Source organism: Solanum verrucosum, unplaced genomic scaffold (genome assembly GCF_900185275.1).
Source record: "Solanum verrucosum unplaced genomic scaffold, falcon-dt-bn FXZP01000253.1, whole genome shotgun sequence".
NCBI classification, from domain to species: Eukaryota; Viridiplantae; Streptophyta; class Magnoliopsida; order Solanales; family Solanaceae; genus Solanum; species Solanum verrucosum.
Genome location: NW_026019984.1, coordinates 3,212,379 through 3,273,326, shown reverse-complemented (window position 1 = coordinate 3,273,326; position 60,948 = coordinate 3,212,379). Strand labels below are relative to the sequence as shown.

Sequence of the window (60,948 nt, the reverse complement as noted above, 5' to 3'; positions counted from 1 at the left end):
TTATAGTTTAAAATAATTTAAAATCTAAATAAATATAATTTTTTTAAAATTGATCTTAATTAAATTATTTAATTTGTATTTCCTTCATCAAAATATATTTGTAAGTCTCTGTTATTTTCACTTGTATAAATAAACATTATAGTTTTAATTATTATTAATAAAATTAATTTCCTTATTATGCTAATTTACTTCATTATAGAATATCATTAACTTATATATTTAATTGGTACTTCTTACTCTTCTCGTCCAAAAGATAATGTTTATGTTTTTATGAAAAATTTATTTATGAGTTCAAAAACAATAAATGAAAATATCATATTTGTAAAGAAGTAAAAAATATTGATAATGAAAGAGTATAATAGGCATTTTAAAGATTTAATTAGGATAAAGGGGGAGTTTGATTATTGTTCAAAGTTGAGAGGAACTTTGATTTTAAAAGTAAAGTCGAGGTGAAAACTATTTTCACCCATAAAAATTATAGAGAAAATTTTAGAAATAACAAACATAATAGATATAAGGGAAAAGGGTTTGAAAAATACTTCAATTTTGGCCGAAATTGTTGTTACGATATCAAACTTTATGGAGGACCTTTTACCCCCTGCACTATTTAATAGTGTATTTAAAAGGTATATATGTGCCCACATGGACACGTTATTATTTATAATTATGCAATATTTATGATGTCCACGTGGACATATATATGCCTTTAAAATACACTATTAAATAGTGTAGGGGTAAAAGGTCATTTCCAAAGTTTGGTGTCGTTACTGCAATTTCGGTCAAAGTTCGGATATATTTCAGACTTTTTCCCCTAGATATAATAAGGCTATATAGTTATAGTTTTGATAGTTGCGCTCCATAACTATAATTTCGTTTGCTATGAAAGTTGCAGTTTGTATATTTCATTTTCGAATATACAAATAGGGTAAGTATATACAAATTATGTATTTAAACATTTAAGATTTTTTTAGAACTATGTTTGTATATTTCTCTTGCCAATATACAAATAGGGTATTTTATTATGATTTTTTCATGAATCGTATACAAATAGCTAGGGTAAGCATATGCAAAATTCTGAATTTATACAACCAGGAACCAAATTATACCTGAATTTATACAAATCAAGTGAATAACAAGAATTGGGGAAACTATAGCCGAAAAATTACAATTTTCTTAAAATTTAACCACAAAATTACAGTTTTCTTAAACTGTAGCTATAGTACCTAATATAGGCTAAATGTTTGCTATTCTGCATATTTTTCCCTAAAATACAACAAGTAATAGTAAGATCGAAGAAAATTTACTAATAATACTACTGATTAGGGAAATAATTAAATAACGCTCGACTATCTACTAAACTTCTACCTCAATCCTCGACCACCAATATCCTCTCATCTAGAATCATGTCCCCCAGTAAGTCATATGTGTGTCATGTCCTCTTCAATCATCTCATTCAATACTTTTTGATCTACCTCTACCTTTCTTAAAATTCTCTATAGCCAACCTATTAGATGTCTTCACTAAAGTATATGTGTATCTTCTCTTCACATGCTTCAACCAATTCAACCTCTCCTCCCTCACCTTATCCATCATTAACGCCACTCTCACCTTATCTCGTATACATTCGTTCCACATCCTACCGCTGCTAATATGCACACAACCATCTCAATTACTTGCGTCTTTTGGACATTAGAATTCTTGTGTACAATATGTAAATAAAAAATATTATCCCAAAAAATATCTACATAAATATTAGAAGAGTCGAGATGAGGTAGGAGTGTGGGATGACGGGGATGAAGGACCAAAGTAAAACAACTCCATACCTTGAGGACCATTTTGTTCTTTTCTCAAAAAATCTCCTCTCCCAAAAAGATTTGCTCATCATCTTCCTTCCCTCTCATCTTGCAACACAAAAAACTAGAAAACACTTTGCTACTTCATCTTCTTCACCACCACCCACCCCCACTCCCTGTTCCATTGAACAACAAAACTTTTTTCTTTGCTCAAACAATGACAATTCTAGCAATGTCACTACCAAAACCCAATCTTTTCTCTAATCTCCCCACTATCCCACCCCCTACCCACAACCCCAACTCAACCCCACTACCCCAACCACCCATCCCCATACCCAAATACCCAAAGAAAACAAAACCCAATTCCTCAAAACCGGAAAAAAACCCGGTTCCAGCTTTCAAAACCCACCACCAAAACTCCAAATACCACAAACCGGTTAAACCGGGTCAAGTCATCACCGAAGACGGCGACCGTTCCGTCGTCGTTAAAGATTCCGGGGTTTCATATCGTCTCCCTGGTGCCCCTTTTGATTTCCAGTTCAGTTACTCTGAAACTCCGAAAGCTAAACCGTTGGCTATTCGTGAACCGGCTTTTTTGCCTTTTGCTCCTCCTACTATGCCTAGACCGTGGACAGGGAAAGCACCCATGAAGAAATCTAAGAGAAATATTAAGCTTTTTGAGCCATTGTATCCTCAAATGGAGAGTGATGATGATGGGGGTAAGCGTTATGAAATGTTGAGGGCATATGAGCTGGGGATGTTTGAAGGAAAGCCAAAGAAGGTGTTGGGTCCCCCATTGACAAAGATGGAAATTCAAGAGCTTTTGAAAGATTGTATAGCTAGTAATCGACAAGTTAACATTGGTAAGTTTATTTTGGAATTTTAGGGAATAAACTTGCTTCCGTATTTGTTTTACTTGAGCCGAGGGTAGAAGGTTAGTTAGATAGTTAAGCGTTGTCTCGCTTATCCTTCCGTATCATTAGTTGTAGTATTACTCTTGTAGTTTCTTGTGGTTTGAGACTGAGTTTGGTTACTATAGGTTGTTTTTTGTACTACTATTATTGTATTATGTTTTATTTGAATTACAGTTCAGGATGATTTGTGAGGTTGTCTATAGTATTTTGCCTTGGCTCCTTCATTTCCGTTATTTGTTTTTTCTTTTTACTGCTTGGTTTGTTTCTTTTCCTTGTCCTGAGGGTCTAAACGACCTCTATGCCTTCCAAGGTAGGGGTAAGGTGTGCGTACACTGTACCCCTCCCTATACCCCACTTTGTGGGATTACACTGTATATTTGTTGTCGAGCCGAGGGTCTATTAGAAACAAAATAAGCTCTCTACCTCCGAAGGTATGGTAAGGTATGCGTACACACTACCCTCTCCATACCCCACTCATGGGATTTCATTGGCTATGTTGTTGTTGTTGAACTAGCTTCTGTATTTGTTGCTGAATGACTCTCTATATATGAATTGTTTAGTTCACAGACTAGTTCCTCTAAGATTATCACATAGGGATTCTTTACTAATCAATTGTTTAGTTCACAAGACTAGTAATTATTATGTGTCAGTAATATGTAGGAATATTATGCAGTGAGTAATAGTACATGAATTGTTATGCCAAGATTGTCTGTTTTACAGGAACTTCTTATTTTTAGAAACTATCATCCATTTATTACTATTACACGTGTAATTATTCTACATTCTAATCTCGCATAAAATAATGCACAAATTCCGTGTGATTTGTGTGAGTATTATTAATGTGGAGTGTTATGCTAGAATTGATTCTGTTTATGTTGTCAAGCAAATGACATGTTATTGTGCTAGCTTGATAACGCTAACTCATTGCAACTTTTAGCCTCGTTCATGTCGATTTATTGCATGTCCTCTAACCCTGAGGGGTAGCTCAGCTGGTAAAGGCCTGGGACAAAGTCCTTCAGGTCGCCGGTTCGAGCCCCAGCAGGGCCACTGGAGGCATTACAAACCGGCCGCGTCTCCAGGGCCCCGTGGAACTAACCGTGGTGGACCCGCCTTGAAACAGCGGGACCCGGTGGGTACAGCTAGTCGGGTTCGCAAAGCGACGCCCGGAAACCACGGTAAAAAAAAATAAAAAAAAATATTGCATGTCCTCTATTCCCTCTGCCTTACAAGGACTGGAGTACCTACGGCAAATTAGTGGTTTACTTGCATAACCGACTCAAAATTGATTTGGGATTGTGACATAGTAGATAATTGATTGAATGCTGTTGCAAAACTAACTCAAAACTGTCAAAGCTTCAATCTTGCTTATGTGTACTGTGGAACGTTGAGCCAATTTTGGTGAAATAAAAAATAGAATTAGGCAAAGTGTTTCCCCCCCCTCTTTTGGCGGGTCTTAGGGGGAGGAGGGAAGGGGCTTCTGGTGAGTTGATTATTTATTGTTGATGTCATCTTGTTTTAGCTTAGGAGTTCAGAACAAATTTTCTCCATTTTCCCATGTATTTGGTACTTTGTTTTTTCTCTCAAACTTTTGAGCTTGGGAGCTTGCACTTTTGAATTTTTAATTGAAGCTTTGAATTTCATAGGTCGGGATGGATTGGTACATAACATGTTAGAGTTAATACATACTCACTGGAGGAGGAATCCTGTTTGTAAAGTTCGATGCTTAGGAGTCCCTACTGTTGATATGAACAACCTATGCCAATGCCTCGAGGTTATCCATTGATTGAACTTTGTTGAATTGTTCCGTATTTTTTTTCTTTGATTAATTTTTTTTATATATTCTAAAAGAGTTTATGGCTTGCCATCTACTGATCTACATTTTCAAAATTATTAGGAGAAGACTGGCGGAAAGATCATACATAGAGTGGGTGGTGTAGTTTATCTCTTTCGGGGAAGGAACTATGACCAGCGTACACGTCCAAAGTACCCACTGATGTTATGGAAACCAGCTACACCAGTTTACCCGAAACTTATACAGGAAGCACCAGAAGGATTGACCAAAGAAGAGGCTGATGAATTACGAATCAAGGGAAAGAAGCTACCCCCTATCTGTAAATTGGGTACTTGTTATATGCTTTTAGCTAATTTTACATTTGAGCTGTCTCTCATTCGGGTATTGCATGTAAATGAGGTTATAGACAGTAACATACGTGCAATATTTTTGGTCACACGCAACTGGTGGCAGAACATCTGAACATGTTGAAACATCTTTATCCAGCTCCTTTTGCTTCTCAGTTCTTGACTACTAGCTAATTGTGGTTGCTGGAGAGAGTTTTGTAAAGCTTTTGTTTTTTCAGCAATTGAATATATGCCGAAACTATTTCTTATTTTCCAATCTGAGAACCTAAAAAGTAGAAAGACTCTGTTGGTGGATTTTTAAAATCTAAATGATACATGTTTTTGTGATATAAACAAAGTAAAACACAAGGTCCTCCAATTTCGTCTGTGACCTGTCTGTTTAACTAGGAATGTTCAATGTGCAGTTTCTCTTTTCTATTTTTCTTTTTAAACCGTCTTCATGTGCATTGTCTGTGGTTATCATCTGTTTCTGTGCTTTCCAGCTAGTGGTAACGTTTTCACCTTTGTATAGATGTAGAACATTAAACTCCAATTGCTCTTTCTTGTGTTCTCATTAGTTTTGAAGAACTTGGGTATCTTCCTCTGCAGCGAAAAATGGAGTCTACCTTACGCTAGTGAGAGATGTGAGAAGTGCCTTTGAAGCTTGTCCACTGGTGAAGATTGATTGCCGGGGTATGCATGCAAGTGATTATAAGAAGCTAGGAGCTAAGTTAAAGGTTTTACTTATTGTTCTTCTTATTCTTTAATTATAACAATTGCTTTATTCTTATATTGCCGTTTAGTTCCCTGCATAACTTTGGCTTCTGTCAATTAGGTCTCAGTATATGCATCTTGAGCAATGAATCAGTAAAAAATCTCCTTGAGATCTCTCTTACACATTGTTGCACTACTTTAACAACCCTTCAGAGGTTTCATAATTAATTAATTATATTGCCAAGACAAGTAGCAAGATTAGTTGGATAGGAGCTTGCGCTGTGTTTGGGCATGACTTCCAGTTCAGAAACATGTAGCCGCCAATCACACAACACCTTGTAGCCTCTCAATATTCTGATTAAGATGAGCATTTTCTTGTAAATTAGAGATTAGCGACTTTCTTGTCTCGAAGCATAACAAAAAATCATGTTTGATATCCACATTCTTGAAGAGAGATAAGTATCTATTAATCTTGGGCATACTTGAACTGTTCAACTCCTCTTATATACTTCTGCTCTTTCTTTGTTTAAGTTCCAAATATGTTCTTTAGTTACACAAGGTCTATGCTAATTTATTGTTTCAATGACAGGAATTGGTCCCTTGTGTGTTATTGTCATTCGATGATGAACAGATATTGATGTGGAGAGGAAAAGACTGGAAACCTATGTATGGAAATGCCCCTCCGGTTGTGTCCTCCAGAATGGATGCTGTTGCAGATGAAATAAATACTTCAGGACGCTCAGGTATGCATGAAATACTGGCAAATCCAGGAGGTCGGTCTACTAGGCCACTTCAATTTTTTCTTGCAGTAACTTTGTTTCTTGCCTTTTCACTACTTCTTGCTGTCTTAGATGGGAAACAAATAGGAATTTGGCCCTCTCTAGCTCTGTAAAAGGGAGAAAAGGATTGAGTTATGTGGACTTTTGCTTGTGCGAAACATGTGTGCTTACTTTGAGTTAACTTATGCATGCAACCTGAGCAACTTGCCGTGCGCTGATAGTTGTTTAATCACATTTGGGACAACAGACATTGTACATGTCATACATCTCAAATGCGGAATGTGATTATATTTCTTTTGCCTATTTTTGTTGTGTCTCATCAAGAGTTGCAAAACAAAAAGAAAAAGATATGAGATGCTGCCAGGTTTTGGCCATGGGATCTAATGATCACTTCTGTCCATATTGCCTAAAGTTGCCCTTTGTGCAACTAAATGTCCATGTTTCAATAGATATACTATACTTGCTTATATTACTTTCAAATTTATCGAACTTTAGACCATCCGCTTTCTTGCAGGCTAAACCAATTCGACAAGCTATAGTATTTATATGTTTTTGTTTTAATCTGAAATGCAGACACTGCCAAAGGTTGTTCCAACGCACACTCTAGAACACGGAGCACAAGCCCTAAAATGATGTCCCTGTGGAAGAATGCTATTGATTCAGGCAAGGCATTATTGCTAGACGACATTGATCTAAAACCTGATGATCTCTTGAACAAGGTGGAGGAATTCGCTAGCATTTCCCAGGCCATAGAGCACACATATCCCGCTCTGGTTTTATCCAATAAACGTTCCCCTGAACAGTCAGGACTGATGTGGAGAGGCAGTTCCGATGATGACAATGACAGTGACGATGAGATCAGTGATGATGATCATGAAGATAAATATTACATTAACAACTCATTTGAAGCATTGGAGTCGACAGTTCCTAAAGGATTATTACCAGTTGACTTAATAGTAAAGGAGTTCAGTGATGATGAGTAAATAAGTTGAAAGGAAATGAAGGTGAAAATAGGAAATAATGTAACCAAAATAGGAAGTCTTATTTAATTTTTTTTCCTGTTTATTTTGATATTTATCTGTATAGTGTATAATCTATGAATGAAATCAATGATTCTCATGAGAGATTATGATTGAAATTTCAGCAAAAATAAAAATGGTAAATGGTTTCTTGTTATTTGTTAATCGAGGTGTGCATCAATTGACACACAACTATCACCATGATAAAAGAAATTCATAATACGCGACGTGAGTTTGTAATACATAAAATTAAATAATGGTAGGACTATAAATGACTATAGTTTCAAAAGGTTAAGAAATGTAGCTATATTTCGGGATTTGGTAGCAACACACACTGATACAACTCGTTCATGTGTTTTCAGCTAATATAATATGCGTGTGTTTTCAACTAATATAATAGATATGCATTTTCAGCTGATACCCGTGGGTGGCGATATAACTAATACCCATCCCTTGAATACAACTCTTTCGCTTATACCAAAATGATACAACTCTTCCACCCGATTCAACAAGTGTAGCTGCATTTTATAGCTATGCTCTAAACTATAGCTAATCCAAAAAATTTCTCTATAAAATATATGTATTTGGTTTAAATTGACATAAATCTTTACTTTCAATTTCAATCATATCTTTCTCGCTATTATTATCCCACATAAAATAATCCAACAATTTATCCCGAGATTACAATCATTCCCTCAACCAACATCCAATTCCCATCTTAGTCAAATTACTTGACTAATATCTCTACTTATGCATAGTTGAATGGTTTAGAGAAAAAAAAGGTCTTTCACTCATGTAGAACAAACACATAAGAGAAACAAGGAAGGGCCTTTGGTGCAACAAAGGGGGGGAACCAAGATGGAAACAAATCCCTTTCATTTAATCAAACCATTTTCCCCCATCTTCAGGCCAATAAGGTACAATGTGAATTACCTTAAAGCTAGATGATTCTTCTTGTTTCTCTTGTTCCCTTTTTTCTTTTCCTAGTAATTTGAACAGAAAAACAGAGGAAATAAATCTTTTTTTTTTTGTTGTGTTAGGTCTTAAAATTAATTCTTTTTTGTGTGGGGGTTCTTGTTATACCAACAATTTTGATTTCTGGGTTTCACCTCTTTTTGATCCTAGACGCCTCTTAGGTGCAGCTCAGAAAAAAAATTGAAAAAAAGATTAGATTTTTTTGATTGATTCATCTAGATTTTTTCTGGGTATGTTTTGTTTTCTCGTCTAATGTTTGTGTAAATAGTCAATTGTGTGTTTGCTTTGTGCCTATGTATTTATTTACCTATAGAAAGGAGTATAGCTTTATGGGATTAAGGTCGGCGTACATTCTATCCTCCCGACCCAACCCCATGTGTGTGTGGGGTTACGCGGGGTATGTTGTTGTTGTTATGAGAGTCAAGGAGAATATTCTCAGAATTGACACAACATTTAAAATATTGTTGTCAATTTTGAGTTGGTGGTTATGTGAGTTTATTCAAAATTTCCTTTTGAAGTATCTTTTAAGGTTTATGTTAAAAGTATTTGTATTGGCCCACAAACTCGGAATCCAAATTTGCCAAAAGTACCCGTAGATGCATGTATAAATTGACTTTTGAACCAAACTTTTATATGGTAGTATGAGTGTCTACGGATTGTGTGGTGTCTAGTGAAGGCATGCATCATAATGGATTTTCAGTAGATAGAGGCTGTGAAAAGTTGGCCTCGACCTACCACTCCGATAGAGATTTAGCTTGATAAGATAAATAAACCAATAATGATAATCAAAATGATGACATAAAACTTACCTAGTAAAAGATTTCAACAAAGTAATGATTGAAAAGTTAATTTGATATTGTTACATCTTATCAAAAATAAGTTTGAGAATAGTTTAATGAAATTTGAATTAATATTTAGAAGTTGTAAAGAAAAATAAGTTTCCAAAATGTAAAGATTTTTATATGGAGAAGGGCAGATGGGGTTGAAGGCTAGCTCACCCAGTGAGCTCGCTCTCTGCCTTCCACGGTTGAGGTGTAAGTTTCAAACCCCATCAGTAGCGTATTGGGCAATGCTTTTCTTGAATTCAAAACTCTCCCTCCTACTCTTAACCTGACACCTACGCGGTGACAATGTATTTTTCCATGCTTATCTTGTTTCCGCTCTTGATATCGTTTTCTGGTTTGTTTTTAACAGTGTTAATGTCCTTTTTATGATAATATAGCAATCTGGCCTACAATCTGTGTTAAGGAACTGCCATCCTTGCTTTTTTGAGTGTTTCTTATTCTGTTCTAGGGTCCTGCAATCTGCATCTTGAATTTTCGTTTTAGCTCAGTACATTATGGATATCAGGGGTGCAGGTACATGTAATGACGAGGGTTCAATTTGTTGGAAAATTATACTGTAAAAATAGGATAAAACTAAACCTTTTTGTGTATAATGTGTGTGTTGTTTAGTCTCAAAAAGATATACGCTGTGCTGTTGAATCCACTTAACATAAGGAAGCTTCTAGTTTAGTGGCTAAGTTGGTTCAAGAACTGTTTCAGGTCATACTTTCTAGTCCTGTGTTATGTTCTTGCATTTTTATTGAATTCCCTTGTATATATAGTATTTTTGGCTCTGGCATTGAGGATATCATAGTGAGTTATAACCAAAATCATTCCCAAGTTCGTAACGAACTTCTGGTAGATTTCACTTTATACTAAAGCTTAGACTGTTTTGACTCCGGAGCCTTTAAAAGTGGTTGGTGATCAATTTTTTCTTCTAGTTCTGCAGGATATGGAAAAGGAAAAAGTAATCTTCCATAAAAAATTCCATTTCTTCAATTTGAGATATCACGTAGAGTCTAAAGTTCTTGAATTCTTGCTATAGTTGTAGGTAGTTCCACCTTTCAGATAAAAGAAATATAAACTCAAGCTTTGAACGATTAATACTTACAATGAGCCTTCTTAACAGGATGTTCTAAACATACTTGGCGGCCAGTCATGAGAACAGCCACCGCAAGTTATTGGTTGACCTGGAATTTCTTATTCTTGGGTTTGGGGGTCCTCGTACTTGTAGGAATTGCAGCACTCATAATATGGAAGTATGAAGGTTCGCCAAAGTTGGGAATCCAGGAAAGAGATAGTAAGAAAAAAAAGGTTGGGTTCTTGTACAAAGACGAAGCTTGGACCACATGTCACAAATCAATCCATCCTGCTTGGCTGCTTGCTTACAGGCTAATTGCTTTCACTTTTCTTCTATCAATGCTCTCCTCAGATGCTTATTTGAATAGTACAGATATATTCTTTTTCTATACTCAGTAAGGACATCTCCTTATTACTTCCTCCATATTTCTTCTAGGCTTGATTCTGTTTTGGGTGCTCTTGCTAACTGGTATCTTTGCTAATATCTTTGGATTCTGTGGGTAATCCTTTCCTAATGGAGTACCACTCAATCCCTGATCAAGTTAAGGTTTATCTTAAAAATCAGAATAAATGTGTGCTGGAAATGTCCACTTCAATGGTCATGCCATTGCTATCTTTTTAGTTGTCTTTTATTATTTGATGCTCATTCATGATTAGTTAAAATCCTTAGCTTCTAAAGGATGTCTTATCGATCAAGTTTCCCCTTGATATTGATAGAGCTATACTAGAAGCCTAATTATCTCTTGAAGCTTTCAAAATTTAAGAGAATTGTGTTTAATGAATTTCAGTTTTACACGTTCATATACGATTTTACTTGCTCATAGCATGATACTTAGTCTTATGTTTTGCTTTTGATTAATCTTTTTGTGCTGGACAGGTGGACATTCTCTTTGGTCACTATCTATTTTGGGGTAGGTTACTCAGCAATTAAACCATGTTTACCATTCATTTCAACATATGATCTGGAGGATGTGAATGTCTTGAGATCTGCCCTCTATTTGTTATTTTTCATATAGATACATATACAAAATGAAAATGTTTTTTCCTCATCCAAAGCATAGTAACTATCCCCCATGCTAAATAGCTCTGGGAATATTCTCTCATTACAACATTATCATCTCTACTCCTTGCGTATTTAGTTTCAAATTTCCCTTGTTTCTTTAACTTGGTTATGTTCTCAACAAAACTCTGTAGCTAGGGTCTTCACTCTCCATCTATGGCTGTATCCAATATCGAAAGGGTGTTACTTGTGCAAAAGTTTGTTGTATTGATGAAGAGAGAAACGATTCTCCAACTCTTGAGAAGAATGCAAGTTTACCTGGCGTATCCAAGGATTTGAGTTCCATTGAGGAAACTGATGTTAGAGAACCGGCAGGTTATTTGGGCTATGTCTTTCAGATAATTTTTCAGGCATGTTCTCTCAAGATTCACCTCGCATTTATTTTTATATTTTTCTGATTATGGAGTAAAACAGAATATTTAGTTTTATTTTTCATTTCTTTCTTTCCTTATAGTCATTTATGGCATATGTAACCTATTATGGCTATTTCCTCATTTGTTATAGATATTGAATTTAATATTTTTCAATCTAATTAACTATATTAACATGTGTTAGGCCTCTAGCAGAAATGCAACTTTGTATTTGTTACTGGTTGATCCGGTTTTATGAGTCGTTTTTACATCACTTCTCATGTCTCGTTATGATCCTCTTTTTACTAGTTTAAGTTGCTATCTGGAAGGGAAGCTGTGCCCTTCAAAGAGGTTCAAGGACATTAACTTGGCTGATTTCCTTTTATTTTGATTTTGTTCAAAACTTTTAGGTCTGTGCTGGTGCCGTGGTGCTTACGGATTGCGTTTATTGGCTTCTTATCTACCCGTTTTTCTTGCCCAGTGGTTCCGGATTGCAATTTGTAAGTTTTAAGAACTGTAGTTTCCTTAGTTGAGTCTTATGTCATTATAGTCAACTGGCTTGATTCTATTTCCCTTTTACATTTTGCTTCAATTTGTGGCTTGTGTGTACTCCCTCTGTTATAATTTGTTTATCTTACTTCTCTTTTGTCTATTTAAAAAAGAATGTCTCTTTCCTTTTTTGGCAACTCTTTGATTCCAACTTTCCACATGTCATGTTTAAGACCACAAGATTAAAAGGTATTTTGGTACATTGTACATATCTTTAGTTTAGTTTAAGACCACAAGATTCAAAAGTCTTCTTTACTTTCTTAAACTCCATGCCAAGTCAAAATCAGACAAACAAATTGAAACGGAGGGAATATTTATTATGCAATACAGCCTGGTCATGCACTGTAGTGCTAAGTCCAGAGTGTTGTTCAGTTATGCTTTGCTACTCAACTGTTTCAATTTTGGGGTCATTAACGACTCACCTCTGGTTTAAAATTTGGCAATTTCTTTTACAATCAAGTATCACTTTTCCTTTCTTGATTGTGTGATTGTTCTCACCCTCCTCGCCTTTGCTTTAGTTTCTGACATATTTCAATATGCATGGATACTGAAAACTTGAACAGCAGAAAGTTCACGGTTGTAATACGGCTAAATGCTCTTAGAAGATGGCAGTACTTCAACTTCACCAGTGCTTACCTATGCATTTGCTACTATTAACTGTGCCGCAGTTCTGAAATTAAGGCAAAAGATGTATAATCTACCAGATCTATAATTTACATGAAAAATTCACTGCACTGTTCTTGTATCGATACTTCCACTGCACACGATGATTGAAAAGAACAATTTTACCTGGATTCCTTCATCATTAATTGTGTAACTTGTCGACATGGAAAGGCTTCTCTAATCTAGTGAACAGTTGAGCAGTGACATCCGCACATACGTGTAGAGACCATGATTAGTATTTATTTCTGCTTTGCACATAGTTTAAATGATGTTTAACATGTTTTAATCACAAGTTGATTTTCTTCCGATCTATGCAGCTAGTTATTGGTATGCATTCTATCAATGCTATTACCCTGCTTGGCGATGTGATTCTGAATTCTCTAGTAAGTTTGCATTCACAACTGGTTTAAGCTATAAACGTATCCCATGCCCAAACTGTGGCTAACATACTTTCTTGCTTCCTTCCAGCGGCTCCCTTTCTTCAGATTTGCATATTTTGTTCTTTATACGTGCACATTTGTCTCATTCCAGTGGCTCGTCCATATGTGTGTCTCAAAGTGGTATGTTTGCTTATGCCATGCTTTTCGTCATCGTTTTTTCAGAAAGTAAGAGTCATCTAGGCTTATGCTGTTACTAATAAGAGTTAACTCTTGTTGCAACAGGTGGCCTTATCCCTTCCTGGATATTTCATACAAATACGCTCCCTTAGTGTACGTGTCCAATTGTTCTCGTATATACAAAATTTACATCTACTGAAATGTCTTCTATCAACTAGTTAGATGTCCAGATTCTTATGCTTTTAGTTATTGCAAAAATAGCCATTGATGGTGCATAGAAACGAGTATGCACCCAAGGGTGTAGCCTGGTGGTCAATGAAGTGGGACAAAACCACTAGATGATTTCCTCCCATTTGTCCAAACCTTGGTAGGCAGCCCGGTAACTGTGTTGGTGGGAGGTTGCAGCTACCCTATGGAATTAGTAATTGCTAATTGTGTTGGTTGGAGATATATATTGATGACTGATGATGTTGATTGTCGGTAGTGATTGATGGTTGTTGTGGTAATGGTAGTTGGTGGTGATGATTGTGAATGGTGGCTAGTAGTGGTGATGACCGATTGTAATGATTGACAGTAACGGTAGTTGTGGGTGGTGGACAGTTAGTAGTTGCTAATGGTAGGCGGCGACAGCGATTGTGGTGAATGAATAGAATTGGTGAACTGTCATTTTTGTAAAAATCCTTGAATGTACAAAAACTTTGTTACAGATCTATTCAACACACATTAAGTGGTTGTAATGGTTAAATATCTGAATGATTATGATTCAGACCTAAAACACAAATGGACTTAATGACTGAGATCCGTATGATTAATAAGATTAAAACCTTTCATTAAGTGCAAATAAACGAGGCCTTAGTATATCTCTAGAGTTATTCATACACTTATCGTTATGCTTCATGCTCTTTGCCAAATGTGTAATTGTAGGTACTTGATGGTTGGTGTGGTTCATCTCCCTTGCTATGGTATGTTTGCCTTGGTGATAGCATTGAAGTATTGGTTAGCAAGATTGTTCAAATGGATGATTAGAAAGCTATCTGGAGACAAACAATGAGTTCAAATACCATTAAACAAGTCAAAAAAACATTATTATACACTAGAAATTCTTAAACCAAATGTCTTTTTTTTTCTTTTAAATTCTTAGTGTTGCTCAGATAAATGAGCTGAGCAGCACAAGCTATTCTATTTATACTTTTTACCCCTCATCCCGGGTTCGATATCATCATGTATGTATATAATTTTTTTCCCTGTTATATCCTCGAAACCAAACGAAACTAGAAAGAAAATGGCAATTGCTCCTCTCTTCCTTTACTTGCAGAACCAGTTATTTGAGTCTGCTTTGAAATGTTGATGTTGTTGTTGCTGTCTTACTCTCTTGTATAATTACTCGTTGAAGTAAAATCCGCTTCAGCATCATCAACAGAAATGGAAAAAGATTTTATTCCCACATTCTTGAATCTCCTTTGTATATATCATTTTAATTTTTGATATGTTCTACGATGGTTTATTGAAAACAACCTCACAAGTATGATTAAGGTTGCATATACACCACCCTCTCCAAACCTCGTATGTAATTGTCGTTTTGTACTTGAATCTCCTTGCGTAACTTCCTTCATATCGTCTACTATTCTCAGCTCTTGTTTTTCTAACCAATAAAGTTGATTCCAAGGAGAAAATATCCTGGAATTGTAGATATATTCAAGTGTTGGAAACCACTTTTGCAAATATTAAAAAGGCATAAAACATAACATGCACAAGTAAGCACTTAAATTTATATAAAGTCAAACAAATAGACACATTTTCAAGCCTTGAAAATGAATGAAATTTTGATGGGGAGTTGTTTCTCTCTTTAATAGGCATTACAGTGCACGATTGGAATAGCTGAGACCCTAAAACAAGAACTGAATACCAAGTGGAAAATATAGAATACAACACTAAATATTGTAGTTCACTACAGAGATAAATAAGTACCCAATAGAAACAAACAAAGAATCCTACAACAATAACAATAATAGAAGTGTTCAATTGTCAACAAATATTGTCTTCACAAGTCACTCATCAATATAACGATGAAGCATGCAAATCTTGGCAGAAGTGATGCACTCTATGAAACTCATTATCCACCGAGTTTTGAACCGTATGTCAATAGTGTTAGAGCATTTCTTGGTATTTTTTTTAAAAAAAAAAAATGCTATTTGACATTTCCAGTAGTTCAAAATCAGAAAGAACCTCTTCAATGTGGCTAGCAACACATGGAGGGGAAAAGGAGTTCAATGGAGAAAAATTATGCACAGTAAAGTCCTTTGCCATGAAAAGCAGCCAGCACAAAAATAAAGGGAAGTAATCAAATCCAATGACAAGATATACTAGGCACAACAAGCATAATGTTTAGGTGGGGATTGCCAATAGAACATAAAGAAAACTCTTCAAATTCCTATCCCTACTTTGAATATGTTTTCCAAGTTGATGTTTTTTCTCCGTCTTTCCGATAGTATTTTCAGCTTCCTGGACCAAAAATAAAAGAGAAGAAAAGAAACTAAAAGGGGACCCTGTTTGCTTGAATACCATAATCAAGGTTTCACATTCTCCCTAATGAACTTCTCCAGCTGAGAAATTTCACCGGTCAGACCAGAAGCTTCAGCAACAATTACTCTGTTATGGCATTGAGAAAAAGCAAATGGTTCTCCAGGTACACCAAGCGTATATTCATTAGAGATATCTGCATCAGATACGGCAGTTCTTGATGTACGAAGCTTGTCACTGGATCAATAACAAAACAAACTAGTTATAAAGCAGAACACAAGAGATAGCACTTCAGTTTTTAAGTTTTTGTAGTGGTTATGATTCAGTGAGCCTCCAAGTATCTTAGCAAATAAAGCAGGCAACAAGATTTCATGTTTGGGAAGGTTTTCTAGGCGTGAGCTTGTTGCTGAATTAATGATATTACCAACAATTTATAAAGGGTATTGTTGTTCATTACCAAAAGGAGAATAAAGCATGCAACACAGTATTCCATCGTGGAGAGGTAAATTTCAACTCTTCAGAAGGCAGTTCTGCCTTTTTATGTGTTCAGATCAGAGTTATGTTTACACACGCATAATATATATGTATGTATACAAAAGGCAATTTGGTGCTTGCTCCAAAATAAATAAATAAATGCATAGCGTACTCTTACATTTCTTTCTCCAGCTGTTTTCTGATGAATTCTGCTGTATGTGCAGTTACTTTGTCAACCTTGTTGCAAAGGAGGAGTACTGGAACTTTTTTCTTGACCACACTTGCCTTCGTCAAGATCTCATACAAGTACCTTCATGCAAGAGGGATTATACGATGTAAAATTCAGTTGTCAGGTATCCAATGCAAATTAACAACTGCCAATGTAAAGTATAAGCAACAACAAATGATCAGTACTCTGAAGCAGGACGGCAGTTTGGTAAAAATTCCACGGAATCCACCACAAACACAACGCCAGCTGCTTGAGGCAGGAACTCATCTAGTTTCGGCCTCAGACGAGAATGCCCAGGGACATCAACAACGTGAACAGGCTTCAATTTTCCTTTCTGCAGAAAAAACCAAAACAAGTCGTATGTAATGTGAAATTCCATTCCCAGATAAAGGAATTCAGTAAATCAATTACCAAAGAAAAAACTGATAGTCCATCAGCAATTAATAAGATCTATCTTTCCCTTCTAAAGGTATAGATCACAAGGATGAATGCAAAATGGTAGGGCAGAAAAGGGGAAACAAGAGAAGACAATGTTCATTACCTTGTCTTCCTCAGAGTGTAGTATAAAACTGCCTTCATTTGGTTCCATTGACGTCACGGTACCCTGATGGGCTGAACCATCTCTAAGCTGGTATATGCCAGCACATCAAGATCAGAACAATCAAACTTTGAAAAGATTATACAGGTCGCATGTCAAAGAGTTACCTGGTAAAAAAGATATGTTTTGCCGCTTCCACTAAGCCCAGTGAGTACAATGGTGTTAGATGTTGCACGCTTGAACAAGCGAACTGCAGGCAAAGAGGTAGACAAAAGGAAATTCTTCAAATTTCAGCCTCCAAAGAGAATAAAAAAACAATCTAAAACCTAATACATGAAATCATTCACTGAGGATCATCATAGTGACAAAAGGGTGATATAGAAATTACAAAAATGTGTGGCATTAATGGGGAGAAAAGAAGAAAAAGAAAATCCTAACTGTAAGTCCCTCCTTGCCACCCCGCCCTGCACCCCGGATTAGCAACACATTCAGAAATGCGAAAATTCAAACAAATTCGACACAAACCCATGAGAATTGAGAAACCAAATGAAATCTCTAACCCTAAGGGAAGTAAGTTTTAAGAGCTTACTGATTAACAACAAAATGAGAGTGAATAATACAACTCCAACAGCAGTATACAGTTGAACAGGAGGTATATGATTGATGAATTCTTCAGCTTCATTTAACCATTGCTGTGTTTGAATCTTCAATTGCTCCACTTTCTCCTTATCCATTTTTTCCCCCAAAAATTCTTCACTCAATTTAAACTTTACCCTATGAATTACAACAAACCTAACTCCAATCAAATTACAAAAACAGATACAGATAATAATAGTACGTAAAGGGAATTGAAAGTCGTCGGAACATTACCGGAACGGCGAAACCTCACCGTCGATCTAGAGGGCCACCGTAGGAACCTTACCTCACTGAACAGTGGCCAAGCGGCTTGCGGTTGCGACTGCGATCTGCGAGGACTGAGCAGCGGCTGGCCTGAGAATTAAGAGACGACGGACGAGCTGCAGCGTAACTGAGACGACTGAGAGATGAAAGATGAGAGTTGAGAGACGAGTTACTGTGGGCCTAATTTGGGATTTCTGATTGGAATTTGGGCCTAATTTAATTTGGTTGTGTTGTAGTATGTATTAATGTTGATATTGAAAAGTTAAATGGGTGTTTACGGTTTGGATAAAAACCGATCCAAACCGAAAAACCAAACCAAATCGATAAAATAAAATTGATTTTATTTGGATTTGGTTTGGTTTTAGATTTTTGAAAACCGATAGTATTTGGTTTGGTTATGGTTTTATTAAAAAAAACCCGAAGAAATAACCGAACCGATAAATTATATACATATATTTTATTAATATACATACTTAATATATTGTTTTTATAAACAATTTTAAAGATCTTATACATATTTTCATTAAAATTTCTTTATAATTTACTTATTGAAAGGAAAAATGTCCAAGATGAAACATTTATCTTATTGATTTCATGTATATGAGTGTCTATGACAATTCTTTGTGAGACTGAAAATGTTATTGTCTCTTCCTTCTAGGCCAATATAGTGAATTTTAAAGCTTTATTGATAGTAACTTTAGTGATCGAAAGTTCAGTAATTTAAGTCATTCTAACTATTTTTCGTTTTGAATGGATTGTTGTCACTTTTTTCACATTTTAAATGAATTGTTTTTTTTATTTTTGTGTATGGTTAATAACCGAATAACCGAACCAAACCAAACCGAAACCGATAATCACCAAACCGATAAATGTATATTATATTTGGTTTGATTTGGTTTTGGTTTTAACCAATAACCGATCCAAACCAACCCGTGAACACCCCTACCTCTATTACAATGTGTGACATCAATCAAATTTCTCCATCTCCTAGGATATATCTTGTGTATCAATCTTCACCTCCAGGTTTGCCTCAAAATAAGATAGTGAATGTGAATCAAAATTATAAACTTGATAAATATAGTTAAAGTGAATTTTTTTCCCGAAATAAACTAAAATAAAAAAAAAATGAAGAAGATTTGATTTTTGAATTAATAAATTAACATTAAGAATTCACAAGCTTCACTTTTAAAATAAAACTAATAAAAAAAGGAAAAAATAATCCGACCTGCCGGATTCGAACCAGCGACCTAAGGATAACAGCAACAACTACAGTCCTCCGCTCTACCAACTGAGCTAAGGTCGGAACTTGCTGAAACAATCCATATTTTTATTATTATAATAATTTCAAAGTTGTAAAAGATGTTATGGATAATTTAATAACAAAAATCTAGGATTATTTTATTTTTATTTTTTTTATAACAAGGGAAACCAGCAGCCGCTACCCTTTGGGTGCGCACAAAAATCTAGGATTATGACAAAAGGTTAGTCAATAGTCGTTCTAGTTTTTATAATCTATTGTTATTTTCCATATTTAATTTTGATATAGTCTATTTGAGTCGAAGTCTATCGAAAACAATCTTTTTAAGATTCACACGGTAGAAATAAAGTGTACAGATCACCTTCCTCTAGATATGATGTTATTGTAATTGTAATAACCAAAATTCTTCAAATATAGAGTCCTTTTATAACAAACTGTTATTTAAAAGTACAAAATTTTATACCATAATTAATTAATTTAATATACTACCATAGGTTATTACTGTGGTCATGTGTATTTAATTAAAATTAGTTAACAGCAACCACTACTTTTGATATTTAAACCAGAATTGGAAGACGTGTTTGGATAAGGGCTATAAAATAAAAAAAAAACTGTAACTTATCTTAGGTTATAAAATTTAATTTAATAAAATGTAAAAGGTTGTGGACCAAATCTACTTTAGAAGTTTTCCTTAATCTCTAAGTGAATGCATGAAAGAGACTTTCACTAAGATATCTAATATTCTCAATAATATATTTACCAATTTGAAGTTTAGTTACGTCACGTATATTCCATTTTTTGGTCAATTAAAAAAAAGGATATATTTTTTAATTATTAGACAAATGTTTAATGATGTTATTAATATTTTATTAATGTTGAATTTCACCTATTAGACAAATTTTTTTATTGGCGTGGAATCAAATTATCAACGAAAAAACATCTTGAAAGCATAGATAATAAAGTTTCAAAAACACTTACCACATGAAGCAGATACGTCAATAAAGATGTTTGAAACATCAAAAAATACTCTAAGCATGGAATAAGCACGTCAATGAAGAGGTGTTTACTTCTTATAATTAGTATTGAAATACCCTCGACATGAAATAGGCACGTTAATAAAAAAATGCATACGTCTAGTCTTTTATTGATATTCAGATATCTTCTACATGAAGCAGACAATGAAGAAGTATATGTTTTTAGGGTCTTATTAGTAATGATTGATTGATGATTGATAATCACCTATTAAATATTAATTTTAATTGTTAATTTATTGTATTTGTTTGGCATCATGTATATATTTGTGGTTGATGATAATTTAATTATATGCAAATGGACAACTAATTGTCGTTGTCTATTTTCAATTCATTTCTTTGAGTCCATTAGACGTAATTAATTAATTTTAAAGGATAATGTTTATCCAGAACAATTCACCGTCCTTGAATGAGTTGTTCCAATAAATAATTGATCATATTATTTTCCACTACAAACATTCAATTTTTGTATAAGACAAAGAAGATAACTTTTCTTAATTTGTTTTTATATGTTCGATCGATCCGATTAATTGAATGATTTTTTTTTGTATAAATATATATAATGATAAGTTTAAGGACAAATTCATGAATTTGACCTTAAAGATTTTCAATATTGAACATATTTTATTTTTACTACATAAAACTATGTTACACATACGTTTTCTAGAATTCTCATATTTTTTAAGCACAAAAGATTTATTTTAGACATTAGCTTTTTCTTTTATTATTTATGCTTTTACGACTTTTAGGTACCTAAATTATATTATTCTTGATACCACTATCACTTCAAACTTTAATTAATCAAAGATGAACTTTTTTTATTAAGCTTAAAGTTGTTCTTTATACAGAGAGAATTTATTGATGCTGTGTAGAACATTATCGTGACAAGGAATAAAATTGAAGCAAAAAAGAAGAAGAAAAAAAAGATACGAATATTTTCTTTAACATCACCTCTGTCCTTAATTATCAATTATTTGATAACCGGTTAAGAGCTAAATTATTTACGTATTTAATTCTACATCAGTAATATCATGTTATTTGGTTTATAATTTTAAATGCACATAACTAAAGCAAATAAACGTTATGAGAAAGAAAAAAAATCAGTTGCTTATTTGCTAAATATTAGGTGATAATAATTATGCTAATGAAAATTACGCAATTCTTGTTATTTAGAAGTGTAATGTTTTTGAGATCTAAGTGTTGCTATGATTTAATGTTTGATAAGATACAATTCAATTTTATAAAAAAATAAATTGAACCTCTTTGGTTTTTTAAATAATTTTATTGTTGGTAACTTAATTTCTTGTCATAGAAATTGTAATTTATTCTCATAGCTTGAGGCGTGTTAAAGATGTTTGCAACAAATATTAAACATATGAAAAATAAATTAACCACAAGCAAAACTTGAAGAAACTTAATTATTTTATTGATAAATCAATAGTGCGGGTATAATTCTGTTCCTCCATTGAATTTTTTCTCATAAGATCTATCCATGATTTGAGGGCCATTATAGTGGCGTATTTATCGAAGTAGGATGATTTGAATTTGATCTCTTTATTATTCCAAGAATTTGCAGATTATTCGAGATGCTTCTTTAAGGGAATATAATACCTTTTATAAAGGCATAAGCTAGGATTTAGAGTTAGAAATGTCTCTCTTGGTACGTATTTTTTCCTAGTTGCCTCTATTGTTCTTGCAAATTTTGCACTTTTCAAGTTTTTTGAGGACACCGGAATATTCATAAGCATGAAAGAGCCGCTTCATGAAGACGAAGACTAAACGTTACATAGAAAAATATTATGTCTTTGTTTGTTTATGGCCATGGAAGCTCCAATTGAAGTACCAATATTAATGTCAGTAATAAAAGTTCATGAGATTATTAATAATACCAATAATGAGGAGTAAGTACTTATCAAGAGATAATTATGTTACTAAACTACAAAGTAACATATGCAATAAGGAAGTAAATAACAAACAAATTAAAGACGATTAATAGCTATTAATCATGGATAGTCAATGAAAATAATAATAAATATTACATTAAATAGTGCCTCCATAGAAAATATAAAATGTTTAAGTTGCGACTTATAAGAATTTATTTTTTAATAATTAATTAGTGAATGAAATATGTATTTTCTGAAATAATAAATTAATATTAACAAATGGAAGAGATTTTTGACGAGAGACTAATAATAATATCCTAATTTTTATTAAAGTAAGTAATATAAAATTAAAAATTAAAAATATATGAAAAATGTCTCAATAAATGAATAATGTCATATTTCTTCTTTTGACGAAAAATATGTTCATCAAAAATAACTTTGGTAATATGAAAAATACCACTAATTCTGGACAACCTATAAGACAACAACTACTCCTAAAAATTAAAATTTAAGCAATAAATTTGTGATGACAAATCTCATATTGGGAATAAAATACTTCCTAATAGAGGTGATTCCATACTTAGGGAGACTCAAATTTGAGACCTTTGAATAAGAATGAGACTCTATACCTAGAAAAGTTTAAATCTAAGACTTTAAGAATGTAAGAATATTTACGATTCCATCATAACCATAGTTGATAGCTGCCCTCTCTTCTCATGTGCACTGTCTCTGGGTATGGAATTATATCTACTTTTTTAAGTACAATATTTTAAATATAAAATTAAAAAAATATTTAAAAAGCTGACTTGTTTGTCTCTCAAATAAGTCTGTACCCCTTTTCACACACTTAAAGAAAATTGCTAGATTTTATAAGTCCTTCAGCTTTGAGTTGTGGTATGATTGTAAAATTCTATTATTTTAAATAATAAACTTTGAATTTAAATCTTTAAATTTAAAAATGAATTACGATCGAAAAACACTTTTTTAATATGACTTGGGCGATATAAATTAAAATTAGTTAAAATTTTCAATCTGTATCGAATAAGGAAAAATAATTAAGTATCTCAAACCTAACCACATAAATATGTTTAAATGAGGTGAAGTAAGTAGTACTTAATACTCCTTGCCTTAAAAAATAAGTAACAAATATATCAATTGGTACTCATTTGTTTCAACTTTGATGTTGAAAAAAATATATTCAAAAACTTTATATGGTTATTTTATTTATTTGTATAACAAAAAGTAAGTACTTCAAAGCTAGTCACATAATAATATATCAAGAAGATATAATTATAATTAAAAAAATAATTTCTTGAATGGTTGACAACATCATACACACTTTTCACATATAGTTTGAATAGATCGCTTTTAAAATATATATATAATTGTGGTGTTACTATCACATATAGTTTGAATAGATCGCTTTTAAAATATATATATAATTGTGGTGTTACTATCTGCTTATGTGTATCTTGATTAATTTTACGGAATATTAGTTACCTCTTACCAGCAATATATATCAGATAACTCATCAACATTTCGAACAAGTTAAAAGAAATCACATAATATTTTTGTTTCTGAAATTTGAATACGAGCAACCAACTTCATTAACGACTATATCACACCCTGAATTAAATAAATCACTTTTATCTACAATAAAATGAATTATTCACGTTGATTGTTGATATAAATTGAACACATTTTAGAAGTTTCTTTGTTTGTTTTAGAAAATATGACGAATTTAGAACTAGACTTTAGACTAAAATTTAGAAAATATGACGAATAATTTTTCAAAGCCCTTGAATTTAGACTTTGAATAAAAAGGTTTACATAACATTTTCACACACTTTATATTACATGTAAAATGCACGAGGAAACAAGTTGACAATTCTGACCAAATTAGAATGTAGAAACATTCAAAGTAAAGATTATTCGAATTCGAAATTTTTGAATTTATATTTTGAGATTAATAATTAATTTATAAAATAAATTTAAAATATTAAATCAAATCAAAGCTCATATGTCATACACAAATCTAGATCTCACCGTCCAACTATTTAAAATAGGATTTTATCAAGAATTTAGCATTAATTCCAAACTTTATAAAAGTGGTAAAATTAATGAGATCACAAATAACTTCACTTATCAATACTTATCTACTAAACAAAGTATTTAATCTTTCATCTTATAAATAAGGCGTTAATTATTTTCGTATTAGAAAATCTAACTTAATGAATAAGTTGTTTTTCATATCAAAGATAACTCTCTTATTTAGTATCACTCAATATTTAGTATTTACTTTAAATTTGAGATTAAATAAAAAAATGTATTAACTCAGTATTTAGTATTAATTTTTGCACTAGAAAAAGTTCGAATTTAATCAAGACTCAACTACAATAGCAACAACAACAACATACCTAATATAGTCTTACAAGTGACATTTAAAAAGAATGTGATGCATAACAACAATTACAACAACGTATCCCGATAAAGTTCTATGAGTAAAATCCGAAAAAAAAGTTTCTTTTTATGTTTTATATAAATACTTTGTATCTCTAATTAAAAACGACCGTGATGTATCCGTTAATCATATTTAATGTTTCCAACTTGTAAAAATTACACTTCCACACGAAATTATATTAATTATTCACGAGTTATTATATACACAGATCTTATCTCTATCTTTATAAAGTAGAAATACTATTTCCGATATACCATCAATTTTTTTAGTTTTTTTTTCATAATTAAACTTTATAAAATATATTAAAATCCACCTTCGAAACCATGAACAATGGCGCTATTCATTCTGCTCCATTTACAACACAATGTGACCTTTCTGTAACCCTTTCTCTCTGTCTCTCTCCTCATTTTCTCTCTCATCTCTGCAACTTCATGACCTTCATGATTTATTATTTTTTTACATTGGGAAAACAAAACTCAACCAAACCCCATTACAAAATTAGCATTTTCTTGAAGAATCAGCAACAAATTAGGTGTTAAATTTATTCTTCAAGCTAAAACGAACTCTTAACAAACACAAGTCTTTATCATTCATCAATCCCCTGTTTTTTTATTCACCAAGAACGAAAACCCCTATTTCATCCTCTTTAAAGGTTTTTTTTTAAAAGATGATAGAACCCAAAAAACAGAGCAAAAACAGAGGTTTTTATGTAAGAATGAAGCTTTTAAACCACAACAATGGCGGAAATAGAAACAGAGGATTGTTTTGTTACAGATATTTCAAATGGGTTCTTTGGTTTTCACTTTCTTTTTATTTTTTCGCTTCGTTTCTATTCAATCATAAACCTAATACCATTTCTAAAACCACCGTTCCTCAATATTCTAAAGCTTCTCGTGCTCTTATTGAATATCCTGAAACTCAAAACCATCGAGGTAAAGATTTTAATTTTATTAATTTTTTTTTGTTATTGCTTACCTTACATTTATCTTATCTTTGTTGTGTTTTTTTCAGTTTCAGATTCGTTGAATGGATTGAAGATTTACGTTTACGATTTGCCAAGTAAATACAATAGCGATTGGTTATCAAACGAAAGATGTAGTAACCATTTATTTGCATCTGAAGTAGCCATACATAAAGCTCTGTTAAACAGCGATGTTCGAACATTTGATCCATATGAAGCTGATTTTTTCTTTGTCCCTGTTTACGTATCGTGTAATTTCAGCACTGTTAATGGATTCCCTGCTATTGGACATGCTCGTTCTTTAATTTCTTCAGCTATTAAGCTTATTTCATCGGAATTTACTTTCTGGAATCGAAGTTCAGGTTCTGACCATATCTTCGTTGCTTCTCATGATTTTGGGTCTTGTTTTCACACATTGGTAAGTTCAAAAGATTGATTTTTTTTTCAAATTCTGAATCAAAACCCGATAGAGTTTTGAATATCTATGTGATTTTAATTGCAGGAAGATGTTGCTATGGCAGATGGAGTACCGGAGTTTTTGAGAAAATCGATTATATTACAAACATTTGGTGTTAAATACGATCACCCATGTCAAAAAGCAGAGCATATAGTAATTCCGCCGTATATTTCACCGGAAAGTGTACGGAAAACACTAGCTACGTCGGACGTTAATGGCCGCCGTGATATTTTTGCGTTTTTTAGGGGTAAAATGGAAGTCCACCCAAAAAATGTCAGCGGACGTTTTTACAGCAAGTAAGTTTTGTTAAAATTAAACTGTTTAATTCTAGAGAATTTTTAATGAAAAGACGAAAATAACCCTTACTTTTTTTTTGCAGGAAAGTCCGTACTGTTATATTGAAAAAATATGGGAATGATCGGAGATTTTACCTAAGACGTCATCGGTTTATCGGTTATCAATCGGAAATTTTACGATCAACGTTTTGTTTATGTCCGTTAGGATGGGCTCCGTGGAGTCCGAGATTAGTTGAATCAGTTGTTTTAGGCTGCGTGCCGGTGATCATCGCCGACGGCATTGATCTGCCGTTCTCCTCCGCCGTGCCGTGGTCGGAAATCTCCGTCACGGTGGCGGAGAAAGACGTCGGAAAACTTGGCACGATTCTCGAGAACGTGGCAGCAACCAATCTGAGCACAATACAACAGAAGTTGTGGGACCCAAGAATTTCAAGGGCCCTACTTTTTCATGATCGGACGGTAGAGGGTGATGCCACGTGGCAGGTTTTGCATGCCTTGACGGAAAAATTGAGTAGGTCCCATCACAGGTCAAGGGTTTTGAGCGAATGAGATCACGACACGTGTTGTGGTTTTGGTTGGATAGATTCTTATGCCAGCTAAGAAAAAATGTGTAAATGTGGGAAACAGCTAGACAATGTATATGCGGATTTCGGATAAATTGACTATCTGAACGTTCACCTTGTTATCGAATGTCAAGAATCGTAAGGAAAGCGGGGGTCTCGGTGTGCTGAGTTGGCGGGACGGCATGGGTTAGACAGGAGCTTGTTATTGATGTACATGTGAAAAGGAATATTATTTTATTAATTTGGAGAGAAATTTGAAGAAACAGGATGCTTATGCTTTGCTGTACAATTCCTTTGTTTTCTTCTTTCTACTCAAAATCATACATACTTGAATTGAATTATCGAACGTCTCTCAAAAAGAGTCTCACTATTATATCGTCAAGTTGGTACTTACCGTTCGAAATATTTTTTATCATGCACTAAAATTTATTTTACTTTACTCGAGAAAACATAAAGTGGACCAGCAAGGAGACAGCGGGGATGTGTCAGAAACTTTAATGTTTGTATTTTTAATTAATGTAGAAACATTAGAAAAGACAGTGAACTTGTACTACTATTCAATTATTAAACTGGTCACGGGTTACAATATTACAAAAATAATCCTTTCTATTTCAAGGTAAGTTCAAAATAGTCCAAAAGTAGTGAACAATTTTAATTTAAGGATATATTCCTTAATTTTTGCAATTTAGAATTTGATATATTCCTTCTTATAAAAGTGATTTATATATAATTTCTATTGTTATTACACAAATGACCTCATACCAAGGACACAATTCTGACCCTAGCACTGATTGGAGACACGACCTTGAACTTAACCTTGCCTAAGAGCTTGATCCTCGACGTAACCTTTAATTCGGAATTCTACAATCGATTCTAGTCATGATTAGGAATCGACACTAACTTGAACCTAACTGTGACCAATGATCCTAAATTGAGATAGAAGTCCATATTCTGAACCAGGGTCCGACCTTGAGCTCGAGTTGGGATCAGGAGTCAAGTAGTCGGGTCCTAAACTAGAATCAGGAATCAGGAGTTGATAGTCAGGCTCAAGGTCGGGGGTAGGGAATTGGATCTTGGTCAGATAGAAGTTAGGTACTGCATCGAGAGTTGAGTTTCAGATTGAGAGTTTAATTCTGGATTAGGATCATACTTTGGGTTTGAGTTGAGGCTGTATCAGAATTAGGAGCCGGATCTCGAATTGAGGTCGAAAGTCTAGTTTAGGGTTGGGGTCATGGTTGATCCCTGAGTAATTGATTGAGATCAGGAATCGAGTCTTGAATCAGATAATAAGGTTGAAAAGGGAGTTTTTAAAAATATATCATTTTTCTTAAATCATACTCAAAACATAAAGAATTATTTTTGTTATTTTCTTGGTTGTAGAATGAAATCAAACAAGAATACTGACCAAAAGGTAATATTTTTAGTCCCAACAAAAGTAACACTGTTTTTAAGGCAATTTTTTTGAACCTTTTTGGCCTCCATATTTGTCTCCTACGCCACGCTTCTTATTCTTTTCCGCATGATCTTTTATGTGTTTGGAAGAAAATTATGGAATAACGATAAAATTATTTTTAATCAGTACATGATCAGATTGTGATTTGATAATACTATAGTATATAATTTTTTTGTTTGTACTTTCCTAATCTTTTCTTTAGGGGGGAGTAGAGTGGTACCCCGTATGGTAATGGAAGAAATTCGACATTTGAATAATACATAACATATAAATATGCATTTTAACTTGGTCTTAGTTGATAATTATGCTTTTCAATTTTGACGGTACATAAGTAATTAGCACTTAAAGTTGTATAAAGTTACACAAATAGACATGTGTGTCTTACGTGACGTCCTACACGGCAATTTCACATCTTACGTGACGTCCTATGTATATTATGTCACGTAGGATATATGTGTCTATTCGTTTAATTCTACACACGTTTAAGTACCCACCTTGTGCACACCCAAAATTGAAGGACATATATGTCAACTGAAGTCGAGTTAAAAGGTGCATTAATATATTATGCCTTTAAAAAAGCAAGATCAATCTAAATTTGAAATTTATAAATTTTTATAATAACTGAGTTGATAATCAAATATTATCTACGTTTACTAAATATTTTCTTATGTATATAAGATTTATTATTAAATTATCGTCAATTCATATGTTACTCTCTGAATCTGCCAATGCTTCAATATTGCTCAATTACTACATGAGAAAAGAGGTGTATAGATAGATGTACAACAAGAAAAGTAAAATGTTCATAAATATAAGAGTGAAAGTAGAGAAAAATTAGGCAGACATTAATTTGATAATAAATTCAATAGCATTATTGTTCAACGTAAAATTAATGTGTATATAGTGTTTCTCACGTTTCAAACGAAACCTCTGATTAAGGGTGAAACAGTTCCATCACTGCACCACAATCCATATTGATAGTGTTTGTTCGTTAACGAGTACACAACATAAAAAAGTAATTCTAAATATGAAATAGTTAAAAATACAAATACAAGCGGGCACACAAAAAAAAATGGAGAAAGAGGTGTCCCTATGAATACACTGAGATAAATAGAACTTTTTCCTTAATTAGAGATTTTACATTTAAATTTTATAAAACAAACTTTTGATACCAAATGTTTTTTAAATATCTTTAATAAATTTTATAATGCGTAAATTCGAATTACTGCTATCTCTAATATTAGATGAATATATAACACATAAAATAGAGGGTAAAAATTAGTTTCTCATATCTTATTATGAAAAAATTGAATGATTATAATGGGAAATATAATGATTAATTATTGGAACAAGGATATGCATTATCCTTTAAGAAAATTAATAAAATTACGCTACTTGTGCATTGGATTATCATCATAGTTAATTGTCCATTGGTGCATTAGATTATCGTCTAGCACAACTAATTATGGTGCCTAACAAATACAATTTTCTTTGACTTCTTATTCATTTAATTTTAAGGTTCAATTAATTTAAATTCGAATTGAAAAGTTTCATTCTGAGAGGCAAAACACTATATCATAAGCGACTTTACACCTAAAATTTGAACTCAAAATATCTGATCAAGAATTTTAAAAAAAGTACTTATTAATCCATCACAACTTTAATTTGATGCCTAACAACTATGTACAATTTTTTCTAATTTCCTCCTTGATGTTTAATTTAGTACCTGTTTTGGAGCTCAACTTATCTGAATTTGTATAGAAATATTTTATTTTAGAAGGTAAAGCATTCCGCATATTCATATTATAAGCGATGTTATATCTAAAACTTTAATTCAAATCTTCTTATTGAAAATATATACAGAAATACTTATCAATCTACCGTCATTTTTAATTTAGTGCCTAACAAATACAATAAACAACTGGAATTAGGTAATATACGTGACGTAACTAAACTTTAAATTTAATAAATATATTGTTATCTTAGTTGAAGCCATGTCTCTTTCATGTATTCACTTAGAGATTAAGGAAACTTCTAAAGTAGATTTGGTCCATAACTTCTTATTTAATTGATTAATTTAATTAGTTGCTAGTAGTAGTAAGCTACTAGTAGCCTAGGCAAGTTACCTTATGTTTAGGGATATATGAAAAGTAGTTATGTCAACTAATCTTTAATAAAATCAGTAACAAACATTTTAAGTCATTGATTCAGTCATTAATTCTTATATTAAAATACGCGATTATGCGTCTATGCTTGGTGTATCATACCTTAATTATATTTGATACTTACATTAAGGCCTCGATAATTTGGATCTCATTGTATAAAGTTCATTTTAAAAAAAGTTGCACTCTAATAGATTTTTTTTTTCAAATTCTCTTATTAAAGATAAAAGAGACTTATTATCCAACCATCGCACAGAGTAGTTGAGCTATATTAATATTGATGATACATAATCATGTAGCAAACTAATCATACAAGAGTATTGATCTAATTTATTTGTGTGTGCATGTGTTTTTAACCTCTCTCTTTTTGCAAAAAAAGTAAAGAGATTTATTCATTAGTAAAAAAAAGAAGAGAAAATCTGAGCGAAAATTGAATTGAATCACAAATTAATAGTAATTCAATTAATAACGAATAAAGTGAATTCTTGATTTATAGTGATCATTCATTTGATAGTAGACTCGTAAGTGATGAGAAAAGAAAATAAATAGTTTAATTCACACATTTAAATGAAGAAAAACTACAAGAACAATATTCTATTCATTGTGATCTCATAAGTGAAGTCTAACAACTCTCATTTTATTATATTATTTGGCAATATATATTTATATATATATATATATATGTATATATATTGTTTTGAAAATAGTTGGAGTTGGAATTTAATTTTGTACTAACAAACTACATGCCAAAATTATTATATTTGAAAACCATTTGTACTACAAAACCAAAAAAGTAAGATGCTCATCAATATAAGAGTGGAAATTCGGAAAAATTAGGTAGTTGTCAATTTAATAAATTCAATAGCATTGTACAAAGTAGTAGTAAAATTTAATATGGTATGTGTACATCACTTTTCAACTTATCCAATAATAATAACACTATAAGAGCTAGTTTTAATACTTTTTCAACTTATGTTTCTTAGATTGATCTTAATTAATATAATTAATAGAAGAATCACCAAAAAGAGGAGTCACTTGTTAACAAAAATTGTTGTACTATCAAATAATTAAATTATGTTACATAAGTTAATTCATTAAGAAAAACTTTTTTTAAAATATTATTTTGACCTCACAAACTAAGTAAAAACAATTGATAGGAAACACATCAATAAAAATGAATATGTTAGAATCTCTTTTAACTTCTTTTTTAAAATGTATTTTCTATTTAATATTTTTTAATGATAAGAATTCTGACTCCGCCACTAATTCCAATCATCTATATATCTTATCCACATTATTATTCATTGTTTTTCTTGGAAACTAAGAAAGTGAAGAGAAAAGAAATACATAATGTTGCTTCTATGCCAAAAAAAAAAATATGCTAAAAGGAATGGTCCACATTTATGACAATTTAAACTATATATTATATATCAAGGTCCAAAATGTATACCCTACAAGCACAATAACCTAAAAACATTGATGTGCCCTATTCATTTCAACTCACATTTTGCCCTTTTTCAGATTGCTGGACCATATTATATACACTTTTTTAGGTTGAAATCAAAATCATGAACCCATCAAGGCCCTAGGTCTACATAATTACTCTGATCATATTAGTAATCATATATATTATACTTTGATTATTGAGTAATCACCTTGTTGATTATTACTCAATGGATTAATCAATTGACCTACTTTTTTTTGGTGTGAGTTACATAGATCAATTTCACGTCTATTTACGGGGTCAACTTATATTAAATTGAGACGTTTAACTTTAAATGTGATGCCTTTCTAATTTTCTAAAGGCCAAAAATATCTCAAGACTTCATTTTTTCTTTTAGATTTTCTAAAGTCAACTAGGTCCCACTAATCTGATTCATACTGAATAGATTTATTAAAGAATATACAACCTTCATCACTGAAAGATTTTTTATTCTCTCGACTTGAACTCAAGACGTTTAGTTAAAATTAAAGGAATATTAGTCATGCTATAAGTAGTGGTAGAGAAATGACTTCCAAAGGAATTATAAACTTTAAAGAACTATTTTTTTGTTTCTCACAAACTTTGGTCTGACTAATTCGAATTTGTGTTGCGTAAAGCTTATGAAAAGACAAAATGTTTCTTAGCATGATTCTTTTTTCGTTACAAGACTTTAACCCAAAACCTCTAATCAAGATTTAGAAGAAGAATTCAACTCTGCCACGATCCTCGATGATAATTAAAAATTACATTTAGGACAAATTAGTTTTGTGCATTAGAAATAAATTTATTACATTATTGGATTTGATCACAACACAATTTTATTGGTTTGGCTTATCCAAGAAAGAAAGAAAGAAAAAAGCATGAGAAACTCATAAATTGAAATGGGACCTTTATGTACCCTCAAAACTCTAAAAAGTCATCATAAGCCATATGACAATTGAAAGGTTTGTAGATTCCCTTCCCTTCATGTTAAGTCAATAATAGTATATCATCATGAGCCAGAAAACAGATAAGATTCTTTCATCTTTAATTAATAGTCTCAATTTTAAGTTTTCGAGATAAAAAAAAATTTAAGCAAAGATCATTTTTCCTTTTACGAGCCTTACACTATGTGATGATATAGACTGCATTTCTTCATTTGTAATTCTAGATCTTGAGTTTGAGTTCTGAAATAACAAAATATCTTTATAGGAAGTGGTTTCCACTTTCATAGGTTTTACACAATACAAATTTGATTTATCCTAATTTACGTATAACGTATGGGAGTTGGTTTAACTGTCCTAATTATGTCAGAACATTTTCGAGATGTAAATGAGTGCGATATACTTCTATTAATTGACTATGTTCCGTTTCGTTCGAGCAGAATCAATCCGACGTAAAATGAATATCAAACATCAGACGGTGAGAAAAAAAAGTAGTGTCAGAACATTTTCGAGATGTAAATGAGTGCGATATACTTCTATTAATTGACTATGTTCCGTTTCGTTCGAGCAGAATCAATCCGACGTAAAATGAATATCAAACATCAGACGGTGAGAAAAAAAAGTAGTAATCCTTTAGGTTTGAGACATATGATTGAGCATATGACAGTGTATATAGAGACCCTACTGGATGTGGAGTGTGAGCTGTGTTAGCACATGTAATGCTACCTCTACCTAACAAAAGAAAACTCAAAACTTAAAAGAGGAAAGCCATGTGATGAATTATTTGTTAGAGAATATTTTTGCAAGTAGTCTTGCCTTCTTGAATGGAAACAACTAATGACATGTTTTGAATTGTGTAATCACATTGCCTAGATATTTATGATACTTGTATTAAATTAATTATTGACTTAATGATTTCTCTAATATCAAAAGAAAAACAAGTCAAATATCATTGAAATTATTACAAGGAGTATACAGTTTAAAATATGAATTGGTCAAACAATGTTATATATATACTTATAAAGATTGCTAATTGTTCAAACAATGTTATATATATACTTATAAAGATTGCTAATTGTTCTTACATATTTACTTCTTTGCTAACACGAATTACCGAAAGATTTGTTTTGGACCCTTGAACATACCTTATAAAAAATATACCTAGGGTGGAAAATATGCCAAATTGTATAACAAAATTTGATGAACTTGTTATACACAAATTTAAGTTCTTGGGTGTTATATTTAAATTTTCTTGTTGTCTGCGTGCAGTAATCGAATACATTATATTTTTCTATTTTTATCTTATTTTCATTGTTCGATTACCAAATTTGTTAGTTGTCTCGTTCATCCGAATTAATTTATCGATCATTCAACCACTTATATATACTCACACAATAAATCAATTTAGAAAACATGATATTTTTTCATATGTAGCAACATGATCATCATTTCCTTTGTGATTTCCTTCTTAATTTTCACATTCTTATTTTGTTAAAATAATATAATTTGGGAGCTTCACATTTGAAAACAAAAAATTCACATCACATCATCTGGAGTAGAAATTACATGCATAAATATATCTTGATGTGATACTTCTATAAAGAAAAAATTATTTATCCAAGTTCCATATTTCGACATTTATAATACATTTTTAGAGTTAGATTAACTTTGATAAATTATATGTCTATGATATATCTTTTCCAAACATTTCATGAATTGAAAAAAAAACAAACACTTGAAAGCCTTTTAAAGCAATTTTGTGTTTCTTTAGAGTTTCTACAAGAATCAAATTTCTAGAAATTTAAAATAACTAATTGCACCACAATGTTATGGGATAGTGGACAATATGTATACCAGTTAAATAAGTGTATAATATATGGACACTGATTATATATTAAAATTTAAAAGAATATTAGTGAGTAGTATAACAATCCCAACTATTTAAGTGGATCATCACTATTTGTTTCTTGGACCTCACTATTATTTAAAGAAAATGTTGAAAGTCATTTTTCATGTTTGGGCCTAAAGTACCTCATGAATTTGGGTCATTTGCATCTTTAATCTTTGTTCTTCGAGATAACGGACATAAGTTTATATTTCGCATCATAATATCCTACTAGTATGTCACGCACTATTGAGAAACATATGTACGCTATACATGAATTCAAGTTCTAAGATAAAAATTAAGGTCAACTCATTTGAAGGAAAATCGTGCAATTAAATGCATGAATTTTCATCTAAATGCAAATTTACATTTTTTTCACCCAAAATGCGTCTAGTAATCTCATGTGTGTTTTGGTACAAAAGAGAATATTTTTTCATGTTGGTTAATTTAAATATTTTCTGTAGGTAAACGAATTTCTTAAAAATAAAAAAAAATAAAAAAAGATTTTTCTAATAAAAACCGTGTAAACAAGTTCCTTAAGTGACCTTTCACCTTCAATACCTCATCATCAAACTCCCACTTTCCACCTCATAGTGTTTCTTATATAACATCTAAATATTCTTAGGACAAAAAAAAATTACTTATAAATCGAACACAAAAAATAAGTAACTCTCTTATTTTCTTCTTTTATACCAAACACACCCATAATCTAAACTTATTTTCTATTTGTAATGAAAAGCCCAAAGGTAATTCTGAAGAATTTCTATGGCCCTTAAGCCCAAAATCAACCAGAAATGTGTGAAAATTAAGTGGGATGGCCAGTTTTTGGGTCTGCTTTAAGTTTTTAGCCACTCTTTGAAATGATTAATTGGGTACGAAACTTCAGCAATTTTTTAAACCCCACATTTTCGATCCCCAAATAAAGAGAGATCGACTCACTTTTCTTGCTCATTCAGATAAAGAAGTTTCAAAAAACGATGAGTTATTTCTTGGATTTCACTTATCCATCATTCGAATTCCAGTAGTGAAATCTGGAGAAGTTCAAAACAAAAGAACGACTCATGAAATTTGGAACTTTATAGCTTGTGAACCCCATCAAATTTACTTGGGATGAAGGTTAATTATTTTTCTTACTAAAGTTGGAGATAATTATCTCTAAATTATGTATATAGTAAGTATGTTGCTACTCAAATTATTTTAATATAAAACTTTAATCTAAATAGAACAAATAAATAGTCATGAGAAAAGGGATTAAATATTCTCTAGTGGATTTTACTTTTTTCTGTCTTTGTCCTTGCATTATTGTATATCACATGAATGTTTTTGGTAAGTGAGTTTTTGATATTTTGTCAACAAGTCTCCTTAGTCATTATTGCTTTTCCAATTCACATTTGAGATTTTTATGTATCATGTGACCTCTTTCACATGCAACTTTTGACTATTTCTAAATGCTAATTATATTCGAGTGACATGATCAGAAATTTTATTAATTTATTTTTAAAATATAATAAATAAGTGAGTTAATTTTTAATTTATGTTTAGAGATTCAAATTCTAGCTCTCTATAGATAAATCATCTTATATAACAAATATAATATTTTGTTAATTTAATTCAAATGAATATCCTGACGATCTCTTTACTCTTAGATCTGCTCCTAGAAACAAGATATACATTGATATATAAAGATGTTAGGACTTATACCATCATTTCGTTGACCTTTAAAAATGATATTTATCGATATTAAATTTTCAAAAACTACATACTTAATGGTGTTTTGGAAAAAGGTTATATTTGTTTCTCATTGGTATAAAAAAATCACTTCTATTCTATATTGTACTTTTTGTTAAAAGAAAAAAAATACTCAATATTACTAAAAGTGGCTCGAATATACCTTTCTTCCATTAGAGTTGGTGAAAGATAAAATAGATTTGGACAAGTGACGTTGCATATCACACGATGTTTATCTGATCATCTTATTAAAATATCAGCATCACATGAGATAGAGTATCCACTTTTGATCGTCATAACAAAAGTGTGATATATTTGAATCAATATAGTATAATGAGATATTTTTAAATGAAAAATATAACGGAGGATAAAATTAATTCTTTTTTCCATCATAAAAGAGTAAATATAATTTTTTTCCTAATATTTTAAAAGAGTACCAGCAATATCATCAAATATAATGAATCATGACTCTTTGAGATCTCGAATTCACTAGGGAGGTTTTAACTCGCACATAATATATAGATTTATAGTTAGTTTTTTTAATTATACATATAATATATTGAATCTTCTCAACTTTTTCTAATATATATATTTTTTTAGTAAAACTTCTATCTCCGTCACAAGTTGTTATTGTTATATCAAATTCCTTTTATGTAGTGGCATGATGGCATCCGACCTTCACCTTTCATTTTAGTTCAAAGTGCATTAACAAATCATACAATCATATCCTCTTTTTATATATAGCAAAAATAAAATAAAATATATATATATATATTTTGGATGTGTAGATAATTGTTGTTACTTGAGTATATAATAATTAGGAAATTGCTTAGTATGTCATTAGTCAATCAACAGTGACAATTTTTTTATTCATATATTAATGGATTTGAACTAGGAAAAATTACTTGTATTAGCAAATCCAATATTAGTTATGGAACTTTAATGTTTTACCACAAATAAACAGAATTTAAAGAACAAAAAATTAACTTCTTTTCCTATTATATATTCCGCTTTAAAAAAAAAGAAAAGGAAAACACAATCAATAACCCAAGAAGTTCATGTCAAAGCTTATGTTATTCAAACTCTTCAAAAATGCAGTTATATATATATATGTGTGTGTGTCAAATTTTTCAAAAATGCACTACTTCTGGAGGATGCGAAACACACATTGTGACATTTTTAAAGAGTCTGAACAATATGTCGAATCTTTAAAAAATGTACTACTTTTGAAGGACGCAACACTCACATAATGACATTTTTTAAGAGTCTAAACAACATTATCAACCGAAGTAACATTTAAATCTCCAATTTAGTTAGTTACTTGTGTCCTTACATTTTGTATGAGCTTGATTTAATCTGATTTATAGGAAACAACCAAAAAAGAAAAAAGTTATATCATGTCATTTTCACCATCTACTAACTAGAAAAGTAGAAATCATTTTCTTTTTTCCTCTAAAGGATAAGTTCAATCTTTTTTTAATACTCATTTCTCCAATATAGCCAAAAAAGTCTCCTAGATTTTTGGCTCATTGAGTATTTAAGTCATTGTTTTGTCTTAGTCTTTGTTTATATTACTATATTTTCTTTCACATTTCTCAATCATCTTTCTTTGACCTCTCAAGTTGTTGTTGATTAGTTTGATTTTTTCCATCAACTATCTGCCCCACTCACTTACCAACATGAGCTAATTGTATTTTATCCACCTAGTGTTAGATCCAAAATTTCGAGTTTATAAGTTCTGAATTACATAGAATTAGGATAAATACAGAGTTTGTGTCAAAGCTGTTAGTACGTTATACACAAAGTCGAATTCAATATATTATGTTTATAAATTCTGATTTCCGGAATAGTTGGTTTCTTATCACGAATACATTATCTATATTAAAGCTATTGAGTTTGACAGAACTATATCATAGATCCGTCTCTTTTCACTAACCAACACAAGCTAGCACACATTTTATACACAGAGTCGGATCCAAGATTTTAAGTTTTAGGTTTTGATTTTTAGGATAATTAATTTCTTAACACAAATACAGAGTGTGTATCAAAGCTACTGAGTCCAACAAAACTATATCGTAGATCCACCCAACTCACTAACCAAACCAACATGAGCTAGTCAGATCCAAGATTATAAGTTTACAAATTCGAGTTAATTCCAAGGACGCTTGGTTTCTTAACATAAATACAGAGTTTGTATCAAAGCTATTGAGTTCGACAAAAACTAACCTTATTTACAAAAACCATCACACAAAAAAACAAGATAAGTGTATAGTACTTAGAGAATAGAGATTACCTTTCTCTTATTTTTGTTGTTTACTTCACATAGAGGAAGAGAGACATGGGAGAGATGCCAATGGGCAAAAGCCATGAAATTTTGCAATTCACCAATCATGTTATACAAGGTAGGTGGTTCTCTCTTTTTGCTTCATTTCTAATCATGGCTGGAGCTGGTGCTACTTATCTATTTGGTACTTACTCTAAAGAAATAAAATCTTCGCTTGGATATGACCAAACAACACTTAATCTCTTAGGTTTCTTTAAAGATCTTGGTGCTAATGTTGGTGTTTTCTCTGGTTTACTTGCTGAAGTTACTCCAACATGGTTTGTTTTACTAGTTGGTGCATCCATGAATTTCACTGGGTATTTCATGATATGGTTCTCTGTTGTTGGCAAAATTCAAAAACCAAATGTTTGGCTTATGTGTATGTACATATGTCTTGGTGCTAATTCACAGAATTTCGCGAATACTGGTGCTCTTGTTACATCTGTTAGAAACTTCCCAGAGAGCAGAGGAAATCTGATTGGTTTGTTAAAGGGTTTTACTGGATTAAGTGGTGCTATAATGACACAATTATACTTAGCTGTATATGGAAATGATGCTACATCACTTATTTTGCTTATAGCTTGGTTACCAGCTGCAATATCTGTCATTTTTGTGTATACCATTCGTGAGATGAGAGTCGTTAAGCAGCCGAATCAGTTGAGAGTTTTCTACTATTGTTTAGCTATAGCAATTGTGCTCGCGTTGTTTCTTATGGTTATGACATTGGTTGAGAGGACAGTTAGGTTTACTCATGCTGCTTATGTTGGTACTGCTACTATAACTTGTGCTTTGTTGTTTTTACCTCTTTCGGTTTTCCTTAGAGAAGAGTTAGGTGTTTTTCGTAGAAAGAATATTATCGAGCCTCCACGAGTAAGTACCACCGAGCATCCTCCAGTACCAGTAGTAGTAGTAGTGGAGAATAAAGATACTAATAACAATTTGAAGTGTTTGTCATTCAATGACATTTTCTTGAATAAACCAGAAAGAGGGGAAGATTATAGTATATTGCAAGCACTTTTGAGTACTGATATGTTGATTTTATTCGTTGCTACGTTCTGTGGACTTGGGACGAGCTTGACTGCTGTCGATAACTTAGGACAGATTGGAGAGTCTTTAGGATATCCAACAACAACAATCAAGTCCTTTGTGTCACTTCTTAGTATATGGAACTTTTTTGGGAGAATTTTCTCAGGATTTGTATCTGAGGCGTTGCTCGTTAAGTACAAATTCCCAAGGACACTTATGATGACATTAGTCCTGTTGTTATCCTGCATTGGACTACTTCTCATCGCGTTTCCATTCAACGGATCAGTATACGTTGCATCAGTGATCATCGGGTTCTCATTTGGTGCACAATTGCCTTTACTCTTCTCAATCATTTCTGAACTTTTCGGATTGAAGTACTATTCCACATTGTTCAATTGTGGTCAATTGGCTAGCCCTCTTGGTTCATACATATTGAATGTGAAGGTAACTGGACCGCTCTACGATAGAGAGGCATTGAAGGATCTCGCGAAAAAAGGCTTAACTAGATCATCTGTCAAAGAATTGACATGTATTGGGAACCAATGTTATCGACAGGCTTTTGTTATCTTGGCTAGTGTCGCGTGTTTTGGGGCGCTAGCCTCGTTGATTTTGGTTGCAAGAACTATAAAATTTTATAAAGGTGATATATACAAGAAGTTCAGAGAGCAAGCTGAGGCAACTGAGGCAGAAATGGCTTCAACAAACAATAAATAGGCAGATATATATACACTAAGAACATTATACAATTTAAGGCCAAATTTTGGCCTATTTAATTAGTTTTTTTCTTTCTTGATCATTTATGTATCCATTAATCATGTATTAATCCTATGAAAAGAAAATTGTCATTTGATATTTGTTTGTGTATGCATTCATAGCAACATAGTAAATTGTTGAACTAGAAAACTACTGCCTGTTTTGGTTATATGTCGTTGTGTTGAGGGTCTATCAGAAACAACATTTCTACTCCACAAAGATTAGGGATGGCATGAATGGAGTGGTGCGGGTTGAGCTTAACCTGCAAAAATTTTAATCCTCCCGGCATAATAATTTATTTCATTTTCAACCCGCCCCACCTGTATAACAATTTATTTCATTTTCAACCCACCCCACCCACATAACAATTTATTTCATTTTCAACCCGCCCCGCATGAACCCGCACTGCATAATATTTTTAATATATTCTTTTTCTAGTTAAGTTTGATACTAAAATATAATTCATAAAAATAAATTCATTTTTTCATTAAGTTGTATTAATTTTAATAGGATAGTGACTTGAAAAATTATTTTTTAGAGGTCAATTGAAAAACATGTAAAAAATTATATTATTTTTTCTTGAACCATTTTTATTTACTATCTTGAATATTTTAGTAGTTTAAAGAAATTATCTTAATCAATAATGCTCTATGACTCTTATAATATGTAAAAAGTTAAAATTAAGTTTGAACCCACATAAAATTACATATACCCCGCAACCCGCCCCCGCCCCATGTTAGTTTTCAAAAAACCCACTTCAACCTGCCCCGCATAACCTTAAACCCCCCCCCCCCCCGTCCCACATAGCCTTAAACTCACCCCTCCCCGCATCCACCTTGCCCCATTGCCATCCCTAACAAAGATAGAGGTGAGGTGACCTCACTGAGGTTTGCGTACATCTTACCCTCTCAAGACTTCATTTGTGAGATTACATTGAGTATATTATTGTTTTAGTTAAGCAGAAAAATGAAAATTAAAAAAAAAACACTAAAAATTGTGAGATTTTGTGCAACTTGGAATTAAGAATTAGAGAGTTGGCTAGAAATTGAAAGACAGGCTAGTTTTGTCTGTTTTTCTGGTGGCACACAAGTTAAAATAATCAGGCTAAAAGAAAGTATTTTGGACTAGTAGTAGATCATATTCTTGGCATGTCTCCCTTTTTCTTTTTCCTTTTGTTTTCCATTCAATGTTTGGTAGGATGGACTAATTCGAATATGCGTCACGTAAGGTTCATCAAAGGTAGGAAAGTGTTTTTTAGAATCCTATCAATTTTTTTTTTTCATTTCAATGCTCAAAGTCGAAATTTTTAAGTAAGGGTGAAGAGATCTTATCTATCCTAGCGCAAGCTTTGATGGTCCCTGACATGACATGTATTTTAATATGACTTAGTGGTAGGTAAAACAAAAGAAAATGGTGCATTATAGCAAACTATTATTTCAAAATAAATATTATAGCTACAGTTTCATTTAATTCTAATGGATAAATTATTTATATACATACCTTTTTTTTTCTCCATAATTTCCATTATTCCCTATTAGTTCTAAATTTTTTCAAAATTCCTTATTTTACTCCCAAACTCCCAAACGCTAGATACATAAATCTTAACTTCCAAAACCAACATTTATCCCTTCCTTATTTCACTCCACAAATCTCTTCCTATTTCTAGTCACACCAACAACAATTTCCTCTTTTTCTCCTATCTATCAATACCTTCAACAAGTTCAAAAATAAAATATTATTTTCTTTTTTTCATCCTTTTTCTGAGGTTATATGTCTGTTTCTGTATGTGGATGTAAAGGTGCCTAGAATTGGAAGATTTCTATTTCGGCCTCTTTATTCAATTATATTTAGGTGCCATAATATATATTAATGTATCATTCACATTTTTTCTTGATCAAACCAAGTAATTTACATATCTCAATTGTTACACTATTTATATGTACAATATACATAATAATAGCCTGATATATTTATATAAATCTGTGATACACACGCTCAATATTCAAAACATATATGATACATCTCAACTATTAATCCATTTATTACATGTATCATATACATTATATTATGATGATACATTTTTATACAAATCACATCCAGATACAAAATAATGATCACATCATAATCCATAGTTACAAAATTATACTGCACGTGCGTTGTTTACCACTAATGTATCATGATTTACATATTCACATCAAAACGACAAAACAAAATTATAACCGTGATACATTAAAAGACTATATACCAAAGGTGGAGGGGGCAGATGGAATGGTGGAGGAGGTGGTTGAACGGCCGGAGATGGATGATAATACAAAAGATAATTCCTTCGTCGGATAAGAAGACAATGAATTAATGGCACAAACTCTTATTTTTTCACCTTAACGATGTATCAGATCTCCTAATTATTCCTCAACTCATCGATCTCTAGTTCAGTTGCAATGACTAATTTGAGATTCACAAACAAATATTTTGACCAACAACAATTCCAAAACTTTTGTATCGTTCATACCTCACCTCACTTTCTCAGATTCTGGAATGTCTCAACAAGATCGACATGTTCATGTTGTATCAGTACAATTTGTTGACAAGTTTGATTCAAAAATTGATTTTTTTTGGAAGAATGGAAAGAAGAGTTTTGGGATCTAAAAACACATTACATATACATCAAACTACTAATGTATCAATTGTAATCAGTAATGTATCTTGATTTATATATCAATACAAATTAAAAAATTAAAAAATAGAGGGTATACATAGCAAATCCAAACAACTTGAATCAAAATTGAAAGGATCTTTGATGAACTTAAAGATTCAAAAGAAAATCGTTTGTCCAACAACAATTTCATCACTTTCGTATCCTTCATAACTCACCTCACTAACCCAAAAATTCTACAAGTTTTTTAAATCAAATCTGAAAGGTTTCTCCACTGAACAGTGGGGAGCGATTTGAAATTTTGAATTTCTTCGTTCTGGATTTTCCTCTGTATGATTGAGAGTAAGAAGAAACGTAAGCGTAATTTATGGGATTTAATTAGATTTTCAGATTTTATTCCCCTTTTAGCGCAACAGAAGGATTCTTCTTCTATTAGAATTAATGTATCCGGATAGTGAATTAATTTATCCGGATGGTGACTTATGTATCCGGAAGGTACAAATTTTAAGGGATTATTGTAATTAGAAAAATAGTAGGGATTTGATGTAATTTACTCTTTACACTATGATATTTATGTAAGTTATACAATTTTAATTTGTAGCAAACACATTGTCATTCTCGCCCCTCTCCCTTGAGTCTCACTTGCCACTCTTCATTCTCTCCCTCGCCTCTCTCCCTTTTATACAAACACAAATGTATAAATTGTGTTTGTGTTTGTATAAAGCGAGAGCTACTGTACATACAAATACAAATACATATCTCTCTGTCCTGTACACTTACAATTATACTAATATAAATCTTCCCTGCCAATTCTCTTTTGCCTTTTTCTCTTTCTCTCGCTTTATGCAAACATAAATAATATAAATACAATGTATAGTTTGTGTTTATATAAAGTGAGTTAGATTTGATATACAAATACAAATATTTTAACTCGATTCAACTGTATTCAAATTCAAATTTTATGCTAATATACAAACACAATCATTAATACATATACATAGTACTTACATATATACAATTATCTAACTGATATCCATATACAATTACCTCTCCCCACTCTCTGCCTCTCTCTCCTAATCTCGCTCGTTACTCTAGCCTAACACAAATAACATATACATATATAAATACAATCTTCATAGACAGAGACCCCCAATTTATACAAGTCCACGCAATTTATACAAATCAAATTCTCCATAGCAAAACTTTAGTTATAGAGCGCTAATATGATTTTTATGTTTGCTATTCCTAAAATTTACTCTAAAATAAATATTCACTTCCAATGAACGAAGTTTTGATCTAGAGTTTTAGACACAATCGAACACTAATTTGATGAACATATTAACCCAGTCGATTTGGATTTTTTTCCAATGAATAAATATCGAGTTGATATCACAGAAAGTCATCGAATTATAACATTACGCAGAAAAGTCATTAAATTAATTTTTCTAATTATAAATCATTCAACTTTCTCTAATTTTCAAAAACGTCATTTTGGTAAATTTCTCGATGAAAATTGGCTAGAAAATTCATATTTTAGTTTTTTTTTAAAAATATTTCAAACTCCCGCCAAATAGATTATTAATGATTCATTCCGACCCAACATTTTAAACTTTCTATAAACAGACCGTTTAAAATCTCTCATCCTACTAATACATTTGAGGTTCATGCATGATCAAAAACATTTAAAGTAATTATTCTCATAACGCTGAAATACTTGAATTAAAACGATGCAACTACAAATGTCTTATTATACTATTTACCCAAAATAGCAAAATCCTCAACTCCTACTAATCTCAATTAGTACTACCAAAAATAGGAGGAAAAAATAAAAATGCAAACAATGGAAAATTAGCAAGCCAAAAGTGCAATTCATCCAAAAAAGAAAGGATGAAAATGAAAAAGAAACCACTTTTTTTAGTTTTCCCGGGCAAACCCGAGGCTATAAAAGAAGCCGAAGAGTCAATTTTTTCTCCTTTTTTTGTCTGTTCATAATCTCTATAATTATAGAAGAATTACTGTGTTTTTAAGCGATAATTAGATTTTTGTTTGTTAGATTTGTGTTTAATTTTGTTGTTGTTGAAGCAATTCAGTTGATGACGGAGATGGATGAACCTCTGGATTTTGAATTTGAAGAACCCTGCATCGTTAGCCCTATTGTTACTAAACACAAAAAGTGAGTTTTTTTTTCTCTTCCTTTTTAACAATTGTTTTGTTTTGTTTTTCCTGTTGATTAGATTGCAAAATTATATGCTCTTTTGATTAGATGGCAAAATTAGATGTTAGGTATCTAGGGTTTGAGTTGCGGGCGGTTTACTTTTTTAAAAAAAATTAGCTTTGATGTCGTGGTCAACTTTTGCGCACCTGGACTATTGTTATGACTAACTCCATGGGATACCTGCAACTTCCCACCAATGTTCCACCACCAACATGTTTCTGGGATTTGAACTTGAGGCATTATTGTTTATTCAAGTACCATAGAGTGGAGTTGGAGTCAGGATTTGATGGTTATGAGTTTGGAATTTTTAGTCATTTTGAGTTACTGTGTTTTAAATTAATAATTTGTCCCTGACGGAGATTAGGATAAGCTTTGATGAATAACACTTTGTTTGGATGGTTTTTACCTATTGTTTTACAACGTATTGTATCGTCAGTGGCGGATTCAGGATTTAAAGGTTATGGGTGCTCACTTCTTTTAACTTAAAGTTGCTTTCCAAGAAGGGGTTACTTCCAAAAGCTTACTAATATTTTTAAAGTTTAGTTAGTAAATGAAATGCTAAAAATCGAAAAGTGAAAAAACAATAAATCGAAAAGAAAAAAAAAGCAAGCAAATAGTAGTGAAAAGGTATAAAAAGAAGAGTAAAATGTAAAAAAAATTCTGTTTGCCTTTTTTCCAATTAAAAAAAATACCTGGATTCGAACCCTCACACTCGAGAGCATCATCGCAAGCTTTAACTTTGATCTGAGAACCAAAGCACCCATCAACCTTTTGGTTGATGGGTGCTCAAGAGTTGATTATATTAATCTTTCAATATTTTCTATAAACATATACTAAATTTTCGTCGGGTCAATGGGTGCTTGAGCACCCAATACTCTCTGCGTGGGTCCGCCCCTGTGTATCGTATTGTATTGTTTTAATAATCAAGACAATGTTTGGATAGGTGTATCATTCTCCGTTGTTACATAATATCACGCATCCATAATTTGAATGTTAACTTACAAGGAAACTAGGGTACGAGGTAAAACTACTTTAAAAAGGTGGGCGAAGGATAAAATAGAAGTATTGAATAATAAGTAAAGATAAAATAAGAAGAAATTATTAAGGTAGCGACACGATCATACCAAATCGGTCGTTACAAAAAATGGATCTTTTTGTTGTTACCTAACAATGGATTTAAACGATGCGCTATAATCAAGTTTGAGTTATAATCAAAATAAACATTGTATTTAAACTAGCAATACAATACAACTCAACGTGTAACAACCATCCAAATAAGGTGTAAAAGAAGAATTGGTAAAAATCACACATGTGAAGCAAATCAAACCTATTTTTAGACTTAAAAGATCAAGGAAGAGTAAGATAGATTTAAGGACGGTAGGTGGGTGTCTAGGATCGATTCTCAAATGGGTCCTGACTTTTCAACACTTGCTCTTTCAAGTCCATATGGCCGTGATCTGTCATTACGTGCGACTATATACATTATGGAAAGAGAAAAAAAATCTAGTGTCAAGGGTGGTTGATTTCATGCTCCTGAATATAGGAATCAAAAGTGAGTTGTTGTGTGTTCATAATCTGCTGCTGAATGGGGTAACCAAAACTATGGAGTTTTCTGTATCCGCTTCCTACACTCAGTTCTACCCTGCCTTACAGAGTCTTTTCTAACATTTTACTATAAATTCAAGTTATAAGCACTAGGTAAAATTTGTGAGGTAGCAGTGTAGTTTAATAGGTTGTTGCAGGTTCTACTATTTTTAAGGTTGTCAGTCTATGTTGTAGTTACTTTGGTGGTGTTAAAGTTCTTAGTGTATGACAATTGAACTGTTTTATCATGTATTTAAGTATTTATTTTAGAATTCTGACTTGAACCAAGTTTTAAGGTTATAAATTCTAATTGAGATACCCTCCAGGCTGTTCGTTTTGTATCAGTTTGGTGAGAGGAAAAGGTGTAAGAATTAACCTTATGACCTTAAGAGAGCTTAAGCATAGTATATAGAAGCACTATCGTGAGTTAGTGCTTTTATGATGGTAGACATGTGAGGTTAATCGTTCACCTCCATGATAGCAACTGCCATTGTTATTGGTGCTTAATCCGGAGACAAACTTTTACAACAATCAGTTACCACACTGTATTAACGCTGGAAGAATTGATTTCGTTGAATCATTAATAATTACATATCTACACCCTAGAAAATGAAATACAATTAGGATGATTCATATGGACCACATGCTTTGATGACCTCAAATCATATGGACCACATGCTTTGATGACCTCAAATTTTTTATGACATCATTTACTTCAGCAGACCAATGATATGCGTGTAGCCAAAATTTCCGTGCTAGTGTTTGGAGATCTGTAAAATTATCCTTGACCTCTTTTATTATTTAGACAAAAGCTGTTAGGACTGAAGTACACCTTTAATTTATGTTATGTGAAAAATACCAATTGGATTACTTATACAAAATAAAAAAGAACTATTACCATTTGAATACGTAGAGATGGTGGAGAGAGTTGCTGATGTCTACCATTTAGAGCCATTTTCTCAGTTAATTTGAGTGGTGTCTGAGTTCACTATTAACAAATGTTGGCCGGTTCTTGCTTCTAGACTTTTCTAATAGTCAAGAATATCGTACTGGATTCAGCATACAACCATTATTTTTTGTCTTATCCCCCCCCCCCCCCCCCGCCGCTCCCCTGAAGCACTGAATACATAGTGAATATGCATATTTTTACCTGATTGATAATGTAGCTGTGGAGACAGGCTAGTCTCTTGTTCATTTCTCCCGTTGTTATATATTCAGCCAATCGAATGGTCTTAACACTGTAGTACTGTCTTATGTTTTCTTATTTCAACTAATATTTTCTAGGAAGAAGGTTATCGGCTTAGATGATCTTCTCAGTGACTTCTACCAAGTGAAGAGCGACATACCTAAGAAGGAATCTAAACGTGCAAAGATCCACAAGTTTGATGAGTCAGATGATGATTTGGATACCAGAGAAGCAGAGCTTAATAACTATGTTTACAAATGCCAACAACAGGTATGCATTTTTGTTTCTTTTTTTTCCAAGTGGGTATGGTTCTCAATTTGATCCTAATGTTTGGCAACATTGAATTTTGTTTCATTTTGTAGATGAATGAAATAAGCACTGATGATCAAATGCCATTATGGGGTCTTCAAGTTTTTGGGGACCAGGTTTTATCTATTAACTAAGACAAGCCTAGCGTTCACTTTACACTGATGGTATCTTGGGTTTGAGTGAATTATAACGTATATCTTTTCCTGTCTGACTGCAGAAAGCTATGGCCACACTTACTTTTCCCGAGCTTAGTAGTTGTGCCCTTTTGCAGTCCTTTATGGAGAATGAAGCTAATTCATTGTTAGGAATTAAAACAGAAGAAGGTGTTGTCTCCTCCTCTCCCTCTTATCTTTTTCCTTTCAATTTTTACTGAATTCGTCACAATTATGCTTTGTTAGTGACAGCTCTATCTTCAGATTTAGCTCTCTGTTGATTTATCTGAGCTATAAGTACTAGTGCTGGCAAAATGGATAAAATACCCAAGTATCTGTCCAACCTGCCCATCTAGAAATGGGTTGGATAAGTGATTTCTTAAAACTGGATCAAGCCGTGTAACTTGTGGTAAAAAACGAATAAAACCACCGATCTAAATGGGTAAATCGGACTTCCCAACATGACTGGCTTACAGTCCATAAGTTCCGCTCTGCTGCTACTGAACTAATCTGGGATGTGCAAAGCACGATTTTGTTTTTGGTTTTGGTGAGAGGGGTGTGGAGGGGTTTCTTCTCCTTTGAACAAAACATATTATTTTCTTTTGTCAGACTGTAAAAGTAAAGCAGATTCATACCTGGTTTAAGAATTTTTTCTCATTTCTGCAATCAATTTACACAGAATAATATATACAACTCAAATTCTAGTAGCTTTGTGAAGTATTTTGCCGCAGTGCATGTTATTTTGTTTCAGTTTAAATAGCTGAAAACCCAATTAGAGTATTAAATAATTCTTAGTTTGACTTCAATCTATCTAAGAGCCCGTTTGGATTGACTTAAAAAAGTAGCTTTTAAAAAGTTAGTCAAACTTGAATGATTTTAAGTCAAAAAATAAAAAGTTGCATTTTGCTTTTCTGTTTTTGGTGCACTAAACTGTATTCTAGTGACACTGAATCAATCTTAGATGTCTTAGGCACCATTTAGGATTGGTTTCATATCTGGTATATTCTGTATCTATTCCATGTGTAAATTGGTTTTTTCAGTGCTACCTAAGTACTGTTTTTAATACAAAGTTACCTTAATTTTGTTTTATCAAATCCAAAAAGAAACAGCACTCTTTATTATATAAGCTGCCACTGAAATATATATATTTACTATAATTGTGATATTTATGAAAAAAGAGTACTAATATCTAATTTTCATTGGACTTTTAGTAAATTATGAATGCATACTTGCACTGTGATTTCATTGTATAATATAATTTTCTTTTTACGAAATTATGTGACAATGGATTTGGGATACACGTGCGAAGCACGTACCCAAAGACTATTATATATATAAAGAGAGAGAGAGATTTTTTTTCCGCTTCTTGACTAATTACATGGGGTACTCCTTCTCAAAAAAAAAATTACATGGGGTACTTGCTACCTCCCACCAATACAATACCGGTTCTGGGTAATTCTATCCATTAGGACTTTGACAGAAGGGAAGAAGTCACCTAGTGTTTTTTGGGTTTCCGTTGGGATTTGAACTTGAGACCTCATGGTTCTCAATCCACTTCATTGACTAACTAGGCTACACCCTTGGGTGCTGCAAAAAATTAGTAGTTTGTCAAACTATTCCATTGATCTTGATATAAATATGTTAGTGAATTCTAATCTTGTAAATTATATAAATAGAACATATGGATCCATATTATCTGTCACTCGGTCCGTTTTTTGTCTGTAAATACGCTCGGGACAGATATTTTATATGTTTTTGTCTAACTTGTTTTTAACCCACCCATATCTGATCTTGATCATCCCATTTTCCAGCACTATGTATAACTCAAGAACAAGTTCTTAGAAGATTCAAATGAGTTATTTAATCAATTTTATCGGGGATTAACTGTGGGGTTCCATATCCATGATGCTATTGCAGGAGAAGCATTTCTGGAAGGATTGCTTGTGAACGGTTGGCTTTTGAAATTGGTTACAGATCATGGTCGAGTTGAAAAGTGCATAGGAGCATGGACATTTAGTCTCAGTGAGTAGTAGTTCTTTCCAATTATTGATGCTGAATGATTCTGTAGTTACAATTGCATTATGCCCTCTCAGTGTTATATTCACCAAAAGAAGAGTTGAGGGCAGCAGCATGTGAATTTTGCTGTTCTATTCTGTTACCTAAAAATCAGGTTTTCATCTCTGCTCCGGAATGAATAATATATCATCTGTCTATTCATGCAAATTTCTTAAGTTATTTTTCTCTCCTCATGCTTTGTAAGGTTGAAACTGTAATGTTTGAGATGGGATGGTTGCCGAACCATTCAGAACTTAGGCGAGCACTTGAAGTATATGGCTTTCTGTTGGATTCCCCTTCCAAATCTTCATCCAGCATGGAAATTGTGGATGGAGGTACACAAATTCCACCTTAGACTGATTTTTCCTGATAGCAATAATTGTCCCCTGCAAATTAAGTTTCTACTCTATGTATATCTTATTTGCTTCAATCCATGCTTTTGTATATTTTTTTTGATGACCTTGGTGTCCCGGCCAGCTTTTGCCTTGACCATCTATATAGTAACCATTAATTCTTGGCTTGCAAGGAAGTTATCAAAAAACTACAGGCAGAAGAGCAGTGGGGAAAGAGTATATCAGTGTCGGTCTTTCTTGTCTATAGGGTACTAAATCATGCACAAATTTATTGTGCATGCATATTCTTCAAATAAGGTTTTAGTTATTCACTTTACCTATTTGTTGCTAAATTTCCATAATATTTGGATTAAACTGGAAATGTGATAAAACGGGAGCTAGGGCTTATATAGTGGGTAAGGGTGTGCAACGTAATTTAGACCTTTAAGAAGGACGTACATAGTTTCTTAGGGTTTGAGATTTCATTACTAGTATAGTCTTATTCAGTATTTACAAGGGCCATATTTCTTACTTATGTATTACAAATCCTCACAACTTCATATGCTGTTTCTTAGATTCTGATTCTGCTGGACCGCCTCAAAATATCAAATACTGGATAAAATATGTTTCTGTTTGTTGCCAAGCAAGGTATGTGATGTGCCGGTCTACTTTTGGAGCTTAATTTGTGTTTTATGGGATTGTAAACATTCATTTAACTGTTAGAAATTAGAAAAAAATTAATACTTGATGTAGAGCCGTGTTTATTATAAACTACTTTGGAACCTACTTTTGATCAGAATCATTTAGGTTCTATTGATCCAGAATCATGGCATTATATTAAATCTCCATCTTTGCTTTTTTCGTTTTTTTATAGGGCCAAACGTTCAGTTTTCTCAACAGCGGAGGTAGAAGATTTGATTACCTCAGTGATCTATCTCTTCTTAGATCGGCAACTTATTGGCCTGTCTTCAGCGTTGAAGGATTGCTTGCACTCACTTATTAGCTTCTTTAGTGATGATGCATTCCATTTAAGCTGTCAGAAAATAGCAAAATCCCTCACCTGCAGGTTCTTTATAATAGCTTTCATTGATTTCTACAATTAGTTTGACTGTGTTCTAAAGTAATTTAGTACCTCCGATATTCAATTATTTCTGCACATGGATGGATCTTACTCCTCTCCCACTTAGTAGAGAGAGAGAAGTGGAAAGAGGAGACAAATTTAGTGGAAGAATCAGACTAGTTGCATATGAATACAAACTTGGAACATACACCTTTCAGCTTAAAAGATGCATTTTGAATCTCATTTTTATTGTTGCTGTAGAGGGTGCATTTTTTTTATAATACTACTGTTGTTTCTTCAACTTTGTTTACCTTTACTCTTTTTACTGTCTGTGCTTCTTTTTCTTCAATATTTTCATCTTGCCCCCCCCCCCCCCCGCGGCCCCCAAGACCCCACTTGTGCGACTACACTGGGTATGTTGTTATTTGTCCCGGTGACTGATTTTCAAATCATGTACAAAGTTGAAATTGTTCTATTCTGACCCTTTTGCATCTTAAGTATTAGTAATTGTTAATTGTTATGCATTCATATCCGTTTTTCCTTAGAGCTTTATGTTTTAGATACCTGCTTTTATGGGTCTGTAGATTTAGAAGTTTTATATTCTTTCAATACTCCTTGCGTTAAAGTTATATGACGGGACAAGCCATTTCTTCAGAGTTCCTACTGATGTCAACTGCTTGAGATCTGTGGAGAGTGTAGCTGGACTGGATGCTCGTTCCAAGCATCTTAGGAGTGTGCTGGCCTTTCAGTTTCTTGTAGCATGTTTTGATGACAAGGTAGCTTTGACGTACTTTTACTATCACTACTGCTATTCAAGTATCCTTTCTGCCCCTCATCATGTTTGTCATCGTCATATATTTGTCATGCCAGGTCTTGAAATGTGTTTTCTTCTGTGAAGCTAACAATTTTTTGGCATACGTCACCTAAATACTTGTGCAGGTACATGATGAAGAACAGATCTTGAGATCTCTAATCTCCATCAATCTGAAGCATAAGAATTGTGATCTTCTCATAATGTATATTCAACTGGTTCTGGCAGAGAACTGGCTGTTTTGCAACCCATTGTTAAAAGATAAACCAATAATCAGTGAGACATGGAGCGCGTGCCTTAGAAACTGTTCCTGTCAAATCACTAGCACAGATTTGAGGTCTTATGCTTCTAAGGTAAACTCAACTTTTATCATCTTAGTTACTTTTCAAACTCCTCCTGATGTTTGTCGTTTTTGTTAGGTTCGTAGTAAAGCATCATATCTTCTTCAAGGCAGCGCCACAAGATGATTCTATCCTAGCGCAGAAAATTCTTCCTACAGTGAATCAGGCTAGCGACAAAGTAACTAACTCTGAGCATAAGAGATCGATATATTTTATGTGTAATCTACAGACTTGGATGCTTCATCGACTCACGATGGAACCAGAAGATTCATCGTAGCATCTACAGAAAAGTTGACAGTGAGATGGCTGGCCATCTTCTACTGACTACAATTTTTTGGTAAGCAATGCAGTTTTTGTTAAGACTGATTGATCTGCCGGGTTCTTTTGTCATTCTGGCTCCTCACTAGATGGAACAGCTTTGCACTGTTTTTGCCCTTTCAAAAATTTGTGCAAGTATAACCTTTACCCTTTTGGATAATGTTAGATATGAGTTTAATGTTTGCTTGTATATTTTTCAACCTTACACCTCAAAAATTTCGAAATAATACCTTCTTAAAAGAAGCATAATTGTTGGTGTCACTACTTCAAATTATGAGTTCTTAAGGACTTGTACACTGCACTAAATCGTAAGCTAGGTGGAAGACAAGTTTTGAAAAATCAAATCGAGTATTAAATTTGATTTCATATAGTAATTTCAATGAGTATTTTAATAAGTGTAAATGCAAGGACGAGACGTATTTTAAATAACATGGGGTGCACGACCCATAAGTCTTATGAGTATTTAATTTTTAATATTTTATAAATAAATAAAAGATGAAATACAAAAAAAAAGAAAAGACAACTTTGTTTTCATATAGAATACTACACAAAAGATGAAACTTTTAAGAAATTGGACTATACAAGTTAAGCTCATTTGAGAAAGAAAATTCCCATATAATTACTTAATTGACACGACACAGGAGAAAATAACAATAACTATGCATTAATTTCAAATAAGTTTGAATCAGATATTTAAATTTTCACGACTCCATTTAAACTCAACTTGTGTCATCATCGTACCAAATAATTATTTTTAACTACTAACAATAAAATCAAAAAGTTCACTTGAGCATTCACACCATACAAACTAAAAGTATAAGTTTACAAGTGAAGTCTACGGAGGGTGGTATATATTTAGCCATAACCAAAAGTTGTTTCCGATAGACCTTTGGGCACAAGTAAAGTTCACGCAAGATAATTTCAAAAATTAATTATTAACCAAACCAAAAAAACAAAATGTATGAAATTTTGGCATGATTTTCAAAATTCAAAACACATATTCTTTCTACATTTTTATTAAAGAAAAAAGAGAAGGAATAGGAATCATCATCCTCCAATGTGGCATTTGACTATGAATTGCCTGATGGACAAGTTATGAACTTTTGTGCTGAGAGGTCCTCTTCTAGCCAACGATCCTTCCTGTGCGTTGATCGTGGATAAGACACTTAGAAGAAGAAAAGATGGTTAGCTGCAAGATGACTGACATAAATTTCTTTTTAGGAGGAAAATGGAATCTATCATGAAGAATCCGGGATGAAGACATAGGCCCACAGTGTAAAAGAGGTAAGAGAGTTTCATCTACAATGTTAACAAAAAATTTGATAGGTAAAGGAGGCAGACAAAAAAGCTAAACATCTTTTTATATGCAATAGCAAATGATTATCGTTAGTGGTTATCTTGCTTGTTATAAACATTAGGAGCATTTGATGGTAAGATGCCATATATCTTGGTATCTAACAGGTACCCTGGGGTATGTAATGAGTGAGGTTGAGGATGGAAAGCCATTCAGCCAAGTCGTTAATGCTGCTAAAAGCCTTGGCTACACTGAACCAGGTGATAAGTTACAACCACCCTATTAATGTTTGTAAAGCCACCATATGAAAATTGAAGATATGAGCCTGCTATACATGTAACCTGTATAGGGTTTGGTGAATATGTCATCAATTGACTTTCCAAACATTGGGTAACTAAACATTACGGATGAGCTTGAGTGACATATCATCAAGAAATGGTACTTTGAGCCTAACCCAGTCCAAAAAGCATCATATAAGGATGGATACCTTTAACCAATTTGGTGACCGTTTTCAATCCTTTTGGTGGTTGTTAATCTATGAGTTCATAGTTACCATAATCATATTATGACCCAATATTCTCTTTCTTCTATAATGCCAAATTGATGTAAGCTATTCTTTTCCCTTGGAAGCTTTTTATTTCCGTTTACTTCACTTTGCTTTTTTGTTAATTCTTTTCATTTTTAATCACTAGTTCTGGAAACATGCGTTGCACGTTTATCCCAAAATAACTAATTATTGTACAAATACAATATTCAAATGAGGATACCAAAATACCACATGTTAGGTTAATGTATACAAAACAACTAACCAATGTAAATTCTCAATATTAATAACCATAAAACAATAAAAAGGTATACAACAACAACAAACAAGAAACATAAACATTAAAAAAAAAAAAAAAAAAAGAGACAAGAGAAGAGAGCATAGAGATTCTCTTCTTCTTTTTTTCAATTTGTTTTTATTGTGTACAATATTGTGTCAAATGTCACTATTCATAGGATAAGATTGAAGAACACTTTTTTATGAATATGACATTAATTCATTTGATCATGGATGAGAGGTGGTAGTAAAAATCATAATGAATATAATTAGTGCCAGTTGCATATATTTACATAATGAAGAGTTAGTGGTAATAAATCTTTGTAATATACTTCACATTAATACAAATATTTATATACAAAAAAGAATATAATATAGATCTATATGATCTTTTTTCCTTTTTGTTAAGGGCAAACATAATCATTCATATTTCCAATTGGAAGATGATCAAAACAAAAAATTCATGAATTTAACTCCAACATGAAATTAATAAAAAGAATACATATTCAAGAAACTTTATGGTGGTTGATTCATGTACTAATATGATGATTTACTATTAAATATTTAATTTATTAAATAATTTATAACATTTAAATTTAATGTAGAAATAGAATCATAATCTAACTTTTGCCTAACATTTTGTCCACTTTTAGTAATATAATAAACATATATATGAGATACGATGATATAATATTATCATCTTAATCAATTGTTAATTATGTTGTTTTTTGCGTGAATGCTTCATGAGAAGTTGGTATTATTGGGATTGCATTATATTTGGTATTATTGGGATTGTTGAAAGGCTAAAGGATTGTAATTTATTCAACTCCAAAATCTCGTAAGTTTTACATTTTTCTACTTTCTGGTAATCAAAATCCAAATTTCGCTATGCCTCTCTTTGACATAAACAAGATAAAGATTTAGACTTAACAATTTTAAGATCCAATATGAATGCAATTACAGTTGCTACACGAAATTAGATCATTCACAATATTCTTCTCTCGAACTAATTTAAGTGGGTGATTTAACAAATAATTCATGAGGGCTATTTAAAAAACAATTCCACAAATGACCGAAGTCAACATATATATTTTGATTCCTACTTCACGCGAGTAATCAAATATTATTCGTTACCACTCACGTCTTAGCTATCAACTCACGTGATCAAATTCATAATTAGGTCTCTCATTCGTTACCAGATTTCCCTAGACCACTGACTCCGATTTCGTCCAAATTTGGATTAGGTTAGGAAATTCCAAGTTACTACCAAAAAGTTTTCTGACCCCAATTCTTTCCCCATTGGCTTTTTCCTAACGACGAAATCAGGCTGAGAGACATAAGAAAAGAAATTTAGTAACATAAAATAGAATTTACATGCTGAATTTCACCTGAAATTGGAGAAAGGAAACAAAACAAAAATTGTTTTTGAGATTTACCTTAAAGGAGTAGAAGATCATTGATTCGGTCTCGTAATTTGAGGAACACAAAACCTGATTGAAAGAAAAAACAAATATTGAAATGGAAAACATTATTACCTAATGAAATTATAATAATCTATATTTTATTACTTAATGTTACTCTTAAAATTCTGCACGTTTTTGTGTCAATGTATATAAGTTACCAAAATTAATGGTTATATGGTACATGAAAAGTTTGATATTACAAATAATATATATATATAAAATACTTAATTAATTAAATATTTTATAATTTTGTTTATTTAATTTAGAGGTAAAATGGTAATTCAACATTATACTTTGAAACTTCACACTTCACGCGCGTTGCATGTATAACCCATGTAGTACATACACTACAAATCATACTAATTACTGTAGTATAAACATAAAGTTTTAAATGATAAAAATACAAACTGAAAATGATGAGCAGATAGCTTAATAAAATTATTTCTTTGTTGAATGAGTGATTAGATATTGTGTAAACCTGCAAAATTGAACAACTCAATATTTCATAAAGATTTAAGCTATATAAAAGATCAGGTGGAAGGTGTACCCATCAATTAAGAATAAGAAACTTGATATTAACATATGACAATATAGTGGAAGTATCAACTCCAATAATCCTTTGTCACAATCTACATATAATTAATTAATATTGTTATTCTAATAATATAGCTTTTTTTCATGCTTTCCCTATTAAAAAAATGAAATATTAGGAAGACCCTAATAGGAGAAGACAATAATCTAAAATATTAACTAAGTACTATATACATGCAAAAAATATTAACAACAAATTTATAAGTTATACATACTATTTACTTACCATTAAAAGAAATCTGGACACATTAGTATATGACAGGACATTAAGAGAATCAATATACTTATTGGAGAGAAGTTTGATGGTCACGTTACACGTACGTCAGTTGGTGAAACTAATAATAACTCATCAAAAAAATTGACTAACAATTGGAAGAGAATTAAATGGGAGTAAAAGGAATGACGGATATAAGTTAATTTTTGTATGTTCTTTTAAAATGATTATTTAACTTTTAAAGGATGTTATCTATTATTTATTGTTTTATATTATTTTGATTTATTTTAGGGATAAAATGGTAATTCAACTTTGTATTTTGAACCTTCTCACTTTTAATATAATATGATATATGATATGATAATATATGATGATGTTGTGCTCATCATCAAACACATAGCTTTATATTTAAGCTTCATAGAGAATTTAAATTTTTTAAAAGATAATTAGGGATAACGATCACAAGTTTTAGAAAATAAGTGCAACTTCCATTGTCAGAATAATTAGATGTTATATAATTCTATATTTCTTGGATAGCGACCAAACAACTACATAGGGCAATGCTTGATGTAAGAGCTTCAGATATACATTTGCAAGGTATTTATCCAACGAGTAATAAAATCACAGTCTTCAGATATCTTCTCTTGCATATACTTTTGCAATTTTAAACTTTATTTTGAACTATGTTGTTGCTAACTTGAACATGTTCTGTGCTTAATCAGATGTGGATTTTGAAGGGAGAGTACGGCAAGTCTGGTCCATCCTTTGTCCACAAGAAGTGCTTCTAAGGTGTTGTTGCTATTTTTTACATATGTTCACGAGTTCTTTTTTATTTTTTTGTTCTTTCCGCTAAAGCTATTATGTCATCCACAGTGATGTCATTTTCTCACACTCAAAATGATCTTAAATTTCATGAATGAAACAATATATATTACTTAGGTTGAAGCCCCATTTCTTCCTCGTTTTCCCAACGTATAAATCCTTAGACTTGATCATCCCAGGGACTAATCCAATGATCGTTGTGAACAAAAATTGAGCCACTGCATCTTGTCTTCCTAATGAAACAATCATCTGACCCAATTTTATGCATATGTTTGGTCTAACGTTGAAAAGGAATAATGTCAAATGATATGGATATTTTTTTTATGAATACAAAGTCGCGATAAAGATAGAAAATTCCAATGCAAATTTCTATTTTTTCATGTTTAGAAATGTTTCCTTTAGCTCCTAATTGTGATGATTCATTTACACATTTTAAAAATTTCATCTTATAACAGCTATAAAGTGTGTCCGAGTCTATTAGATGTTACAGACTTGGCTCTTCTTTGTTTAATTCATTTTCTTCAATTTGATCAGAAAATATTTCTCTAAAGGCATGTCGATTTTATTATTTTACACGATTTCTATTTGTGTTGCTTTTTCGATTTCTAATTTTTTTTATTCATATTTTTTACAGTTTAATTTTCGATGCTTCCAAGTTTCAGCAGTCCTGATTGCTGAAGTTTTGTGAGTGAGCATGGTTCTCTCCTTTGAACTGTGAATTGCATCTTAACAATAATTTGATTATTGAATGCATCTTAAGCGTTTATACCACTAACGGAGATATTAAAACCGTTGAAGAGATCCTCTTGAATGGTAGAAAAATAAAGCAACATCAGTGTATAGTGTAATTGATCAATTATGTTTCAGGCTACTTGTGGACTCTTCGACAAACTAAAATTAGTATAGATTGTTAATATTGATGTTATTAATCACTTGGCTATTGTGAAATATGTTGAGGGTATTTACAAATTTTATAAGCTCACAAAGGTTTGCGGAATATCATATGTCTCTGTTTCAATGCTGGGGTAATTACTTTAATGTGACAAATAATAGTTTTGTGACTTTACTGTGTAGTGTATAAAATTCATGTTATTTTGATGATTTGGTTGATTCATGACGAAGGTCGATCGTATGATTACATGGACCAGATATCCAGTGTAATCTCACAAATGGGGTTTAGGGAAGATATCAAGGTTGTTTTCGATAGACCCTCGATTGTAGTTTCTCTATTGCAACAAAACTAAAAAAATCACCACCCTTCACATATGCTCGAAGGATGCAGCCTGTGATTTTTTCATATTCAGACTAATACTAATCCAAGTCATTTCAAGAATAAAATGTGATCAATTAACCTACCATTGTCTGGCAATTAGGAAAAATCAAAGGCGAGAGAGAATTAAAATGGCCCACCACATGGAGAAATAGAACTAACTAATCGTAAGTGAAAGGAACTCAATACCACTATTCTCCAACAACTTGGAGCCAGTCTTTCTTTCACACTATTACTAATATGAAAATAATAGTCAAAATCGAACTCAATTGTTAACTGCCCTTATTGAAAATATAGGATTGACTACTGATTCTTAAGGGATGCGTTTCCACTACTACTAATATGAAAATTTATTTCCTAGGGTTTTCTCATGAAATTAGCATTATCCATTCCTTTATTTCTGCACTTTTTTCTTTAATCATTTTTAAAAAATTTCTAAATTCAACTGCTCGTGATAGTGTACCTTTTCTCTCTATAAGAATTAAGTAGTTTTTATAATAATATTTCACTATGTTAGTCTGAGTTTTCTTAAAGCTAATTTTTGTGTTATGTTAAATTATATATTTATATAACATTGTTTCACTGTAACAAAGTAGTATTCAGAGAAACAATAACTTTATAAAAATATGTGTAAATTTCATATATGACATATATTATAGTACTATTTTCAAGCTTTAACAGTAGATTTAGACTTTCAAGCTATAGCATTAAAAATTTCAGGTTATAACAAGTTAAAAAAAAAAGAAATGTTTTTAT

At 32.2% G+C, this 60,948-nt stretch overlaps 6 protein-coding genes and 1 non-coding gene across 8 annotated transcripts; 5 read left to right on the top strand and 2 right to left on the bottom strand.

Moving 5' to 3' along the window:
- Positions 1-1,980: 1,980 nt before the first annotated feature.
- Positions 1,981-7,405, top strand: LOC125818192 (CRS2-associated factor 2, chloroplastic). The gene is made up of 6 exons (XM_049497731.1): positions 1,981-2,656; positions 4,351-4,478; positions 4,602-4,827; positions 5,435-5,562; positions 6,129-6,282; positions 6,892-7,405. The coding sequence occupies exons 1-6, from the start codon at positions 2,011-2,013 to the stop codon at positions 7,299-7,301; spliced, it is 1,692 nt and encodes a 563-aa protein (XP_049353688.1). The 5' UTR covers positions 1,981-2,010; the 3' UTR covers positions 7,302-7,405.
- A 695-nt stretch (positions 7,406-8,100) lies between these two features.
- Positions 8,101-14,704, top strand: LOC125818209 (uncharacterized). 2 transcript variants are annotated; one of them, XM_049497755.1, is made up of 9 exons: positions 8,101-8,254; positions 10,266-10,611; positions 11,094-11,127; positions 11,411-11,626; positions 12,037-12,126; positions 13,156-13,221; positions 13,307-13,398; positions 13,501-13,548; positions 14,320-14,704. In XM_049497755.1, exons 2-9 carry the CDS (start codon positions 10,295-10,297, stop codon positions 14,444-14,446), a joined length of 990 nt encoding a protein of 329 aa, XP_049353712.1. In that variant the 5' UTR covers positions 8,101-8,254; positions 10,266-10,294; the 3' UTR covers positions 14,447-14,704. The 2 variants fall into 2 exon arrangements, with proteins under 2 accessions (XP_049353712.1, XP_049353713.1); XM_049497756.1 differs by lacking the exon at positions 8,101-8,254 and adding an exon at positions 8,447-8,542 and having other exon boundaries at positions 14,320-14,491.
- A 1,019-nt stretch (positions 14,705-15,723) lies between these two features.
- Positions 15,724-18,274, bottom strand: LOC125818218 (uncharacterized). Its single transcript, XM_049497765.1, has 7 exons — positions 18,027-18,274; positions 17,746-17,930; positions 17,324-17,406; positions 17,160-17,246; positions 16,804-16,952; positions 16,568-16,699; positions 15,724-16,152 (listed from the first exon to the last, which is right to left on the bottom strand). Exons 2-7 carry the CDS (start codon positions 17,888-17,890, stop codon positions 15,963-15,965), a joined length of 786 nt encoding a protein of 261 aa, XP_049353722.1. The 5' UTR covers positions 17,891-17,930; positions 18,027-18,274; the 3' UTR covers positions 15,724-15,962.
- A 1,001-nt stretch (positions 18,275-19,275) lies between these two features.
- TRNAY-GUA (transfer RNA tyrosine (anticodon GUA)) lies at positions 19,276-19,359 on the bottom strand. The gene is given in 2 exon segments: positions 19,276-19,311; positions 19,323-19,359. It is a non-coding gene; the product is annotated as a tRNA-Tyr (tRNA).
- A 5,637-nt stretch (positions 19,360-24,996) lies between these two features.
- On the top strand, positions 24,997-27,274 carry LOC125818199 (probable glucuronoxylan glucuronosyltransferase IRX7). The gene is made up of 4 exons (XM_049497743.1): positions 24,997-25,621; positions 25,707-26,068; positions 26,153-26,403; positions 26,487-27,274. The coding sequence occupies exons 1-4, from the start codon at positions 25,357-25,359 to the stop codon at positions 26,950-26,952; spliced, it is 1,344 nt and encodes a 447-aa protein (XP_049353700.1). The 5' UTR covers positions 24,997-25,356; the 3' UTR covers positions 26,953-27,274.
- Positions 27,275-38,917: 11,643 nt separating this feature from the next.
- On the top strand, positions 38,918-40,797 carry LOC125818191 (protein NUCLEAR FUSION DEFECTIVE 4-like). Its single transcript, XM_049497730.1, has one exon. The coding sequence runs from the start codon at positions 38,939-38,941 to the stop codon at positions 40,661-40,663; it is 1,725 nt and encodes a 574-aa protein (XP_049353687.1). The 5' UTR covers positions 38,918-38,938; the 3' UTR covers positions 40,664-40,797.
- A 4,560-nt stretch (positions 40,798-45,357) lies between these two features.
- LOC125818196 (uncharacterized) lies at positions 45,358-53,907 on the top strand. The gene is made up of 12 exons (XM_049497741.1): positions 45,358-45,528; positions 48,439-48,610; positions 48,703-48,765; positions 48,867-48,972; positions 50,719-50,823; positions 50,895-50,971; positions 51,062-51,191; positions 51,764-51,836; positions 52,063-52,254; positions 52,904-53,024; positions 53,188-53,412; positions 53,479-53,907. Exons 1-12 carry the CDS (start codon positions 45,449-45,451, stop codon positions 53,524-53,526), a joined length of 1,392 nt encoding a protein of 463 aa, XP_049353698.1. The 5' UTR covers positions 45,358-45,448; the 3' UTR covers positions 53,527-53,907.
- The last annotated feature ends 7,041 nt before the right edge of the window (positions 53,908-60,948 follow it).

Bases quoted from the DNA above. Each gene is read 5' to 3' on its own strand.
- LOC125818196 (XM_049497741.1), top strand. From the start codon at position 45,449: ATGACGGAGATGGATGAACCTCTGGATTTTGAATTTGAAGAACCCTGC. The intron at 45,529-48,438 runs GTGAGTTTTTTT...AATATTTTCTAG, and splicing joins ATTGTTACTAAACACAAAAA to GAAGAAGGTTATCGGCTTAG. The intron at 52,255-52,903 runs GTTCTTTATAAT...CCATTTCTTCAG, and splicing joins GCAAAATCCCTCACCTGCAG to AGTTCCTACTGATGTCAACT.
- LOC125818192 (XM_049497731.1), top strand. From the start codon at position 2,011: ATGACAATTCTAGCAATGTCACTACCAAAACCCAATCTTTTCTCTAAT. The intron at 4,479-4,601 runs GTTATCCATTGA...CAAAATTATTAG, and splicing joins ACCTATGCCAATGCCTCGAG to GAGAAGACTGGCGGAAAGAT. The intron at 4,828-5,434 runs GTACTTGTTATA...CTTCCTCTGCAG, and splicing joins ACCCCCTATCTGTAAATTGG to CGAAAAATGGAGTCTACCTT.
- LOC125818218 (XM_049497765.1), bottom strand. From the start codon at position 17,890: ATGGATAAGGAGAAAGTGGAGCAATTGAAGATTCAAACACAGCAATGG. The intron at 17,407-17,745 runs GTAAGCTCTTAA...CTTTGCCTGCAG, and splicing joins TCTCATTTTGTTGTTAATCA to TTCGCTTGTTCAAGCGTGCA. The intron at 16,953-17,159 runs GTAATGAACATT...TTTTTTCTGCAG, and splicing joins TACACTCTGAGGAAGACAAG to AAAGGAAAATTGAAGCCTGT.
- LOC125818209 (XM_049497755.1), top strand. From the start codon at position 10,295: ATGAGAACAGCCACCGCAAGTTATTGGTTGACCTGGAATTTCTTATTC. The intron at 10,612-11,093 runs GTAAGGACATCT...TGTGCTGGACAG, and splicing joins ATATTCTTTTTCTATACTCA to GTGGACATTCTCTTTGGTCA. The intron at 13,222-13,306 runs GTAAGTTTGCAT...GCTTCCTTCCAG, and splicing joins ATGTGATTCTGAATTCTCTA to CGGCTCCCTTTCTTCAGATT.
- LOC125818191 (XM_049497730.1), top strand. From the start codon at position 38,939: ATGGGAGAGATGCCAATGGGCAAAAGCCATGAAATTTTGCAATTCACC.
- LOC125818199 (XM_049497743.1), top strand. From the start codon at position 25,357: ATGATAGAACCCAAAAAACAGAGCAAAAACAGAGGTTTTTATGTAAGA. The intron at 26,069-26,152 runs GTAAGTTCAAAA...TTTTAATTGCAG, and splicing joins GGTCTTGTTTTCACACATTG to GAAGATGTTGCTATGGCAGA. The intron at 26,404-26,486 runs GTAAGTTTTGTT...TTTTTTTTGCAG, and splicing joins AGCGGACGTTTTTACAGCAA to GAAAGTCCGTACTGTTATAT.